The following is a 66,718-nucleotide window of genomic DNA, read 5'->3' on the forward strand; positions in this document are numbered from 1 at the left end:
CCAAGATAGCACCACTGCACTCCAGCCTGGGCGACACAGCAAGGCTCTGTCTCAAAAGAAATAGGAAAAATTAAGTTAATTAAACCCTTAATGCTTACTGAATTAAATATATTAATTTAAAAAAATTTTTTTAAATAAAGTAACTGGCCTGGCACAGTGGCTCATGCCTGTAATCCCAGCACTTTGGGAGGCCAAGGCAGGCAGATCACAAGGTCAGGAGTTCAAGACCAGCCTGGCCAACATGGTGAAACCCCGTCTCTACTATAAATACAAACATGAGCTGGCTGTGGTGACGTGCGTCTGTAATCCCAGCTACTCAGGAGACTGAGGCAGGAGATTCGCTTGAACCCAGGAGGCAGAGGTTGCAGTGAGTCAAGATTGTGCCACTGCACTCCAGCCTGGGTGACAGAGCAAGACTCTGTCTCAAAAATAAATAAATAAATAAATAAATAAATTTTTTTTTTTTTTTTTTGAGGCAGAGTCTCGCTCTGTCGCCCGGACTGGAGTGCAGTGGTCAGATCTCAGCTCACTGCAAGCTCCGCCTCCCGGGTTTACGCCATTCTCCTGCCTCAGCCTCCCGAGTAGCTGGGACTACAGGTGCCCGCCACCTCGCCCGGCTAGTTTTTGTATTTTTAGTAGAGACAGGGTTTCACCGTGTTAGCCAGGATGGTCTCGATCTCCTGACCTCGTGATCCGCCCGTCTCGGCCTCCCAAAGTGCTGGGATTACAGGCTTGAGCCACCGCGCCCGGCCATAAATAAATAATTTAAAGCTAAACTGAAATACCATTCACCTCTTACACAGGACAATTTTTTTTGTTTTGTTTTTGGAGTTTGTTGAGACAGGTTCTCACTCTGTCACGCAGGCTGGAGTACAGTAGCATGATCACGGATCACTGCAGCCTCAAACTCCTGGGCTCAAGTGATCCTCCCACCTCAGCCTCCCAAGTAGCTGTGACTACAGGCACGAGCCAGCACACTCAGCTAATTTTTTATTTTTTGGAGAGCTGAGAGTCTCACTATGTTGCTCATGCTGGTCTTGAACTCCTGGGCTCAAGTGATCCTCCCACCTCCGCCTCCCAAAGTGCTGGGATTACAGGCATAAGCCACCACATCCAGCCAATTTTATTTTATTTTTAAATATGCTATGTTGTCAAACCTATAGGCAACCAATAACTCTTACATATTGCAGGAGGTGGAGACCCAATAATATTTGCTGAGGAATTTATCCCGGGGATATACTTGCAACATTGCAAAATGGTTTGTGCACTAAGTTTGTAATAACAACTAACTAAAAGCAACTTAAATACTCATCAGTAGAGGACAAATTAAATTATGTTACTTTTAACCAGGCGAGGTGGCTCACACCTATAATCCCAGCACTTTGGGAGGCCAAGGCAGGTAGATCACCTGAGGTAGGGAGCTCGAGACCAGCTTGACCAACACAGAGAAACCCTGTCTCTACTAAAAGTAAAAAATTAGGGGCCGGGCGCGGTGGCTCAAGCCTGTAATCCCAGCACTTTGGGAGGCCGAGACGGGCGGATCACGAGGTCAGGAGATCAAGACCATCCTGGCTAACACGGTGAAACCCCGTCTCTACTAAAAAATACAAAAAAACTAGCCGGGCGAGGTGGCGGGCGCCTGTAGTCCCAGCTACTAGGGAGGCTGAGGCAGGAGAATGGCGTGAACCCGGGAGGCGGAGCTTGCAGTGAGCTGAGATCTGGCCACTGCACTCCAGTCCGGGTGACAGAGCGAGACTCCGCCTCAAAAAAAAAAAAAAAAAAAAAAAAAAAAAAAAAAAAAAAAATTAGGCCGAGCACGGTGGCTCACACCTGTAATCCCAGCACTTTGGGAGGCCAAGGCAGGCAGATCACGAAGTCAGCAGATGGAGACCATCCTGGTTAACACGGTGAAACCCCGTCTCTACTAAAACTACAAAACATTAGCTGGGCGTGGCAGCGGGCGCCTGTAGTCCCAGCTACTCGGGAGGCTGAGGCAGGAGAATGGCATGAACCCGGGAGGCAGAGTTTGCATTGAGCCAAGATCATGCCACTGCACTCCAGTCTGGGTGACAGAGCAAGACTCTGTCTCAAAAATAAATAAATAATAAAAAAAAAATTAGCCGGGTGTGGTGGCACATGCCTGTAATCCCAGCTACTCGGAAGGCTGAGGCAGGAGACTCTCTTGAACCCGGAAGGTGGAGGTCCCAGTGAGCCAAGATCACGCCATTGCACTCCAGCCTGGGCAACAAGAGCGAAACTCCGTTTCCAAATAAATAAATAAATAAAATTATGTTACTTTCATACAACATAAAGTATGCAGCTTTTCATTAAAAAGAGAAAAAAATAAAGAATGAGGGCCAGGTGTGGTGGCTCACACCTGTAATCCTAGCACTTTGGGAGGCCGAGGCGGGTGGATCACTTGAGGTCATGAGTTCGAGACCAGCCTGGCCAAAATGGAGAAACCCCCCCGCCTCTACTAAAAATGGAAAAATTAGCCAGTTGTGGTGCAGGGCGCCTATAATCCCAGCTACTTGGGACGCTGAGGCAGGAGAATCGCTTGAACTTGGGGCGGGGGCGGGTGGCATGGACGTTATAGTGATTGGAGATCATGCCACTGCGCTCCAACCTGGGCGACAGAGCTAAACTTCGTCTAAAAAAAAAAAAGAATGAGGAAGTCTATGATGTACCAGTCTGGAACTATCCTTAAAATATAGTGTTAGCTAGGTTTCTTTCTTTTTTTTTTTCTAAGTCAAGTACAGAAGAGTGTATAAAGGATGCTACAATTATGTAAAAACATGGATTCGGGGCAGAAAAATATATATTGATGATATATGCATGTACCTGTTTGGGCCACAGAAAAAATGAAGAAAAAAAGTGGGTAATATATGCAATACAGGACCACAGCTAACACTGCTTTAGGAATGAATACTGGGTCGAGGAAGGCAGGGAAGAAGAGAACTTTTCACTTTACGCCTTTTCAATTTTATGAATTCACTAACTGTCCAAATAAACAAAATACAATGTTTTTTGTGTTTGTTTTTTGTTTTTTGTTTTTTACGACAGGATTTCCCTCTATACCCTAGGCTGGAGTGCAGTGGTATAATCTCAGCTCACTGCAGCCTTGACTTCCTAAGCCCAAGCGATCCTCCCACCTCAGCCTCCTGAGTAGCTGGGACCACAGCCACGCACCACCACACCCAGCTAATTTTTGTATTTTTTATAGAGAAGGGGGGGGGGGGTCTCCCTACGTTGCCCAGGCTGATCTCGAACTCCTGGGCTCAAGCGATCCACCCACCTCGGCCTCCCAAAGTGCAGGGATTAAAGGCGTGAGCCACCATGCCTGGCCCAAAATGTAACTTAAAAAAGGTATTCCCCAGCCAGGAAATAACTTCTCCCCACTCTTCTAAGATCTTTCCACTCTCATTTCCGGCTATCACTGTTGCCTGCAGCACAGACATTTGTAAGTGTGCCCAGGACAAGGATGGGAGGGTGTCACAGCTGAATGAAAGTAAGGAAGCCAGGCGCGGTGGCTCACACCTGTAATCGATTCCAGCCACTCAGGAGGCTGAAGGCAGGAGGATTGCTCAAGCCCAGGAGTTCAAGTTCAGCCTGGGCAACACAGCGAAACCCTGCATCTATCCAAAAAAAAGATTAGCCAAGCTTGGTGGCATGGGTCTGTAGTCCCAGCTACTCAGGAGGCTGAGGCGAGAGGATCCTTTGAGCTCAGGAGGTCAAGGCTACAGTGAGCTACAATCGCACCACCACATTCCATCCTGGGTAACACAGTGAGGCTCCCATCTCTTTTTTAAAAATTAAAAATTAATAATTAAAAAATAAAGGAGGAGGAGTCCAGCCCTAGATGCAGAGAGGCCCCAGATGCTCTGAGCTGATCCATTTTCTGCTGTAGTTCCCATGTGTCAATGGCACAAAGCTTCCTAGCACATCCCCAGCCCCAGCCCCCACCCTGTCCCTGCTGGGCACCTCTCTAGTGAGGAGGGGAGGAAGCACCTGCCCACATGCTGCCACTCCAGGACCCCAGGGCTCCCCACCCTCCACTGTGGCAGAGCCACAGTCTCTAAGTAAGTTAGGGAGAAGAAGGGTAGGGAAACGGGGCAGGCACAGTGAAGGACTAGGAAGTAATTGTCATCTCAAGATTTAAACCCAGGCCAGGCGCAGTGGCTCACGCCTGTAATCCCAACACTTCGGGAGTCCCAGGGAGGCAGATGACAAGGTCAGGAGTTTGAGACCAGCCTGGCCAACATGGCAAAAACCCATCTCTACAAAAAGTACAAAAATTAACCAGGCACGGTGGTGTGTACCTGTAATTCCAGCTACTCAGGAGGCTGAGGCAAAAAAAGGCCGGGCGCGGTGGCTCAAGCCTGTAATCCCAGCACTTTGGGAGGCCGAGGCGGGTGGATCATGAGGTCAGGAGATCAAGACCATCCTGGCTAACATGGTGAAACCCCGTCTCTACTAAAAATACAAAAAACTAGCCGGGCGTGGAGGCGGGCGCCTGTAGTCCCAGCTACTTGGAGGCTGAGGCGGGAGAATGGCGTGAACCCAGGAGGCAGAGCTTGCAGTGAGCCGAGATCACGCCACTGCACTCCAGCCTGGGCAACAAGCAAGACTCCGTCTCAAAAAAAAAAAAAAAAAAAAAAAGGAGGAAGAACTTGGGGGAGAATGGGAGGCAGAAGAGAATCATCTCCCAGGAAGCATAGAGACTCGGGCAGGGACCCCCACCCTGTAACCATGCACACACCCCACACCCCTCTCCTTGGAAGGAGGGGCCAGGAGGGCCTGAGAGACTCTAGGAGTTGATTTTCCGGAAGTCACAGGAGTGAGTCGCTATGAAACAACCCAGCCCATCCGGGTCAGAGTTCTCACCCAAAGTCCAAAGTCTGCAATTTACCAGCTAATGAAACGAAACAAACTCTGTATCATCAGCTGTATATAACGCCTCTGGGCATCAGTTTCAGTTTCCCAGCTGTTAAATTGTACTAAGAATAGCCTGGGTGTGGTGGCTCATGCCCGTAATCCCAGGACTTTGGGAGGTCAAGGCAGGTGGATGAGCTGAGGTCAGGAGTTAGAGACCAGCCTGGCCAACAAGGTGAAACCCCATTACTATTAAAAATAGAAAAATTAGCTGGGCATGATGGCAGGCGTCTGTAATCCCAGCTACTCAGGAGGCTGAGACAGGAGAATCACTTGAACCTAGGAGGTAGTGAGCCAAGATCACACCATTGCACTCCAGCCTGGGTGACAGATTGAGACTCTGTCTCAAAAAAAAAAAAATTGTAATGAAAATACAGCCTACCCCATTGGAGCTGGGTGCAGTGGCTCATGTCTGTAATCCCAACACTTTGGGAGGCCGAGGTGGGCGGATCTCCTGAGGTCAGGAGTTTGAGACCAGTCTGGCCAACCTGGTGAAATTCCGTCTCTACTTAAAATACAAAAAATTAGCCGGGCATGGTGGTACACACCTGTAATCCCAGCTACTCAGGAAGCTGAGGCGGGAGAATTACTCGAACCTGGGAGGTAGAGGTTGCAGTGAGCCAAGATCGTGCCATTGCACTCCAGCCTGGGGGACAAAAGCGAGACTTTGTCTCAAAAAAAAAAAAAAAAAAAAAGAAAGAAAATACATCCTACCCCATTTGAATGCTACAAGTGAGAATTAAATAAGATGATATTTAGCAAAGCATTCAGCAAGCAGCTGGCAAACAAGATCTTCTTCTCCGTACATGCTACTGTGAAAGCAACATTGAATCTGGGCTTCTCTTCCACTCCACCCTGTTGTCCCCAATGTTGTAGACGTTTAAGGGATCCAGCTGGCCACTGGGCCAACCTCACAGCCAGCCTGCACTGTCCCCAAGCCAGGTGGCAGAATCCCAAACTGGTCCTCCTCACTTCTGCACCAATCTTGTGCTAAATACTCAGTGTCCCTGGAACCCCAGCCAAGGTCATCTGTGGAACCTGTGCTTCCAGCATGGCTCTCACTTGGCCACTTGATACCTGCAGGGCAGCCAGGAGTGACCAGGAGCTCTTTGGGTGTCAAACATCTATAGCACCTAGTATAACCTCACCAGCTGTTCCCAAGAAGCCATTCAAGATGCATTGCTAACATTTAAACTGAAAACCAAGTCAGGGTTCGCTGGAACCTGTGAGACCAGGATCTAAGCAGCCAGTTAGCCCAGCATGCCAGGGACCATGTCAGATGGATGTCAGGTCATACCAGGGAAGATGAGTGGCAACGTGGAGTTCAATGTACTACTGGTGAATTAAATTGCATATTTCACTCCTTTCAGAAGCACTCACATTCATGGGCAGAAAGGAATGCCAAGAAAAGTACTGATCAGTTCTGATGGCCAGGCATGGTGGCTCACGCCTGTAATCCCAGCACTTTGGGAGGCAGAGGCGGGAGGCTCACTTGAGCCCAGGAGTTCAAGACCAGCCTGGGCAACATAGCAAGACCCCGTCTCTACAAATTAATAAAATATTTAAAAATTAGCTGGGAGTGGTGGTGCCACCTGTGGTCCCAGCTATTCAGAAGGCTGAAGTAGGATTACTGCTTGAGCCCAGGACTTCAAGGCTGCAATGAGATATGATCACACCATTACACTCCAACCGCAGGTGACAAAATGAGACAAAAAAAGCAAAAACAAAAATAAAAGACATGCAAAAAAAACCTGAGCACAAGGGTATGCCACCCCTGCTCCACTCTACCCCCCGCCAGAAAAGAGGCTCAACTAAGCAAAAGGTTATTTGGCAAATTCCATGGGAAATACTGTACACTCATTAAATATTTAACAAAATTGTGAAAACAAAGTAAGACTTTATAGAGACAAGCTATAAAAAATGTGTGAAATGCTCATAGCTAGCAAAAGAGAAAAGGGTAAAAAGGATGGATAAGCTGCAAAGAGAAATCATCCCATCCTGTGTAGGATGACGTAACTTGAATCCAGCAGGAAGACTGGCCCAACATTAAGTAGGGGACATAGGAAGGGGTGGGCAGAGGGAGGAAAGTCCTTTATGTGGCCTCAGGCTCCCAATTCTGCCAGGTTACAATCTCACTTAATGAGGGATTAGGCAAAGGTTCATCATTAAAGGAAGAGTTCGGCTGGGTATGGTGGCTCAGGCCTGTAATCCCAGCACTTTGGGAGGCCGAGGCAGGTGGATCACTTGAGGCCAGGAGTTTGAGACCAGCCTGGCCAACATGGTGAAACTCCATCTCTACTAAAAATACAAAAAATTAACCAGGCATGGTGGTGCGCACCTGTAATCCCAGCTACTCAGGAGGCTGAGGCAGGAGAATCGCTTGAACCTGGGAGGTGGAGGTTGCAGTGAGCCAAGATCGCACCACTGCACTCCAGTCTGGGGCAACAGAGTGAGACTCTGTCAAATAAATAAATATATATATATATAAATAAATAGGAGATACTCTTCTTCAGCCCCTCCTCCTTCCTGCTGGCTGGAATGTAGATGTGATTGCTGATGTTCCAGCAGCCATTCTATGCCATGCGGTGGAAGTCACATGCTGAAGATGGTGCAGTAACAAGATACTGTGTAAGAAGCAACAAGGTTCTGTGTAAAGAAGCCTGGACCCCGACATTGAGGGCACCATGCCAACCCTGCACGACCCATTTCTGGGTCTTTTTTTCTTTTTCTTTTTTTTTGAGACAGAGTCTCCCTCTGTTACCCAAGCTGGAGCGCAGTGGTGAGATCTTGGCCCACTGCAATCTCTGCCTCCCAGGTTCAAGCAATTCTCGTGCCTCAGCCTCCCAAGTAGCTAGGAGTACAGGCACGCGCCACCTCATCGAGCTAATTTTTGTATTTTTAGTAGAGACAAGGTTTTACCATGTTGCCCAGGCTGGTTTTGAACTCCTGGCCTCAAGTGATCCTCCCGCTTCAGCCTCCCAAGTAGCTAGAACTGTACGTATGCACCACCACACCCAACTATTTATTTTTATTTTTTGTAGAGACAGGGTCTCACTACATTGGCTGTGCTGGTCTCATACTCCTGGCCTCAAGTGATCCTCTCTCCTCGTCCTCCCAAAATTCTGGGATGACAGTCACTGCACCTGGCCCAAGAAATACATTTCTATTATTTTTATTTTCTTTCTTTCTTTTTTTTTTTTTTTTTTTTTTTGAGACAGTCTCACTCTGTCGCCCAGGCTGGAGTGCAGTGGCCGGATCTCAGCTCACTGCAAGCTCCGCCTCCCGGGTTCACGCCATTCTCCTGCCTCAGCCTCCCGAGTAGCTGGGACTACAGGCACCCGCCATCACGCCCGACTAATTTTTTGTATTTTTAGTAGAGACGGGGCTTCACCATGTTAGCCAGGATGGTCTCGATCTGCTGACCTCGTGATCCGCCCGCCTCGGCCTCCCAAAGTGCTGGGATTACAGGCGTGAGCCACCGCGCCTGGCCTATTATTATTATTTTTGAGATGGAGTTTTGCTCCTGTTGCCCAGGCTGGAGTACAATGGCGTGATCTCTGTTCACTGCAACCTCTGCCTCCCGAGTTCAAGCGATTCTCCTGCCTCAGCCTCCTGAGTAGCTGAGATTACAAGCATGGGCCACCACGTCCAGCTAATTTTTTTGTATTTTTAGTAGAGACGGGGTTTCTCCATGTTGGTCAGGTTGGTCTTGAACTCCCAACCTCAGGTGATCCACCCGTCTCGGCCTCCGGGATTACAGGTGATCCACTCCGCCTCAGCCTCCCAAAGTGCTGGGATTACAGGGGTGAGCCACCGCACTCAGCCTCTATTATATTTTGTTAAAGCCATTATTTGGTTTTTGGTCTCATACAGCTGAACTGAATATTAACCAATAAATAGAGGAAATACGAATCTTTTTTGTTAGAAGATGTGGATCAAGGTCTGTAATAGAAGTGGGGTTCCCTGCCAGGCATGGTGGCTCATGCCTGAAATCCCAACACTTTGGGAGGCTGAGGCTGGAGGATCACCTGAGGTCAGGAGACTGAGACCAGCCTGGCCAACATGGTGAAACCCCACCCTGCTACAAATACAAAAATTAGCCAGGCGTGGTGGCAGGTGCCTCTAGTCCCAACCACTCAGGAGGTTGGGACAGGAGAATCCTTGAGCCCAGGAGGCAGAGGTTGCAGCGAGCTGAGATGGCGCCATTACACTCTAGCCTAGGTGACAGAGCGAGACCCTGTCTAACAAAAAAAAAAAAAAAATTTTTTTTTTTAAATTGGGGCTTCCTGCCAAGATGGGAGACAGAGATAAAAGAGGGGTAGGGGGATTCTCTGAATTGGCAGAACTGGCAGTAGAAGCAAGGCTGATTCCTGGATAAAAAGAAATGGTTAGAGAAGAAATGGGAAAAATCAAGGACATCCCTGCAGTGACAGCTGTTGAGGGTGGGGTCCTAGAGGATGCTGGGAAGTTTACTATGCTAGACTATGTAGGGAAAGGCCTCCTGGCTTGACAGGTTAGGTGCCTGTGTTGACAAAGGTTGCTGAGAGCTCAAGGCGAAAAGAGGGATAGTTCCAGGAAATGATAACCCTGGTGATAAACTGTCCCTGCCCTCCCTATCTTCATTGTACAGGCCTAGAAACTTGTGACGACAGAGGTTAGGTGACACCTGCGTGGCACAGCTCGTCTGGAGGGTGATAGGGAAAGCCTTTATCACTAGCAGGGTCAAAATTCCCTAAAGCCTCAGGACTTGGGCAGGCCTCAGCACACTCGTTCATAGTTTGTTTCCATCATTTTATTTTTTTGCTGAGAAGGGAGTCTCGCTATGTTGCCCAGGCTGGTCTCCAACTCCTGGACTGAGGTGATCCTCCCGCCTCGGCCTCCCAGAGTGCTGGGATTACAGGCACTGCACTAGGGGCCGCACCCGGCCCCATCATTTTAATGATTCATAATTACCACGCTTAGAAACCTGCCTCAGATCCATTCCCCCCGCAGCAACACCCACCGTCCATTCTCCTGTCCCCTGCACCCATGCACAGCCCTTAACACCTGATCTTCAGGGATCTCAACTAGGGCACACGGTCTAGCCGGTGGGGAGCCTTCAATTAGTGCGGCTAGGACGCTGAAGGCCGGATGCAGGGAGCCTCGGTGTCCAGGCAGGAGATCTAGGGTTGCCTGAGATTGGGGCGGGGAGAGCCGGAGACAGTGGGCACAGATGGCGAGGGGTTCATCTCCCCAACACCCCCAACCCAGCTCAGTCTCCAAGACCCAAGCGGCTGCTTTTTGCGCCACCTGGCGGCCGTCTCCAGCGAGCAGAGTGCGAGTGTCCGTGCCTGCGGGACCCGGTTCCCGTGGGGCTGGCAGGCGTGGGGCGCGCCCAGCTTGGAAAGCCGTGAACCGCGCGGCCAGGGACGGGCAAGACTCCGGATTCAACCCCTGCGAGGCCCCGAGACCCAGCGCTCGAGGTACCAAGTGGCGGCGCACGCGTGCCCGGGGCGCTGCGGGGCGCGAGGCGGCCAGAGCGAGCGTGCGCGCACGCGCCCATCCCACGCCGCTCCCCGCACCGCCGCGCGCGCGCACGCACGCCCCGACGCTGGCCTGCGCCGGCCGCTCTCCCACGCGGGGTCCTGAGGGTTCCAGAGCCCGCAGCCTCCGGAAAGCGGGCGCCGCGCGGTATTGCCGCCTGCACCTCGGGCTTGGGGACCCTGCTGCAGCAGCCCTGTCCACACGGGTGACCTCCTGGAGGGCGGGGCGGGGGGCAATCTGCGCGGGTCAGGCCCCTTGGAGCAGGCTAGGGGCGCCCGGGCCAGGCCGCTCCCACCTGCCAGCAGTGCGGCCAATGAATGCTAGGCCTGGTGATGTCATGCCCCGACCTGACCCTGGTGACGGACGAAAGTCCGAGGTCACCCGTCAGGGAACCAGCGCAGACCCACCCGCGGGGATTCCAGAAGTTTCCACTGCCACCGCGGAGTGCGGCCTCGACCCGCAGCCTTGCGCGTGCCACCACTCTGGCCTGTCTTCTCAGGTGTCCCCGAGTCACCCTTTCCTCCCCCGGGAGTCTCCTGTCTCCATGCCCTCCCACCTCATTTCCACTCGCGATCCCATGTTTACACCTCCATTCCCACAGGTGTTCCTTCATCCCCAGGAGTGTCCCACGTCACCTTTTCTGCACCAGTGCCACCTGGACCCCTAACGGGACAGTCCTCGGCCACACTCCCACATACCTCTCCAACCATGCCACCCCTGTCTGTGTCGTGGCGGGGGATGCATGGCCCCTTGGCCTTGCGCTAACTTCCCCAGCCTCAAGCGAGACCGTCAGGGTGTCCAAGTGTGTCCGTCCGTCTGTGAAAGTCGGTCCCTGCGTTTGTCTGTGCCTGTCGCTGCATGAGGTCGTCCGTCTGCGCGTGTCTGTCTCCACGGGCTTCTGTCCGTCTGTCTGTCACGTGGGTGTCTGCTCCGCCGTTGCAGGTCTTTGGGTCGCGTCTGTCACTGCGCGTTTGTCGTCGGTCGGCGTCTGGCACTGGAGTGCGTCTGGGCCCCGGGGTCTCCGGGTCTCGGCTCCGAGGGAGGGAGAGAGAGGGGAGGTGGCCGCCCGGGGAAGCGGGGAGGGGCGGGGGCGGAGACAGTGGGCGGGGGCGGGCGGGGGCGCTGTGCAGCCCGCAGGGGGTGTGTGCGGGGGGCCGGAGGCGGCGGCTGTCAGAGTCGGCTCAGCCTGCGCCGGGGAACATCGGCCGCCTCCAGCTCCCGGCGCGGCCCGGCCCGGCCCGGCTCGGCCGCCTCAGGTGAGTCTCCCTCCCCGCCCGGGACTCTCCTTCCGGCCCGCGTCCGGGGCACCGTGCGCTCCCTGAGGGGTCCAGGCCCCCCTAACGGGACGGCTCCCGCGTCGCCGGGCCTGCCCAGCGCCGCCCTCCACTGCCCCGCACTCGTCGGGAACTCTTCCCCGGCCGCCTCACACTCACCGACGCCCACGCAGGAGCCCAAGCCCGCGGGGACGGCCGCCGCCTCTGCGCTCCGATTCCCGCGGGGACCCTCGAGCGCCCTTTCCCCGATCGCTCCCTAGTCCGGGGCCACTGGAAGACACCCCCTGACTGGGGCGGTACCCGAGCTGCGCAGGTTCCCGGCGCCGGGCTGGGCACCCCCATCCACAAGGCCACAAGCCCAGCGCCCCTGCGCAGCGCCCCTGCGCAGCGCCCCGCAGAGGCCCCCTCCCAGGCCCAGGACGCCCCCTCCCGCGGAGACTCCATCTCTATTTTTTGGGAAGGGAAGGCTCAGCGGAAGCCCCGAGTTATAATTAGCGCCACTTGGGTTTCCTAGTTAATCTCCAGCAGCATCACCACCCCTAGCTCAGGACAGTGGGGGCTGGGCGAGGGGTGACCGGCGGGAGAGCGGGGGAGTTCCCACCCGGGGAATTTTGATCCTTTGGCTGGAGATGCCGGAACCGTAACAGCTGCTGCCCCCAAAATAGCGCCCCCGCCCCTGCAGCCGGGGATCTCCGGAGCCCTGGGAACACAAGCGTCCCGGCTCGCCCTTCAGGCGGCTCTGCAAGGCCCTTGAGCCCCCAGTCCCCCACCCCAAGTTCCCGGCTCCCGGTTCCCGGCTCGGGGCGGGGAGCGCCGACCTTTTCTCGGTCTCTACTGCCCTCCGCCGGCGGCGGCGTGCACGGCAGCTTCAGACGGATGGGGGGCTCTCGAGTCCTGGGGGACACGGGCTGGCTAGCCTGTTTGCTGGGGCTGGGCTGGGAACGTGCGCAGCTGATGGGAACCCGCGGGCATCAGTGCTCGGTGCCAGACATTGGATGAGACGGGGCAGGGTTGGGTGGGGAGTGGACTAGGCAGGATTTGGGGGACCCCGGGACCTAAGGCTTCCACACCCTGAATGCCCAGCCCACCGTCCCCCAGGGCCCCGGGCCTGGCCAACGCAGGAGAGCGGGGCTGCGCCTTCAGGCCGCAGCAAGCTCCCCCAGCGGCGCCGCCCGTCCGTGAGGCCGCGCCCCTGTCGGGTGGCCTGTGAGTGGACTGAGGCCTCTGGTGCCCGCACTGCACGAGCTGGGCTCGGCCCAGTTCCGGGAAGAGGTGAGGGCGGTGGACCCCTGGGGGGTAGAGAGAGTGCTCCTCTCTGTTCCCTTCATTTGTCTGGATGTAAGTGTCTGCCTGATCTCCGTCCCCTCCTGCCTGATGGCCTGTGTCCTTGTCTCTGCCTGTCTCCTTCTCTCCCTCCCTGTCTCCCCTCATCTTTGCCAACCTGCCCCACCTCCTCTGCAGCTGAGCGATAACCCTTGGGCCGACCATGTCCTAATCTCCTCCCTCCTGGCTTCTCGACCGACCCTTCACCCTTTCCCTTTCTTTCTCCCAGCAGACACTGCCTGCCCTGCAGCCATGAGGCCCCCGCAGTGTCCCCTGCACACACCTTCCCTGGCGTCTCCACTCCTTCTCCTCCTTCTCTGGCTCCTGGGAGGAGGAATGGGGGCTGAGGGCCGGGAGGATGCAGAGCTGCTGGTGACTGTTCGTGGGGGCCGGCTGCGGGGCATTCGTCTGAAGACCCCCGGGGGCCCCGTCTCTGCTTTCCTGGGCATACCCTTTGCGGAGCCACCCATGGGACCTCGTCGCTTTCTGCCACCGGAGCCCAAGCAGCCTTGGTCAGGGGTGGTAGATGCTACAACCTTCCAGAGTGTCTGCTACCAGTATGTGGACACCTTATACCCAGGTTTTGAGGGCACCGAGATGTGGAACCCCAACCGTGAGCTGAGCGAGGACTGCCTCTACCTCAACGTGTGGACACCATACCCCCGGCCTACATCCCCCACCCCTGTCCTCGTCTGGATCTATGGGGGTGGCTTCTACAGTGGGGCCTCCTCCTTAGACGTATATGATGGCCGCTTCTTGGTACAGGCCGAGAGGACTGTGCTGGTGTCCATGAACTACCGGGTGGGAGCCTTTGGCTTCCTGGCCCTGCCCGGGAGCCGAGAGGCCCCAGGCAATGTGGGTCTCCTGGATCAGAGGCTGGCCCTGCAGTGGGTGCAGGAGAACGTGGCAGCCTTTGGGGGGGACCCGACATCAGTGACACTGTTTGGGGAGAGCGCGGGTGCTGCCTCAGTGGGCATGCATCTGCTGTCCCCGCCCAGCCGGGGTTTGTTCCACAGGGCCGTGCTGCAGAGCGGTGCCCCCAATGGACCCTGGGCCACGGTGGGCATGGGAGAGGCCCGCCGCAGGGCCACACAGCTGGCCCACCTTGTGGGCTGTCCCCCGGGTGGCACTGGTGGGAATGACACAGAACTAGTAGCCTGCCTTCGGACACGACCAGCGCAGGTCCTGGTGAACCACGAATGGCATGTGCTGCCTCAAGAAAGCGTCTTCCGGTTCTCCTTCGTACCTGTGGTAGATGGAGACTTCCTCAGTGACACCCCAGAGGCTCTTATCAACGCGGGAGACTTCCATGGCCTGCAGGTAACTAGTGACTGGTGGGGGTGAAGCTGGCTCCTCTGGGTCCCAACAGTCCCTCCCCTCCCCACAGGGACCCCACAGGCATGAGGGCTTCCCTAGACCCATTCCCAGAAGTCCCAGAAGTCCTCCCTGAAGGCTCAGATCCCAGGGTGGTCAGCAGGGCAGACACAAAAGCCACCATGGGTCTATTTTCTGTTTCTCTGAGTCCCTCGCCCGATTTCGTCCTCTCTCTGTCCATGGTTCCAGGTCTGTAATTGTTCATCTCTCTGGCTCTTTGTCTGTCCATCTGTTTCTGTCTACTTGTCTGTCTGTGCCTGTCCCTCCATCCCACTCCCCTTTCCCTCACCCCCAGGTGCTGGTGGGTGTGGTGAAGGATGAGGGCTCATATTTTCTGGTTTATGGGGCCCCAGGCTTCAGCAAAGACAACGAGTCTCTCATCAGCCGGGCCGAGTTCCTGGCCGGGGTGCGGGTCGGGGTCCCCCAGGTAAGTGACCTGGCAGCCGAGGCTGTGGTCCTGCATTACACAGACTGGCTGCATCCCGAGGACCCAGCACGCCTGAGGGAGGCCCTGAGCGATGTGGTGGGTGACCACAATGTCGTGTGCCCCGTGGCCCAGCTGGCTGGGCGACTGGCTGCCCAGGGTGCCCGGGTCTATGCCTACGTCTTTGAACACCGTGCCTCCACGCTCTCCTGGCCCCTGTGGATGGGGGTGCCCCACGGCTACGAGATCGAGTTCATCTTTGGGATCCCCCTGGACCCCTCTCGAAACTACACCGCGGAGGAGAAAATCTTCGCCCAGCGACTGATGCGATACTGGGCCAACTTCGCCCGCACAGGGTCAGCAGTGCAGAGGGAGAGGAGGCTGGGGAGGACAGGAGTCAGGGGCGGGGAGACACACAAAAAGAGGCAGACACACAGAGACAGAAAGGATGGGTAGGACGGGCAGGATAGGACAGCCAGAGAGGGACATGCTCACAAAGAAGATAAAAGGGGAGAGCAAAAGAAAGGAGACAGAGTAGGCAGAGGAGGTCTTGCAGAGGCAGACAGAGGCAAAGAAAAGTGAGGAAGAGACGAGATAGACACGGGGGGATGAGCCTCACCCCTGTAATCCCAGCCCTTTGGGAGGGCAAGGTGGGAGGATCCCTTGAGGCCAGGAGTTTGAGACCAGACTGGACAACATAACAAGACCCTGACTCTTGAAAAAAAAAAAAAATACAAAACTTAGCCAGGTATAGTGGCTCGTGCCTGCAGTCCCAGCTACTTGGGAAGCTGAGGCAGGAGGATTGCTTGAGCCTGGGAGGTTGAGGCTGCAGTGAGCTATGACGGTGCCACTGCACTCCAGCCTGAGCGACCCTATCTCTAGGAAAAAAAAAAAAAAAAGACGGCAGACCAAGACAAAGCAGTTGGAGCTGGATTAAATCAAACCAGTGATGATTCACTAGCAGTGACACATTCTCTCACACACACACCTGTTTACCTGGATCAAGAAGAGGACAATGAAATCTAGCATCGGATGGTGGTTGTTAAAAAATGTGATGTTTGTAGACATAGGACCCGTCCTGGTTATTTAGGAAGGGCTTAAGACATCCTAACCATTTTTTTAGTGGGAGAAACAAAGATGGAACAGAAAAGCTGAGGGAAACGGAGAGGAGACAGGGAGCATAGGCGGAAGGGAAGACCCCATGAGCGGGCACACTGGAGAAGGGAAAGAAGTGACTTGGTGGTGGGAGGGAGGGGACGGGCTCTCTGGGGCTCTCCGCAGAGCTGAAGAGTCCGGGTCCCGTGGGGTTGGGGGCCGCCGCCTCCCACTGCCCGTCTGGACTGAGCCTTCCCTTCCTTCCGCAGGGACCCCAATGAGCCCCGAGACCCCAAGGCCCCGCAATGGCCCCCGTACACGGCGGGGGCTCAGCAGTACGTGAGTCTGGACCTGCGGCCGCTGGAGGTGCGGCGGGGGCTGCGCGCCCAGGCCTGCGCCTTCTGGAACCGTTTCCTCCCCAAATTGCTCAGCGCCACCGGTACGCAGGGGCCAGCGGGCAGCGGCTGGGAGGAGGGGAGTGGGAGCTGGCCAGGTGTAACCCCTCTCTTCTCCCCCTAGCCTCGGAGGCTCCCAGCACCTGCCCAGGCTTCACCCATGGGGAGGCTGCTCCGAGGCCCGGCCTCCCCCTGCCCCTCCTCCTCCTCCACCAGCTTCTCCTCCTTCTCCTCTCCCACCTCCTGCGGCTGTCACCACAGCCTCTTCCCCTAGGGCCACAGAGGCCCCTCCTCTAATGAGTGGTCGGACAGTGGGGAAGGGCCCCACTCAGGGATCTCAGACCCAGTGACCCCTCCCTCCTCAAACCAAGAGACTCACACTGGACAGGGCAGGAGGAGGGGACTGTGCCTCCCACCCTTCTCAGGGACCCCCACGCCTTTGTTGTTTGAATGGAAATGGAAAAGCCAGTATTCTTTTATAAAATTATCTTTTGGAACCTGAGCCTGACATTGGGGGGAAGAGGGAGGCCCTGGGCTGGGTAGCACCCCCCATTGGGCTATAACGGTCAACCATTTCTGTCTCTTCTTTTTCCCCCAACCTCCCCCTCCTGTCCCCTCTGTCCCCCTGTCTTCCGGTCATTCTTTTCTCCTCCTCTCTCCTTCCTGCTGTCCTTCTCTGGCCCCGCCTCTGCCCTCATCCTCCCTCTCGTCTTTCGCACATTCTCCTGATCATCTTGCCACCGTTCCACGTGGTCGCCTGCATTTCTCCGTGCGTCCTCCCTGCACTCATGCCCCCACCCACCCGCCCAAATGTCCGATCCCCGACCTTCTTCGTATCGTCCTCCCCCGCGCCTCGCCGGGCGCCCTGGCCACAGACACGCTCGACGAGGCGGAGCGCCAGTGGAAGGCCGAGTTCCACCGCTGGAGCTCCTACATGGTGCACTGGAAGAACCAGTTCGACCACTACAGCAAGCAGGATCGCTGCTCAGACCTGTGACCCCGGCGGGACCCCCAAGTCCCCCGCTCCGCCCGGCCTCCTAGCTGTATATACTATTTATTTCAGGGCTGGGCTATAACACAGAGAAGCCCCAGACCCTGCCCATCCCCACTCCACCCCCGACGTCCCCCGGGGCTCCCGGTCCTCTGCATGTCTCGGACTGAGCTCCCTCCCCCGCGGTGCCTTCGCCCCTCTGGGCTGCCAATAAACTGTTACAGCCACGGGAGTGTGCGCAACTAGGGAGCTAGGGGTAGGGGCAGAACGCCGGAATCACGGGGGCCGAGTCTATGCAGGAGCGGGGCTGCAGGTCAAGAAACAGGCGAGCTCCGAGGTGGCCCCAAGGCGCCTGCTCATTCCAGCGAACGCCAATCCCCCGCCCTGCCCCGCCGGGCGGAGCTCGCGCCTGCGCAATGAGGCCCGCGGGTCGGCAGGCTGGCACAGCGGAGGGGCGGAGGGGCGGAGGGGCGGAGGGGCGGAGGGGCGGAGGGGCGGAGGGGCGGAGGGGCGGAGGGGCGGAGGGGCGGAGGGGCGGAGGGGCGGAGCGCGGCAGAGCATTGTGGGAGCACCTGGGTCGATGCCGCTAGGTGGTTGCCGCTTGCTGCCTGCGGTGATCAACGAGGCTCGGGGAGCGCGTCCCCAGCCTGCGCGCCAGTCCTGCGGCAGCTGACCAAAGACCCGGAGCCGAAAGGAAGTCTTGGGGCCTGAGGTCGCTCCGCGCCGCTAGGAGGACGCTGTGCCTGGCCTGGGACCTCCGCTCCCGCCCACCGCCCTGGAGCTGCTGAGGGACGTCCACATGGGCCTGCCTCCGCCAAGCCGCGGCCCCGCCCGCCTGGCGCTGCTCTCGGGCCACTACCTCTACTACCACTACGGCTGCGATGGCCTAGACGACCGCGGTTGGGGCTGCGGTTACCGCACTCTGCAGACGCTGTTCTCGTGGCCGGAGGGCCAGCCCGCAGGTGTACCGGGACTGGCCGCCGTGCAGGCGGCCCTGGAGGACATGGGCGACAAGCCCCCCGGCTTCCGGGGCTCCCAGGACTGGATCGGCTGCGTGGAGGCCAGCCTCTGCCTCGCTCACTTCGGAGGGCCCCAGGGGCGCCTCTGCCACGTACCCCGGGGAGCGGGGCTGCACCAGGAGCTGGAGAGGCTTTACTCCCACTTCGCAGGGGGCGGGGGCCCAGTCATGGTTGGGGGGGACGCGGATGCCAGGTCTAAGGCCTTGCTGGGAATCTGCATCGGGTCAGGCACGGAAGCCTATGTCTTGGTATTGGACCCTCACTACTGGGGCGCTCCAAAAAGCCCCAGTGAACTACAAGCTGCTGGGTGGGTGGGCTGGCAAGAGGTGAGTGCAGCCTTTGACCCCAACTCCTTCTACAACCTGTGCTTGACCAGCCTTAGCTCCGAACAGCAGCAGCACACCTTGGACTGAGGGCAAAGTTACAGAACTGAGATTCTCGGGTCCCAGACAGGCACCTTTGTACCTCCCACTGGTGTCCCTGCAGAGCCTGGCGCTTTTGACATCAATAATAAAAGTGGCAGGGCTGAGCAACACCTCAGGAGTTACTGTGGAAGGATGGGGGAAGTATGTAACACACGAGAGTCAGGAACCCTGTGGAAGTGCTTTTATTGGCAGTAAGGCTGATCGTACAAAAAATTCTCAGAGCTGGATGGGACAAGGTAGTCACGAGTATGGATGATACAGGAGTGAGGAACGGTGGACAGTTCAAAAGAAATCAACATCGTCTGGGGCATCCAGGTCCCGATATTCCACAATGGCCCTTGGGTCTCCCCGAACCATCCTGTGAGATGAGAGGTAAAGGATGACAGCTGGGGGCTCCCAAAAGGGAGTTTGCAGGCAGCAACAAAGCTTGGGTGTCTGCCCTCCTCCTTACCTGTTGCGAGGTTTCCCAGGATAACCTCCCTGGCCTCGGAAAGCATCGTAGTTCCCTCGACCAGCACCGTATGGGGCATGGGGGTATGGAGGGCCTCCTGTGGGGACTGCAGGGCGGACAGCACCAGCTATGACAGAGATTAGTGTTGAGTTGCAAAACTATGTCCTCAACTCTATCCTCTGTTTCCTTCTCCCAACGCCACACACTCACCAAGCCCCTTCATCTCCCTCCTGTACTTACCTCCATAGCCCAAGATCGGGGGCCGGGGCTGACCGTAGGGCATCAGGCCCTGGGGAGTCTGGTGTGGGTAGGGGAGTCCCGGGGTCAAACCTGGGGGGAGTACAACACGGACAGGGACATGAATTACTGCGGGGACGGGAGGGGGATGGGTACAATTGACTTCTAGGGCTATGGCCTGAGGATGGGGCAGAAACTTCTCGGGGTGACATGTTAAAGAGAAACGGCAGTCCCTGGGTAATCAAGGGAGAAGGGACATGTGACCTTCATAAATCGTATCTTACTCTGGGCAGGGCCAGGTGGTTGGGCTGGCTTGATCTCAGGCAGAGCTGGGCGCTTGGCATCAGTGAGGAAGTTGTTAAAAAACGCCACCTCCTTTTTCACTTCCTCAATTTTCTCTGCATGCTTGTTGAAGATATGTTTGCGCACAAACTCAGGACCCTGGGTGGAGAGAGGAGAGGGGTCAGGACAGCCAGGTAATGGTTGCCTGGCTCCCAGGCCCGACCTGGAAGGATTTCCAGCTCCCATCTGCCAGTCCAGTGAGTTCCCCCACCCCTGCCCAGGCCTTTAGGGGGCTTCCTGTCTTTTAGGGGGCTTCCTGTCTCAACTCCACCTCCCACCACCGTAGCACGGCCATTCTCCAACATCCCAGACCTTGAATTTCTTGCCACTGAGAGGACACAGCCACTTATCCTTGCCCAGTTCCTGCGTGTTGGAGGTGACGAACTTCTCCACTTCCTGCTCTGGGTCTTTGCGCCCCATCTTCTGGGCCTCTTCCTCTGACAGCGACTCTCGCACACTCAGCAACGGCGTGAGCTTCTCCTCAAACGTCTTCTGCCACTCCAGCACTGTGGTTTGGGAACAGAGGAAGGAAGGTTGGGAAGGGAGCCGGAAGGAAGGATGGTGGCAAGGGTCTGGAGGAGCGAGGCCAAGGGCAGCCGGCGACAAAGGGGAACCTGGAGCTCACCTTCCCCGTGACTGATGCGGTTGGGTGGCATGGGCCCCCGAACGTGGATGATGCCACAACGATTGGGCATCTCGTCCTCGTTGGGGTACTCACAGGTGTTGTAATAATCCAAGGAATGCACAATGCGCAGGTAAAGGAGGAGCTTGTCCAAGACCTAAGGGAAGTGAGTGTGAGTGCTCAGCTCCTGCCCTCACCACCTGAGCCCCCACGTGCCCCACGCTGCCACTGGCACCTTGATCAACTTCTCATCCCGCTCCACGTTGATCTCTGCCGGGTTCCCTTCCTTAGGAGGCTCCTCAGGAGGGGCGCCCCCGCTGCTCCCCAGCAGCTCCTCCTCTTCGGCGCTCACTTCCTCGATCAGGTAGTCGGTGATATTCTTCAAGATCGGGTTTTGTGAGGGCAGGCTCTGGTGGGAGGAAGACAGGCAAGTAAGGCAGAGAAGGACCTTCAGGGGAGGTAACCTGAGACCTACCACAAGTGAAAGAGCGAGGGAACAAGAGTTCACTGGACATAACTGGCGCCTTTTGCCCCCTTGAGATTTGTCTTCATTTTAGCTTTTGTTCCACCCCAGCCACAAATGATCACTAGCATTCCCCCATTCTGCTGGAAGCTGGAGAAGGTGCTACCCACACAGGAAGGGACAAATGAGTGAGCAGGCGAGTGGGTGCAAGGGCTTAAAGCTACAGATAGGTGAAGTCAGAGGTGCCCACAGCAGAGGCACCATCAGCTGCTTCTGACAAAGTACTCTGGGGAGTCACTGACCGTTGGCAGGGGAGGTGTCCCTGGTTCCGAGGCCCAAAGCTGGGTCCTGTCGTCCAGCGTGTGGATCAGCTTGGCCGCCAGCTTGATGTCGTTGCGCACAATCTGCTTGTGCTGGGTGATGCCATTGATATTGCGAACGCGCCGGGTCAGGTCCCTGTTCACACCAGGGCTCAGCTCGCACTCCCGGAGCTGGAGGGCACATGTCATTGGAAGCTTATCCCACTTACCCCACTTGCCAGAGAAGTAGCAGCTCTAAGACCCTCCCATCTTGAGCACCAGCGATTGATCAGATTGAGCACTGCGAGCTCCCTGGGGACGGGGACCACATAGGTCCTGTCCATGGTAACAGCCCTAGAGCCTTGCCCAGAGACAATGTAGGCAGACGAAACGGTCAAAGAGGATGTAGAACAACTAGACTATCAGATGAACAAAGTCATGCAGAGGTCCCGTGGGGCACAGAGAGCCTCCCTTCCTCTTCCCCAAAGTCCCACCCCCAGCACTCACTCGGATGTTCTGCAGGTTCCAACAGATCTCTTTAATGTTAACACTGCGGTCGAAGGTCACCCAGCCACGACGGAAAAACCTACACAAGAAAGAAAATGTTAGCGCAGTCAAGCAAGAGAATTGGTGTTGGCCATTAACATTCCCCTGCATTTTTCCCTCCAACGCACCGAGTTACTCACCTCCTCTCTGGCTGGGGCTCTGAGAGCGCCACCCGCATAAAGCCTGGGTACCTTTTACAAAGCTGCAAGAAGCAGAAAACCAGCCCCATGTAGTGACTCAAGGATTCATTCGCTTCTTCCTCCAATCCCCCATTGTCCTCAGAACCCTAGGACTAACTGCTCTGTCACTCTTCCCATCCTTGGGCAGGGAAAACCCACTAAAGGGCTTCAGAACACCAGCACCTGAAAGCCAATGGCGTGATCAGGACTAGTCCTCAAGAGGCCATGGGCCCTGGGGAACGGGCCTCCCTAGCAGGTGAAACGGGGGCATCTGTCACAGGCAGGGCCCCACTGCCTTCCCTCTGCCCTCCACTTCTCCATTGGCCCTGCCCTGACTCCATGGGTCCCCACTCACGGAGATGATCTCAGCCCGGGAGATGTTGGGCGCAATGTTGCGCATGAAGAGGGAGCAGGTCTTATGCAGCGGCCGCGGCTTGCACTCCAGCCCAGCGGCATCCTTGGGCTTCTCCCATTCTTCTTCCTTGGGCTTCTCCTTCTCCTTGAGCGCTTCTTCTGGGCAGGAACGGGTAGGAAGGAGTTGGTGCGTTTTTATTACTGATTTTGGTGGGGAGAATAGAGAAGCTTTCCCCTAAAAGCCACCCTCCCTCCCACATCAACATCACCAACCTCTCACCTCCCCACCCACATTAGAATGCACTTTAGAAGCAGAAAAGAAACCCTACCGGCCTCCTCCTTCTCCTCCTCAGCCTGGCCGCTCTCTGACTCTGACTCGGACTCCGACACACTGCCCTCATCAAAGCTGTCGTCCCCGCTGTGCTTCCGGTTCCGCTTCTTGCTACTCTGAGCAAGCCACAGCAGAGGGGACAAGTCAGTGTGCCAGGACCCCAGCAACGACACTCTGATCCCAGGCCACAGACACCTCACCTTTTTGGCTTCTTTCTCAGAGTCTTCTTTCTTCTCTTCCTTGTCCCCATCACCCTCCGACTTCTTTGTTTTGTCATCATTAGAACTGTCGTTCTCAGACTATGGGAAGAGACAACCACTGGGGATGTCAAACTTCCCCTTCCACCTTTATCAGAGGGCCCCCACCCCGACAGCTGAGGCCACAGGTTCATTTTCCCCACCCCTCCCAGAACACAGCCCCCCACTTGTAGCTCCTTTGGACCCCGAGGCAGCACTAGAGGCCCGGCGCTCGGACCTGCTTGCCGTCTTCCTTCTTCTCGTCCTTGTCATTTGTTTTACGCTCCCCATCCCCAAGGCCTGCTCCAGCCCGTCCTTCCTCTTTCTTGCCGGGCTCCCCAGGCTTTCCTGCCTGCTCCTCCTCCTCCTCCTGCTCCAGGATGCGGAGATCATTCTCTGTGCCTCCTTCCATCTTAATCACAGCTGCCAACAAAGGGAACAGAGTTCACAGCCCCAGGGCCCTGGCTCCTGTCAACCCACGTCTACCTGGTCCCCAGATACACCCACCCCAGATGCCTGCCACCCCTTCAAATCCACACACCTGCATCCAGCATCTTGACGATGGCATCAGCTTTGTCTATGTCCAGGAGAAGGTTATCAAACCAGCCAGTCTCCATGAGGGACAGGAAGACCCTCAGACGGTTTTGCAGGCCCCCCCGGGCCTCCTGCCGACGCTTCCCCACCTCATCTGGGTGGTACTTAGACCGAAACCTGGGAACGAAGTGGGGGAGGGAAAGACAAAACAATTACTGGAAGCCAAAGCCAGGATGTGGGAAGGGGCCCAGGAAAGACAGGGCATAGCCCCCATCCTCTCACACCCATAAAAGGTCATCAAAACAGAGAGATTAGGGGATAGGGGTGCACTAGAACCACCCAACACCCCAAAAGGAACCAGAAGCTGTGCTCTGAGAAGATCTGGGGGAAAACCAGGAACTAAGAGCTCTGGATTTGGGAAGACCAATGACTACAGGGGGACGCCAGGGTTGGAGAGGCAGATTTACCACTTTAAGTCTCTGGGAAATGCTAACTAGTCAAAAGGTGTCATTTCCCAAAGCTTCAGAGAGGAAGGCTCAGGAAATAGCAGGCCCTGAAGAACCTCCCTCTCCTCACCAACCCCAAACTGCAGTCATTCAAAAACTGCTCCCGCCAACTCCCTCCACCCCGAGGTGGAAGACAGGGGGCCAGATAGCAAAAGCCCAGAGGCAGGGCACCTTTCTCCACCCGAGGGAAGATAAGCAAGACGGTGAAGGGACAGGAAAGACCGAAGGGAGAGACTGGAGTGCCCTTTAGAGCCTCAGGTCCTGCCCACAGGGGAGAGAGAGGAGAGGGCTGGAAGGTTAGGGAGGAAAAGAAAAATAAAACATTCAAATAGGACCTCAGGGGGAAAACAGAAGAAATGAGGAGTATGAGGAAAAGGGGAAAGGGAGGAAAGGGGAGAGTGTGAGAAAGTCCCAGAAACCAAAACAAAGGGAAAAACTAAAGAGAGAGAAACTGAAAAAACCAACAGGGCGGAAGGCAGTGTTAGGCAGGGAGCAAGAACAGGGACAGAGAAGAATGAAAGTGCGTGAAAGATTAGGACAAAGACACAGAGCAATTTGAGAGGGGACAGCGAAGACAGAACAGAACCACGAGTGGGGCGGAGGAGGAAAGGAAAGCCGCAGGCATCACCTCCAGGATCTTTACCTTGGCCGCTTGGTCAAACAGAGCTCAAGATTTAACTAGCGGCGCCCAGGGCCCATGCTGGCTGGTGGGCCACCGGCTGGCTCCTGGCTGGGCGCCCGGCCGAGATGCCCTGCCCCGCGGGACTCCGCAGTGGGGCCTGACTGGCTAGCTGCCTGAGCAATCACATTCAGCTAAACCGCTGCATTGTGCACAGCAGTGCCCTGCCTGTCTGCCTGGCCGGGGCCGCGCAGCTCAGCCCAGGGGCTCATGTATGGGCTGGGTATGGTGGGGGTGGAGGTGGGTTTGCTCCGAGCTCCGTCGATGAGCGGGTGTAGTTCCCAGTTCTGGCTCTTTTCAAGGAGGAGGAGCAGAAAGAGGATGAGGAGGAGGAGGAGCAGGAAGGGGGGAAAAGATGGTTGATTAAAATTAAAACATCCACAAAAGGAAAAAAAAATTAAAATTCTTTTTCTGTCAAACGACCCTGAGATCTTTGCTTTTCCTGTCTGGATTCACTCGTCGCTTTAGGAGGACGCCACAGCCACACGGGGTCCTGGTGATCAGGGATGACAATGACCCAACACCAGCAAGTGGGAAGCGGCCTGTTTGCTGCCTCAAGGGGCCAGGTGGCTCTGGCCTGCTGCCTGGAGATGTCCCACTCTCTGAGGACAGCAGGACAGGAGATAGGGCAGGGTGGGGGCAGTGGCAGTCGCTGAAGTGACGGGGAGACCCCATCAGCCAATGCTGTCATACTTCCCGACCCCCGCCCCCAGAAAGTTCCGGACAGGGGAAACTGGGAAGAGGACAGGGCCGCGGCTCCACCAGCGGGGCCAGGGGGACATGCCAGGGCAGAGGTCCAGGGAAGCAGGGGCACTCACCACTCCTCATCTTTGTGCGCCAGGAAGAAATCCTGCATCTGCTGCCTCCGGAAATCCAGCTTATAGTCATTATAGCGCTTGACGGCCTCCGTCTCATCCACCGAGTCATCCAGGGAGAGGAGAAACTCCTTGAAGGTCTTCATCACAGGCGGCGGCACACCCAGATCGATTTCTGCGATGCTGCCCAGCCTGGAGGGGACCCCGGTCAGAAAGGCTTGGTTGTTGGGGAAGGGTTGGAGGCTACGGGGGCCAAAGTAGCTAGGTGCCCCCTCCTTTGCCCACCATGGGCATCACCCCAAACCCCAACAGCTACTACCCCCATCCCAGGGACATGTCTCTGTGGGCCTGACCCACTCCCTGGCTTCAGCCATGGCCTTCAGCAACCCCATCCATCCCCCAGGCCTATCAAGCCCCTTCTCCCGAAAAGCCCGGCCCTTACCTGGCCTGGATAGGCAGGACATGGTGCTGCATGATGTGGACGTCGGGGTGGCCCCAGGGCTGAGGGGGGCCATAAGTTGGGCCCCCACCCCCCCCAGCATAGGGCATCTCATAGCCACTGTGGTATGGGTCAGAGCTGTGCTCATCCCTGAGGGTGGGGGACACAAAAGTAAGGCAGAGAAGGGAGTCACCTCCCCAGAGCATGAAGGAGGACAGACAGACAGGGGTACACATAGCATGGTCTCCCAGACAAGGGTTTCAAGGGACAAAGAAACGATGGGTGATGGGAAGTTGAGAAAAGGAAATGACAAAGATTTAGGCACAGGTGAGGGGAGAAAGGGGAGGCCCAGGTGGAACTGAGGCGAAGGGGAGGAGAGGGAAACCACTCCATCTCACCAGTCTCGCCTCATGCGCTTCTGTGGCGGGCTGAGTTCATGGCGAGGTGGCGAGAAGCGCTCTCGCCGATTCCGGTCATAGTCCCGATATTCACCCCGACTACGGCGCTCACGGCCACGGTCCCACTCTCTAGAGGTAAGAACAAGTAACAAAAATTAAAGGCCGGGCACGGTGGCTCATGCCTGTAATCCAAGCACTTTGAGAGGCCGAGGCAGAAGATCACTTGAGGCCAGTTCAAGACCAACCTGGGCAATAGTGAGACCCCATCCCTATAAAAAATTTTTTATTTTTTAAAAAGGTAACAATAATTAAAGATACAGCTGGATATGCCACAGCCACGCTCTTAAACAGGCCCTTCTTACACCCTGAGATACCAGACTAAAAACCCTACAATTATAAAACTTCACTCCTAACAGAAAAAGATTTTTCTCTAGTCGGGGCAAGCCACTGCACTCCAGTCTTGGCAACAGAGACCCTGTCTCAAAACAAAACAAAACAAAGATTCTTGTCTAACTCCATGAGTTCAGCCAATACCCAAGAACTGATGGTTCTCCAACTGTTCTCTCAGCCTGGCCTTCCGCCTGAGCTCCAGACCCACACGAATCACCCCTGCTACAGGCCCGTTCACGGGCAGGAGGTCGGGGCTGCGGCAGGCTTCGATTGCAACAGTGCATTCAGCCCGGGTGACAGAGGGAGACCCTGTCTCTAAAAATAAAAAGAACTTTATTAAAATCATCCCCCACTAGAAGTCCATCACCCCCTCAAATTCAACCTGTCAGAATCAAGCCTATTTGGCCGGGGACGGTGGCTCACGCCTGTAATCCAAGCACTTTGGGAGGCCAAGACAGGTGGATCACAAAGTCAGGAGATCAAGACCATCCTGTGAAACCCAGTCTCTACTAAAAATACAAACAAAATTAGCCGGTTGTGGTGGCGGGCGCCCTTAGTCCCATCTACTCAGGAGGCTGAGGCAGGAGAATGGCGTGAACCTGGGAGGCGGAGCTTGCAGTGAGCTGAGATCGCACCACTGCACTCCAGCCTGAGCAACAGAGCAAGACTCTGTCCCCCGCAAAAAAAAAAAAAAAAAAACAGAATCAAGCCTATTCATCCCACCATTATGGGTCCAAATGTCTTTTCTTCCCCCCGCTCCCCACTCTGCTGTAACAGAACAGCATCTCTCCCCAGCTGTCATTCACTACCCTCACCGCTAATTACTGCACCTGCTAATCCTCTGCCTCAAAGCCTATCAAAGCTGTCCCACACTCTGCCATTCCCACACAACCTGTCCTAGTCCTTGTCCTTGTCCAGTGTGGCTCCTGCACCCCTGGCTGCCCACCTGCTTCTGGTCTCTCGCTTCTGTCTCCCCACTGGCAGGCGGACCTTCCTCAAACACAAGTCTCATCACATCACACCCTTACTTCAATGCCAGTAAGCAACACTGTTGTTTTAACTTGGGCTCCTGGCTGTCACTCCAGCCTCTCGACCAGTCACCAGCCTCCCCACTAGTCACCAACCTCCCAACCAGTCACCAGCCTCCCCCATCCTCATCTTCTTCTTCTTTTTCTTTGGAGACAGTCTCACTCTGTCACTCAGGCTGGAGTGCAGTAGCGCAACCTCACTCTCGCCTCTGCTCCTCTGCCTCCTGGGCTCAAGCAATTCTCCTGCCTCGGCCCCTTAATACTCTTAAAAATGACTGAGGACATCAAAGAGTTTCTGCTTATGTGGGTTACATCTATCAATACTTACTATATTCAAAATTAAAACAAAATGTTCCAAAACCTTCATTTTTAAATTACACAGTAAGATGAAATAGATCACGTTTTTATGAAAAGTGATTATTTTCCAGAAAAATTCTGGTGAGAAAAAGTGGCATTGTTTTTACATTGTCACCAGTCTCTCCAAGTTCTGGCTTTGTAGAGGATAGCTTCTACACTGAATCTGTTGAGATATTCCATTCTACTTGAAAAAGGAGGCAGGCTGGGCATGGTGGCTCACATCTGTAATGAATGCTAGCACTTTGGAAGGCCAAATCAGGTGGATTGCCTGAGCCCAGGAGTTCAAGACCAGGCTGGGGCAACATGGTGAAACCACCTTTCTACTAAAAATACAGAAATTAGCTGGCTGGCTAGAAGTGGTGGCTCACTCCTGTAATCCCAGCACTCTGGGAGGCCAAGGCGGGCAGATCACTTGAGGTCAGAAGTTTGAGACCAGCCTGGCCAACATGGCAAAACCCTGTCTCTGCTAAATACACAAAAATTAGCCAGTCATGGTGGTAGGCACCTGTAATCCCAACTACTTCGGAGGCTGAGGTGAGAGAATCGCTTGAACCCAGGAGGCGGACATTGCAGTGAGCCCAGATCATGCCACTATACTCCAGGCTGGGCAACAGAGTGAGACTCCATCTCAAAAAAAAAAAAAAAGAGAAAGAAAAAAAAAAATTAGCTGGGTGTGGTGGCATACACTTGTAGTCCCAACTAATCAGGAGGCTGAGATGGGAGGATCACCTGAGCCTGGGGAAGTCAAGGCTGCAGTGACCCATGGCCATGACTGTGCCACTGCACTCCAACCTGGGCAACAGAGTAACACCCCATTTAAAAAAAAAAAAAAAAACAGAAAATCAGGCCTCACACTAATAAAGAGTTGAAAAAGCCTTTTCAGATTAACTGTAGACATTCATTTTGGATACTACCCAAAATTCAATAAGAAATTGGTTCTTTTTTTTTCTTTTCTTTATGCTACCTTGTCCAAGACGGAAGTAGTTTCTCACAGGCTAGTTAGAACCTTCAATCTGAAATAGTATCAGTGAATATTTCTTTCTCTGCTACATTAAAATGCACTCTTCTATCTTGCCCTTTGAATGGACTTTGGTATGTCTAACACAATATCAAAATGTATGCATCAGCATCACTGCCTATCCCACCAAAAAAGTCTTTACTTAATGGGAAGCTATCAAGCTCACATTAGCAGATAGAAGTTTTCCAAAATTTTAATTTCCTTTTTTTTTTTAGACATGCTATCTCTCTGTTGCCCAAGCTGGAGTGCAGTGGTGCAATCAAGGCTCACTCCCACCTAGGCCTCCCAGGCTCAAGCCATCCTCCCGCCTCAGCCTCCTGAGTAGCTGGGACTACAGGCATGTGCCACCACTCCCAGCTAATTTTTGTATTTTTTTGTACCGACAGGTTTCACCACATTGCCCAGGTTGTTCTCAAATTCCTGGGCTCAAGCAATCCACCCACCTTCTCCTCCCAAAGTATTGGGATTACAGGCATGAGCCACTGCGTCGGCCCAAAATTTTAATTTTCACTGGAAAGTTCTACTTCATCACTGGCAACAAATACTGACAGCTTACACTAAAGTAACAGGTTCTCAGTTCATTTTCAAGATGTCTGCCAAATACCCAAGCATGAACAATCACTGTTTGTCATTCATTCAAGTAAAAATAACATCCCATGGAAAAAAGCTGTTAGTTCAGCTCACTCAATCACATGCATACTCTTGCTCAAGACAACTAATGCAGGCCTGTAATCCTAGCACTTTGAGAGGCCGAAGCAGGTGGATCACTTGACTCAGGTCAGGAGTCCCAGCTACTCGGGAGGCTGAGGCAGGAGAATCGCTTGAACCCAGGAGGTGGAGGCTGCAGTGAGCTGAGATTGCACCACTGCACTCCAACCTGGGCAACACAGAGACATTTTATGTCAAAAACAAAGACATACAGTCAAGAGTCCAATTTAATCAAATTAAATGTTTTACTTTTTCATCAAGAACCATTGATGGAACTGGCCTTTTTTTTGAGACGTAGTCTTGCTCTGTCGCCAGGCGGGAGTGCAGTGGTGCGATCTCGGCTCACTGCAACCTCTGCCTCCCAGGTTCAAGTGATTCTCCTGTCTCAGCCTCCCAAGTAGCTGGGACTACATGTGCGTACCACCGCGCCTGGCTAACTTTTTCTATTTTTAGTAGAGATGGGGTTTCACAATGTTGGCCAGGATGGTCTCGATCTCTTGACCTCATGATCTGCCCGTCTTGGCCTCCCAAAGTACTGGGATTACAGGTGTAAGCCACCGCGCCCAGCCAGCTTTTTTTTTTTTTTAAACTCTTTGCTGTCACTGCCTTGATGTTTGCTAAAGCATCAGCAGTTTTACCCACCACTGCTATGGCACCATCAGTGGAAATGACAATAATATGTAAACATTACCACAAAAAATAATTTTAGCCTCGGAGACTCCCTATGGTCTGCGGATATCCTGAGAAACAGGACTCTAACCAAACTAGAATACGCTAAAAGCACACATTATGTCCACAACTCCAAGCTGTTCGTGTCACTCATGTCTGGGGAATTCCCACTTATCTTTCTAAGTCTAGCTAAGTGTCACTTTCCAGTGGGTCCCTGACACACCACCTCCAGCACCGCTCCCCTCCTTTAGAGATCTGTTCCCTTAATGCTTACCCTCTTTATAACTTCCGCTATGTATACTCATTTACAGAATACATCCATGGCCATTCTGAACCCCCAGGCCAAGCCCACGCTGTAACATCCTAAGGTCAATAACCACATCTTATAATCAATTAATCCAATCAGCACCACCCAATGAACTCTGAGATTTTAGGCAAAACAGTGACAAGAAACCTAATCATATACTGTCAGGGAAATAGTCTGACAACCTCTCCAGTCAGATCAACTCTACATTACTATTTTTCTGAAGCACTCTTCCTAAAACATAATTTACAAGCTGGGCAAGAGAGCAAGACTCTGTCTCTACAAAAAATAATTTTAGACCAAGTACTGTGGCTCACGCCTATAATCCCAGCACTTTGGGAGGCTTAGCCGGGTGAATCACCCGAGGTCAGGAGTTCCAAACCAGCCTGGCCAACAAGGTGAAATCCCGTCTCTACTAAAAATACAAAAATTAGCCAGGCATGGTGGCGGGTGCCTGCAATCCCAGCTACTCGGGAGGCTGAGGCAGGAGAATTACTTGAACCCCAGAGGCGGAGGCTGCAGTGAACCAAGATTGCACCACTGCACTCCAGGCTAGGCGACAGAGCGAGACTCTGTCTCGAAATAATAACAATAATAATTTTTAAAAGTTAGCCGGGCGTGATGGCCTCTCCCTGTACTCTCAACTTCTCAGGAGGCTGAGGCAGGAGGATCGGTTGAGCCCAGGAGGTGGAAGCTGCTATGACTGCACCAATGCACTCCAGCCAGGGCAGAACAAGACCCCATCTCCATAACAAAACAAAAAGAAAGCAAAAAAGCACGTTTTTCGTGCATGTATAAACAGTGCTTCTTCATTCTCAAACTCTTAGCTCTATTGCTCTGATCTGCAGAGAATTTCAAAAACCAAGCCACACAACAAATAGGCTGTTACTTGGCCAACAACAAATAGGCTGAACAACAGCAAACGATCCAATGAGCCATTTCATAGGGTTTGCCCTCATAAAAATTACAAGGGGGAAAAAGAAAAGCGACGCGGGTAGAGTGAAACGGCGTTAAATGCGGACAAGAAGTTAAAAACGGTTCACCTGTCATTCCAATCGTCCCCTCGACGTCTTTCATCTCTCTCGCGGGAACGGTCGTAGTCGCTGCGCTCTCTTCTGAACTTGTCTCTGCGCCTTCGATCGTACTCGTCATCACTGTCACCCATGGCGCGGTCTGAGGGGGCCTGGAGACCGGGGAGGGGCGGTCAGGGTGGTGCAAAAGGACAAGCGGAGGAAGAGATCGTCCCTCGCGGGCACCTCGCCTGCTTCCCTCCCGCCAAGGCCAGCCCTCCGCGGCCCCCACCATCCTGGGCCTGAGGACGCGGCTCCAACGCTTCCACTCGCCCCGAGGGTCTCCCCGCACGCCCCCGGGGCCCCCGGTTCCTCTCCCGCCCCAGCGGGACCCCCCAGGCTCCTCCCCTCCCCCACCTGGGAGCGGCCGCGGCCGTTGGACTCGCGCTCGGACGGGCTGGATTTCAGGGCGACCTGGGCCGCGGGCGCCCGACGAGGACGACGAGGAGGGCGAGACGAAGACGGAGCTCTTGGTTACAGGGCCGAAGAGAGGGGAACAAAAGTGGGACAACCAAGGATGGGCGGTAGCGAGCGCGGCCCGCGCTGCGCCAGCGTCACCCACGCCTCCGAGGCACAAAGCTCCCCCCTCGCGGCCCGAACTGGAACTAACAAACCGAGAGCGATGGGCGGGGAAAGCAGGGCGTGACGGGAAGGGGCTGGGTTCTCGCAAGTCTCGCGCGGCTTTTCGAGACGAGAACGGCTCGAATTTTAGGAACTACGGGAACTCGGCTGGGCCAAGCGCGGCCTCGAGGGGCGAAGGAGCCCTCTGGGCGCGAAGGGAGAGCTTCCGAGGGCCAAAGTCGAGGAGCGCGCGACCCCGGATGTGTGGGGGGGTCTGAGCCAGTTCTCATCCAGCCATGTTCTCCCTACGGGCCTCCTGACGTCACCGGGGGTGGTTTCGTCCTCTCCTCGGGCAGGATGTGGACTTGGGAAGCGCGTTTAGGGCATGGAAGATGGAAGCAACCATTTTAAAGCATCGTCTCCCACCATTTTCTGCTCCAAATATCCAGCCAAAATTGGGTGCCACAGTGCGCACTAAATGCAAAGTCCACCATTCCTGATCTTCCTCGACAAAGACGCCCCATCTTTAAGTAAAATTGGTAGATCTCAGTTTTAACCCCACTCAGTACTTCGGTGATATAGGCTGTAAGTTAAGGCCGGAAACAGTATGGACCGCCCACATTCAGTGGACTGCCACCCCCTGGAGTAACACCAAGGCCCCTCTCAGAATTGAGTGTGAGACCTAATAGGAAGGCCAGCTGAGGTGACTCACGCCTGCAGTCCCAGCTCTTTGGGAGGCCGAGGTGGGAGGATCACTTGAGCCCAGGAGTTGAAGACCTGCGTGGGCAACATAGAAAGACCCCTTTACAGAATATTTAGGGCCAGGCACAGTGGCTCACACCTGTGATCCCAGCACTTGGGAAGGTTGAGGAGGGAGGACTTGAGCCCAAGAGTTCAGGACTAGCCTGGGCAACATAGCAAGATCCCATCTACGCACAAAAAAATAATAACTGGGCTTGGTGGGATGCCCCTGTGGTCCTAGCTACTGGGGAGGCTAAGCCAGGAGGACTGTTTGAGCCCAGGAGTTCAGGGCTGCCTTGAATTGCACCACTGCACTCTAGCCTGGGGAACAGAGTGAGACCCTGTCTCAAAATAGATACATATAGGAAATCTTGCCTCCTCCCTGAGGCATGCTTGCTCCCAGCACTGAGAGGTGGGTAGTGACAGATTACGAGTTGTCAAAAAAAACTGGACCTGAGCCAAAAAGATCCAGGTTCCACCATTTAAGAACCATGCAATCGGCCGGGCGCGGTGGCTCAAGCCTGTAATCCCAGCACTTTGGGAGGCCGAGGCGGGCGGATCACAAGGTCAGGAGATCGAGACCATCCTGGCTAACACGGTGAAACCCCGTCTCTACTAAAAAATACAAAAAACTAGCCGGGCGAGGTGGCGGGCGCCTGTAGTCCCAGCTACTCGGGAGGCTGAGGCAGGAGAATGGCGTGAACCCAGGAGGCGGAGCTTGCAGTGAGCTGAGATCTGGCCAGTGCACTCCAGCTTGGGTGACAGAGTGAGACTCCGTCTCAAAAAAACAAAAACAAAAACAAAAAAAAAAAAAGAACCATGCAATCTGGGGGAGTCACTCTCAGCTCTGGCATCCTCACATGTAAAAATGCAGACAGTGGCCGGGCGCGGTGGCTCACGCCTGTAATCCCAACACTTTGGGAGGCCGAAGCGGGCAGATCACTTGAGGTCAGGAGTTTGAGACCAGCCTGACCAACATGGTGAAACTCCATCTCTACCAAAGAGCCAGGCGTGGTGGCTCACACCTGTAATCCCAGCACTTTGGGAGGCCGAGGTGGGTGGATCACAAGGTCAGGAGATCAAGACCATCCTAGAGTGAAATCCTGTCTCTACTAAAAATACAAAAAATTAGCTGGGCATGGTGGTGGGTGCCTATAGTCCCAGCTACTCGGGAGGCTGAGGCAGGAGAACGGCATGAACCCAGGAGGCGGAGCTTCCAGTGAGCTGAGATTGCACCACTGTACTCCACCCTGGGTGACAGAGTGAGACTCCATCTCAAAAAAATAAATAATTAGCCAGGCGTGGTGGCAGGCGCCTGCAAACCCTGCTACTCGAGAAGCTGAGGCAAGAGAATCACTTGAACCCGGGAGGCGGAGGTTGCAGTGGGCCGAGATGGCATCACTGCACTCCAGCCTGGGTGACAGAGCCAGACTCCGTCTCAAAAAAAAGAAAAGAAATGCAGGTAGTAACAACTGGGCTTGTAATGGGCTACTGGAGAATCAGATGAGACAGCAGACTTGGAAGTGTTTTGTAAACTCGAGGGATTATTATTTCTTGATTGGAGAAAGAGGAGACAGCATTTGGTGACGAAGTCATACATGTGGATGTCAGGGAGGGTGATCGATCGAAGGATAGGAACTGGAACTGAGAACCCAGCAGGTACTTCTAGGAAGACTCAGCAGTCAGTGGTGACGGTGGCTGAGAGCTCCTGGATGCGCCAAGCGCTGCAGGCCTTGCACAAGATGTGCCCATCCAGCGGGTAGCAGCCCTGACACTCACCCTCAGAGGAGAGCAGCAGCCCACACTCCTGTTGAAAAAGAAGCAACAATTGGCCGGGTGCGGTGGCTCACGCCTGTAATCCCAGCACTTTGAGAAGCCGAGGCAGGCAGATCACAAGGTCAGGAGTTCGAGACGAGCCTGGCCAATATGGTGAAACCCTGTCTCTACTAATACAAAAATCAGCCAGGTGTGGTGGCCAGCACCTGTCATCCCAGCTACTCAGGAGGCTGAGGCAGGAGAATCACCTGAACCCGGGAGGTGGAGGTTGCAGTGAGCCAAGATCGTGTCACTGCACTCCAGCCTGGGCCACAGATCGAGACTGTATCTCAAAAAAAAAAAAAAGAAAGAAAGAAAGAAGCAACAGATTTCCATCAGCCCCAGACCTCTGTGTTCCCCGTCTCATGCTCTACCCAGCACCCCAGACACTGCCAGCCCCTTGCATGTGCTGGGGGCCCCTGACCTCGCACTTGTAACAGCCAATGTGAAAACTGCGATCCAGAGCAACAATTCTCACAGTCTCCTCCTGACCTGGCTCAGGCATTATGGCCCCACCGCACACTGAGCATCTTGGGGCAAACTTCCTGCAGGGGAAGAGAACCAAGAAGGCCATCAAGCCTTGGGGTTGCAGGGCACCAACAATGGAACCCAGAGAAGGTGGGGCACAGGAGGGATTCAGAGAGGCCAGAGATATGACCTTAGGTCTTGCGGAAGGGATGATGTCGAAGAGAATGAGAGAGGCTAGGTGCAGTGGCTCTAGCCTGTAATCCCCCCCCTTTGGGAGGCCAAGGCAGGAGGATCACTTGATGCCAGGCGTTCAAGACCAGCCTAGGCAACACAGCAAGACCTTGTCTTTATTAAAAAACTGAAGAAGGCCGGGAGCGGTGGCTCAAGCCTGTAATCCCAGCACTTTGGGAGGCCGAGACGGGCGGATCACGAGGTCAGGAGATCGAGACCCTCCTGGCTAACACGGTGAAACCCCGTCTCTACTAAAAATACAAAAAACTAGCCGGGCGCAGTGGCGGGCGCCTGTAGTCCCAGCTACTCGGGAGGCTGAGGCGGGAGAATGGCGGGAACCCGGGAGGCGGAGCTTGCAGTGAGCCGAGATTGCGCCACTGCACTCCAGCCTGGGCGACACAGCGAGACTCCGTCTCAAAAAAGAAAAAAAAAAAAAAAAAAACAGAAGAAGACGGTGCAGTGGCTCACGCCTGCAATCCCTGCACTTTGGGTGGCCAAGGCAGGTGGATCGCTTGAGCTCAGGAGTTTGATACCAGCTTGGCCAACATGATGAAACCCTGTCTCTACTAAAAATACAAAAAAAAAAAAAGAAAAAAAAGCTAGCAAGGCGTGGTGGCACACGCCTGTAATCCCAACTACTCGGGAGGCTGAGGCAGGTGAATCACTTGAACCCAGGAGGCAGAGGTTGCAGTGAGCTGAGATCCTGCCACTGCATTCCAGCCTAGGTGACAAAGCGAGACTCCATCTCAAAAAAAAAAAAAAAAGCTGACAAAAAACAAAGAAGAAAACTAGCCAGGCATGGTGGCATGTGCACCTGTAGTCCCAGATACTCAGGAGGCTGGGCGGGGAGGATCACTTGAGCCCAGGAGTTGGAGGCTGCAGTGAGCTATGATCATTTGCCATTGCACTCCAGCCTGGGCAAGAGAGTGAAACTCTTGTCTCTAAAAAATAATAATAACAAAGAATGAAGGAGGGCCAGGGGTGGGAAACAGGAAGAGACAGTCCTGGGGCATGAAGAGATGAAAGAGACAGGAAAGGTCAGACATTGTGAGACTAGGTAGAGCCTGGGCCTGACCTGTGAAAGTCCTCAATGCAGTGGATCTGACTTGTAGCATCCACCGTGAAGGGGATGCCGTCGAGGCCACGGTGACACACCACGCAGGTGAAGCAGCCAGGGTGGTAGGCCTTCCCCATAGCCCGCAGGATCCGGTCCAGGATGGGCTGGGAGCACGTGGCACATTTCTCCAGGGTGGCCTGTTGGGAAGGAAGGCAGGAAGATCTGGGAGCAGGCGGGAGCCATGGCAGCACAACAGGCACCCCAGCAACCCAGCCATCTAATTTCTGCAGCCCCCTGCATGTAATTCGGTGAAAGGCAGACTTGACCAGATCTGAGTTCAGGTCCCAGCACTACACACAGTATTTAACCACTATGAGAAAAACAAGCATCAGGCTGGGTGCAGTGGCTCACGCCTGTAATGCTAGCACTTTAGGAGGACAGAGTGGGTGGACTGCTTGAGGCCAGGAGTTTAAGAACAGCCTGGCCAACGTGGTAAAACCCTGTCTCTACTAAAAATACAAAAATTAGCTGGGTGTGGTGCTGGGCACCTGTAATCCCAACTACTCGGGAGGCTGATGCATGAGAATCACTTGAACCAGGGGAGGCTGAGGTTGCAGTGAGCAGAGATTGTGCCACTGCGCCCCAGCCTGGGCAACAGAGCGAGACTCTGTCTCACATTAAAAAAACAAAGAAAGAAAAAGAGAAACAGGAATCAGTAGTAATACCTGCCTCACAGGGGTGTCGTGGGAATCTAACACATTCTCTTTAACTGTAAGATGCTCCACACTTGTAAGAGCTGCGTCCTTCCCTCCAGCCACCAGTGTTAAGCTACTTGCTTGATACTTGCAGAATTCCTCCCTGTTTGTACATCACTTTCAGTCACCTGGCTTTTAGCACCGTTCCTGCTTTGGGCTTGGATGCTCTAGTTCCCACCTTGGATGGAAGCCCCCTGCATCCAGTAGCTGACTCCCTCCCCACAGCCCCAGCCACTCACCACGTAGCAGCCCTCGCAATACGCCCTCCTCTCCACGGCATAGAAGTGCTGGCCCCGAAGCTGGGCCCGGCATGTAGAACACACAAAGCAGCCCACATGAAAGACGCGATCGAGGGCCACAACCCCAGCCCCATCCCCGACCACATCTTCTCCGCAGCCACCACACTGGCCTGAGGATAAGAAGAGCATCAGTCTTCACAGACCCAGGAAGCCACTGTCGCCTGTCTCCCAGCCTCCCTTCCCACGCCCCACCCGCTCCACAGCCTCAGCTCACCGAAATACTCCCCGCTGGGCGGGTGGTTCATGTCGTGCACCAGCTTCTTTGTCAGCCTGTCCAGCTCATCCTCCGGAGGCTGGCTCAGGGGCACCTGGAAGGTGAGAATCAGGGGCTGGGTCCTACTGTAGTTCCTGATGCTGTAATACCAGGGTCCTCAACCCCTAGGCCATGGCCTGTTAGGAACAGGGCTGCACAGCAGGTGAGCAATGGGCAAGCAAAGCTTCATCTGTATTTACAGCCACTCTCCATCACTTGCATTACCACCTCAGCTCCGCCTCCTCTCAGATCAGCAGGGCATTAGATTCTCATAAGTGTGAACGCTATTGTGAACTGTGCGTTCGAGGGATGCAGCTTGCGAGCTCCTTATAAGAATCTAATGCCTGATGATCTGTCAGTGTCTCCCATCACCCCCAGATGGGACCGCCTAGTTGCAGGAAAACAAGTTCAGGGCTCCCACTGATCCTGCATGATGATGAGTTGTATAATTGTTTCATTATATATTACAATGTAATATATTACATTGTAATATATTACATTGTTATATGTTACATTGTAATATATAACAAAACAATTATATATATTGTATATTCTATTATTATTATAACAGAAATAAAGTGCACAATGAATGTAATGTGCTTGAATCATCCCGAAACTATCCCCCTCCCATCCATCGCCCTCCCCAGTCCATGGAAAAATTGTCTTCCCCAAAACTGGTCCCTGGTACCAAAAAGACTGGGGACTGCTGTAATGTCCCTGAAGGTGGCCAGGCAATTCCAGCTAGAAAGCTCATCTGAGAACATCTCAGCCCAGGGGCCTGTGAGCAGTTCTTTTTGTTTTTTTGAAACGGCTGGAGTGCCCAGGCTGGAGTGCAATGGCGCGATCTCAGCTCACTGCAACCTCCACCTCCCAGGTTCAAGCGATTCTCCTGCCTCAACCTCCCGAGTAGCTGGAATTACAGGCACGCCCCACCATGCCTGGCTAATTTTGTATTTTTAGTAGAGACGAGGTTTCTCCATGTTTGTCAGGCTGGTCTCAAACTCGCGACCTCAGGTGATCCACCCACCTCAGCCTCCCAAAGTGCTGGGCTTACAGGTGTGAGCCACTGTGCCTGGCCCCAGTGAGCAGTTCTATCCTGCTCCCCCATACCACGGCCCCGCCCTTACCTGTTCCACATCCCAGACCTCTGACTCTGCTCCAAAACCAGCCCCTTAGCCAGGTGTGGTGGCTCACCCCGTCACTACTAAAAATACAAAAATTAGCCGATCGTGGCGGCGCATGCCTGTAATCCCAGCTACGCGGGAGACTGAGGCAGGAGGATCACTTGAACCCGGGAGGCAGAGGTTGCAGTGAGCGAAGATGGCACCACCGCACCCCAGCCTGGGCAAACAAGAGCAAAACTCTGTCTCAAAAAAAAAAAAAACCAGCCCCCTAAAACACCACCAGCCATCCCACCCAATCAGTGTCCCATTGCCTGTAGGACCCGAAATCCCAGTTCCCCAGGGCTTACCTGGAGCCCATGCTCGCCTCCTCTTCCTCCTCCTGCAGGGCCAGAGACCCCAGCAGCTTCCTCTTTGGCCCCTGGCCCTGGCTCTCTCTGGGTCCTATAGCCAGGCCCCCAGACTTCACCTCGGCCTGGGAGAGGAAAATGGGGACCCGGGAGGGGCCCAGAGGCCTGAGAGGCTCCCCGCCTGGGTGGACCGCAGCCCCTCACTGGCTGTGCCACCTTCACTTGTACGGGGAAGGCCGGACCAGCTGGGGTGCTGGCAGTAGCATAGGAGGCTGGAGTGGGGCCCCCATAGGGAGACGCTGGGAGCGGCGAGGCTGGGTTCGGCTTCAGGGAGCCTGTGCGGTAGGCAGGAGGTGGTGGGGGCTCGTATGCCTAAGGAGAAACGCAGGCCAGAAGCTGTAATCAAGGCCCCCACTTCCAGGACCCACATTTGTGGAAATGACCCTGGGTGTGGGGAAGCACAGGCTTTTGCATTTGGCAAGGTCCCGTCCTTAAGTGGCTGACATGTTGGTACTTGCAGCCATGCTTCCTCCATGCTGAGGTGCACATCACACACATGAGGGGGGGGTGTCGGGCTGGGTCTGAGAGTCCAGAGAAGGGGGCAGGGTGCCAATGGGGAGGAGGGGCAGAGTCACCTGTCGCTCTGGTCGCCGTGGCACATGACCCCGACCCCCATTCAGCTCGGCCAGCGTGCTGCTCAGCAAGTCTATCTCGGCATCCAGGCTTCCGGGGTGAAGGCCCCCCCTGTCTGCAAGGAGCCCCTGAGGATGGAGCCAGAGCAGGGAAGAATGCAAATCACCATAGGCCTTCTCCTGTCCTGGGTCCCCCAGACTCAGTTCTAGGGGAGGCCGCACATCCCACCCCGAAATCCCAGTTCTCACCTGCGTGCGCTGGAGTACTCCGTGGGACCCCACCCAGGCCGGCCCCCGATCCTCCGGTCCCCCTGGGGCCTGGTAACACTGCTCAGATGGGAGGGGGCAAAAATTGACCCTGGGGTGGGGCTGGAGTGCTGGGTTAAGGGAAGAGAGATCAAAGGTGGGGTGGCGGAGGACAGGAGGGGTGTGCGTTTGGGGAGCTGCCCTCTTCGCCCCTCCTTACCTCCTCCCCCAAAATCTAGGGTCCCAAGAGAGCACAGGCAGCTGTTCCCCCCGGTTTGGGGAAGGGGCAAGAGGAAGCAGGCAGGGCGAGAGGCTGGAGCCGGAGGACAGAGGTGAGCGCCACAGCCGGGTGGCTCTTCTGTCTCACGAGGGCTGCCTTACCTGCTCCATGGGCCGGTGGAGGCCCCGGGGTGCCTCGTGGGATCGCCCTCCCCTGAGGGGCTCTGGCGGGCTCCGGCTGCTTCGGGGGCAGCCAGGTGGGCCCCGACATGGCCTGGAACTGGGGGACTCCAGACAGCGGTCTTGAAGCCCCGGGCCTCTGGCCTTCAACCCCTCTTCCGTCCCGCACCTCGTTTGGGACTCCAGAAAAGAAAACTTTTTCTGTCTTTTTCTTCTTCCTCCCTAATTTTGGGGACGACCACGCCCCCGATGACGTCACCACATTCCTGGGGGAGGGTCACGTGGCCCCCTAGGCCCTAAACTGCCATTTCTCCCCGAGTCGGCCCCCTCCTGCCGAGAGGGGAGGGCTCTCCCGGGGAGCCCGAGTCACTGGGGGCTGCGGGCAGCTAGGGATGGGAGGTGCAGGCCCAGGCCAGCCTCCAAGTCCACGGATGCGTCCAGGCCCCGCGCCCCAGCCCTGCACGTGGCAGCCTCACTGCGGGAGGCTGAAGGCTCCAATCTCCACCCCTTTGCAGAGCTCTCCCTTCCCACCCGCTCCCTCTCAGCTACCCACCAGCACTGCTCAGCCAGCCTGTAGTGTTTTGGTCTTTTATTCATGGTCAGCAGAGTTAGAAAAATAAAACAGAACGAAAACATCACCACCCCAGTGGGCCGGTGAGTCTGGCCAAAATGGGGAAACTGAGGTAGCCCAGAGTCACGGAGGCCTGGCCCCTAGCATCAAGGCACCAGTGAAGGGAGGCTTCGGACTCCCTCCCCTGCACGGTGGGGACAGGCGCCCAGAGTTAGTGTGCTGGAGTGCCTCTGCCAAAGGAGGTGGCATGATCCCCTTCAAACCTCCCCTGGGCTCCACATCCCAAGGGCAAGGCCACGGGACACAGTGCTTTTCTTCTTCTCCTCCTCCTCCTCCTCCTCCTCTTCCTCCTCAGGATCGGGATGGGCCACCTGCCTGGGCCCTCTCTACCCAGCCCTGGGGGCAGGGGCATCAGAGATCAGTGCAGGTGACTGGGGTGACCCCGTGAACCAGCAGTGTGGGGCCCAGGTCTCGGGTTAGAGTCTCCAGTAGCGCCAGGTATCGGGGGTAGCGGGCGGGATCGGCCGGCGGCCGAGGCAAGTACAGGAAGGTGAGGGCTGTGGTGGGGCCCTCGGTATCCCCATCCTCCGGCCCACCCGGCCCTCCTCCTGTGCCGCGCCCCTGCTGGGCCCGAACCAGGGCGTTGGCGCTGCGTGCCAGGGCCTCTGCCTCCACATCTCCCCGCCCACTGTTCACAAAGTCCCCTTCCTCCTCCGCCTCGGGTTCCCCAGCCCCGGCCCCCTCGCCCCACACCACCTCCTGCACCTCAGCCCGGATCCTCAGTTGGCTCAGCAGCGCCCGCAGCCGCCCCTCGGCTGCCCCAGGCGCCTCCCTAGGCCCCAGGCACAGGAAGATCCGGAGCCGGGCGCTGTGCCAAGCGGGCACCATGCCCAAGATGGTTGCCATCTGCAGTAGGAAGAGGCCGCAGACGTCCACGTAGCCGGGCCCTCCCCGGGGCCGCAGCAGGTTGAGGGGCCACACGTCCACGTGGTGCAGCTGAGAAGTGCCCCCAGACCCCCGGCTCAGCCGCTCACGGGGCAAGGCCCCACTGGCCCGGGCCAGCACCACATTCTTGTTCATCTTGAGGGCATCGGCCACCGTGGCCACGTAGTCCTGGGGACTGAGAGCCCGGGGGCTCCCAGGAGCCCGGGGAGGAGGGAACAGGGTACTCAGAGCTGGGGAACTGCCCTCCCTGGTACTGTCTGCAGGCTCAGAGAAAGCCGGGTCCGTCAGGAAATGGTCCTGCGGTGGGGCGTCATCGTAGAAACCCAGGACCAACGTGTTGGGCTTCATGCCACCTGGGGGCAGAGCGGGGAAGGCAGGAACAGACAGGAGTCAGGCTCACAGGCTAAGTTTACACCACGCTCCCACACGCTGACAGCAATGTGTGTCAGCCATAGGTATGACACTCCCACTGTGTACGGGCTCTCACGGCAACATTCTGCACATTTGCATAATGACTTTTCATTTTTCCTAAACACTTTCACATGCATTTATTTTATTATCTCGGTGACTAATCTCCTCCACTTAAACAGGCAAAGTTCGCATTAGGATTCTTGCCACTAATGAGCACTCCAATTCTGCGGAGAGAGTAGGACACTGTCCACTCCCGGCTTCTAGTGGGGCATCTGTTTCACGGTAGGAGATGTGAATTTGACTCAGTTGTGCAAACCAGACACTCTGATCAGCCAAGCTGATGACCTGAATCCCCAGGGTAATAGCGTCCCAGACTCTGCTATGGAAAGATGAGAAAATGGACCAGGCAGGGCGCAGTGGCTCACACCTGTAATCCCAGCATCTTGGGAAGCTGAGGCACATAGATTACCTGAGGTCACGAGTTTGAGACCAGCCTGGCCAATACGGTGAAATGCTCTCTCTACTAAAAATACAAAAATTAGCCAGGCATTGTGGTAGGTGCCTACAATCTCAGCTACTCAGGAGGCTGAAACATGAGAATTGCGTGAAACCGGAAGGTGGAGGTTGCAGTCAGCTGAGATCACACCACTGTACAGAGTGAGACTCCAGCAAGACTCCATCTCAAAAAAAAAAAAAAAAAAAAAAGAACCAGGGCTACCCAGTATGTTTACTGCAGTAAACCCTAACCCTAGTAGAGTTTACTGCAAAACCCTAATCCTGGTGGTTCATTGCATGGTATCCGCTTACCAGGGGCTGTGTCCTGTAGAAAGCACTTTGTATTTTAACTTATTTGAACCTTGAAGTAATGCTATGAGGTAGGTACTATTTAGCTTCCTCTTTTTACTGATAAGGAACCCAAAGCACCAAGCGATGAAGTCACTTGCCCACAGGCTCACGGCTGGTAGGTACCAGGCCAGGTAGGTCAACACAATCTGCCTCCACCCAGCATGAGAGGCCACATTCTGAGCCACCAAGCTGGGCATGTGCCAACCACAATGCTCCAAGTCCCTGCTGACAAGCTCTTGGTTCTTAATTTTTGAACAACCCGTGTGGAACCGGATAATTGCACCCTTGAACCAGGCTGAGTTTACAGGGAGACGCGGAGACCTCTTCCAAGACCCCTTCTCATGAAGCAAACATTGCTCAACCCGTAAGTCAAATTTTCTATGATAGGAGAATCCACCATTTAAAGAAAATACTTTTCCTTTTATTGGAATAGGTTGGTGCAAAAGTAATTGCGGGTTTTTTTCCCCATTAAAATGGCACCCCAGCACTTTGGGAGACGGAGGTGGACAGATCACCTGAGGTCGAAAGTTCGAGATCAGCCCGGGCAATGTGGTGAAACCCCATCTCTACTAAAAATATACAAAAATTAGCCAGACATGCTGGCGTATATCTGCAGTCTCAGCTACTTGGGAGGCTGAGATGGGAGAATCACTTGAACCCGGAAGGCAGAGGTTGCAGTGAGCCGACATCGTGCCACTGCACTCCAGCCTGGGCAACAGAGTGAGACCCTGTCCAAAAAAAAAAAAAGCAAAACCGCAATTGCTTTTGTACCGACCTGGTATCTTCCACAGGAAAACTTTCATGAGCATTGTGGTCTCTGCACAAAAAGTGAAGACCAGGCTCTCAGACGCTCTGTGGGTCAGTGATGCTTGGTGACACCCCAACACATCTCAGCAGGTGTGAACTCCAGCTGATCTTGCAAAATAAACTAGTCATGCCGCCTCCTGAGTATTTCCCAGGGTTCTGATTTACACTGAACTGGGCAAATGTCCAACACTGTTGAACTTTCAGCCAGACTCTGAATAGAGAAGGAAGCACACACTTTGGTGACAGGTGCTGGTCCGGGATTAAGGGAGAAGGCAGTGACGGAGCATAGATAACCCCAGTGGCCTCAGCGCTAAAAGCTGAGAATTCACTGCTCCATCCACAAGCGTCCGCCCCACACAACCTCCGGCATCCTTTGTGGATTCGGGTTGGGGCGGGGCGGGGGAGACATGTTACATCTCCTACATCCCAACACCTTTCAAAGCCTGGCTGAATTACCATCTCTCCGCAGCAACCTTTGCTGGCCATATCAGTGCATAGTGGCTGGCATGCCTTCCTCTGAACGCTGGTGGTTAAAAACCATCTGATTTGATAAGGCAGCTGGAGATTCAAATAATGCTCCATCGTCCCCAAAAATACACTCTTCAGTGCCCATGCCCCAATTTTGGGGTCAGAAAAAAAAAGAAAGAAAGGCCAGGTGCCTGTAATCCCAGCACTTTGGGAGGTCAAAGCAGGTGGGTCACCTGAGGTCAGGAGCTCAAAACCAGCCTGGGCAACATGGTGAAACCCCCATCTCTACTAAAAATACAAAAATTACAGGCGTGGTAGTACACGCCTGTAATCCCAGCTACTCGGAAGGCTGAGACAGAAGAATCACTTGAACCTGGAAGGCGGAGGCTGCAGTGAGCCAAGATCGTGCCACTGCACTCCAGCCTGGGCAAGACAGAGCGAGACTCCGTCTCAAAAAAAAAAAGAAAAAAAGAAAAAAAAAAAAACGCGGCCGGGCGCGGTGGCTCAAGCCTGTAATCCCAGCACTTTGGGAGGCCGAGATGGGCGGATCACGAGGTCAGGAGATCGAGACCATCCTGGCTAATACGGTGAAACCCCGTCTCTACTAAAAAATACAAAAAACTAGCCGGGCGACGAGGCGGGCGCCTGTAGTCCCAGCTACTCGGGAGGCTGAGACAGGAGAATGGCGTGAACCCGGGAGGCGGAGCTTGCAGTGAGCTGAGAGCCGGCCACTGCACTCCAGCCTGGGTGGCAGAGCAAGACTCCGTCTCAAAAAAAAAAAAAAAAAAAAAACGCAACAGCATCACCAGTCCCTAGCATCTCCTACTAGACTTTATCACACACTGTCTGAGGCTATTATCTTTGAGCACTGTCTTATCTGCTCTCGACTATAAGGTCCTTTTGCAGTTTGCAATCTGTAGCTGACTCTCTAGGGGAGGGGAGCGGAGATGTGAAGTGGCCACAGAGGAGGGCCAAGGGCATCCAGGGAGGAGCAGCTCACCGAGGCCGGAGATTCGCAGCAGATGCTGAGCCCCCTGGCGCACGGAGGGTGAGAGAGTTAGATCCACAAAAGCCTTCACCTGGGCCCGGTCCACCAGGCTGAGCCATGCCCCGTACTGCGGCTGCACAGGGTCCGAGGGGAGGGAGTCTACAGAGAAGATAAGGAAAGGAAGGTAGCCAGTGTTGGCCAAACTCAATGTCTCCTCGAGTCCAAATCACAGATGCGCCAAGGCAGGGCTATGGCTGCTTGAAGGGGTCATGGGGAAGGAAATAAAATGGGAAGAGGGGCTGGTGTCATGGCTCATGCCTATAATCCCTGCACTTTGGGAGGCCAAAGTGGGAGGGTTGCTTGAGCCAGGAGTTCCAGACCAGCCTGGGAAACATAAAGAGACCTCATCTCTACAAATTAGCCAGGCCTAGGGGCTCACACCTGTAGTCCCAGCTACTCAGGAGGCCAAGGCAGGAGGATTGCTTGAGCCCAAGAGGTTGAGGCTGCAGTGAACTATGATGGCACCACTGCCCTCCAATCTGGGTGACAGAGCAAGACCTTGTCTCAAAAAAAACAAGGGGAGGGGGACTGGTCATGGTGTCTCATGCCTACAATCCCAGCACTTTGGGAGGCCGAGGTGGGTGGAGCACTTGAGGTCAGGAGTTCAAGACCAGCTTGGCCAACAGGGCGAAACCCCTTCTCTACTAAAAATACAAAAACTAGCTGGGCATGGTGGTGTGTGCCTGTAATCCCAGCTCAGGAGGCTAAGGCAGGAGAATCACTTGAACCTGGGAGGTGGAAGTTGCAGTGAGCCAAGATCATCCCACTGCACTCCAGCCTGGGCAACAGAACGAAGCTCCATCTCAAAAAAAAAAAAAAAAAAGTAGGGGGAAAGAAGGATGGGAGTGAGTGAATGAGTGGGAGGGCAGCTCACCGAGGTCTCCCAGGGTGACGTGGCCCAACACGTAGAGCCCCCCCTTCTTAAGCTGGTTGGCCAACCGCAGCAGAGGCAGGGCGCCCCGGGGGTTCCCCACCAGGAGCAGCAACTGGGGCCGCCAGAACTTGACGTGATCCTTCCGGACATCCAGCCGGAGCAGATACTTACGCACCTGGGTACATGGGTGAGGTGATGGGGAAGTGGCAGGATCAAATACACAGCCCTGTTCAGCGCCTCCTGGACGGGAACACCAACTCCAGCCAAAGAGAGAGGGGGTTATTTGATCACCTCCCATCTCCCCACCACCCCGCCAGCTCCCCGGGGATACCTGGTGGAAAAGCAAGGCCTGGCTGACATAGCCCCAGCTGCTGGGGCCTCCTCGCGCGGTGAGCAGGGCAGCCAGGAGACCCATGAGGAGCAGGGAGCCACCGGCCGCACCAGGGCTGATGAGGAACATCATGAGCAGGCAGGAGGCTACCCCCAGCAGGCAGGTGTGCCAGGAGAACAGGCTGAAGGTGGGGCTGCGGGCATGGAGGGGAGGAGGGACAGAAACTCAGGGCTGGCCGCACCCGAGGCTGCTGTGTCCAACCCCATGCCTGAGCCTGAGTCCTCCCCGTTTTCCTATTCCTTCCTTCTTCTCTCTGGGGACAAAGGCCTCTGAGTCTCTCACCGGAAGTTGGGGGCCGAGGCCCACTCCAGGCTCAGGCAGGACAGGTCCACAGCGGCATAGGCCACCAGGTAGAAGACAGTGACCACGGCAGCCAGCGTGTTCAGCTTCCCGGCCAGGAGCACCAGCTGGGCAGGGGCCAAGAGGCGTGCCATTGATCCAAAGTGCCGGTGTACCCCCAAAATGCCAGTGAACACCAGAGTGCCAGTGTACCCCCAAAGTGTCAATGAGCCCCAGAAAGTGCCAGTGAACCCTGCAAAGCACCAGTGAACCCCCAAAGTGTCAATGAACCCAACCCCCAAAATACTACTAAACCCCAAAAGTGCCAGTGCACCCCCAGTGTCAATGAACCCCGGAAAGTGCCAGTGTACCCCCAAAGTGTCAGTGAACCCCTGGAAAGTACCAGTAAACCATGCAAAATGCCAGCGCACCCCAAAGTGTCAATTAACCCCAGAAAGGGCCAGTGTACCCCAAAGTGTCAATGAACCCTGAAAACTGCCCATGAGCCCTGCAAAGTGCCAGTGTACCCCCAGTGTCAGTGAACCCCAGAAAGGGCCAGTGCACCCCCACAGAGTGCCACCAAACCTCCAAAGTGTCAGTGAACCCCACAAAGTGTTGGTATATCCCACAGAGTGCCAGTGAATCCCCCAAAGTGCTGGGGCACCCCACAAAGTGCCAGTGAACCCTGAAAAATACTAATACACCCCACAGAGTATCAGTGAACCCTGCAAAATGCCCATGTACCCCGAAAAGTGTCAGTGAACCCCCCCAGGGTGCCAATGAACCCTGCAAAGCACTGGGGCAACCTGCAAAGTGCTGGTGAACCCCACAAAGTGCCAGTGAACGCTGCAGAGTGCCAGTGCACCGCCAAGTGCATACACATCTGCCTTTGCATTTGTCTTCCAGCCTGCATCTAACTGCGCCCCCATCCTGCCAGCTGGTGGGGTGAGGGAAAGGGCCCCTTGAAGAAGAAGGCTCACCTGCACCAGGCCCCAAGAATACAGTACAGCCGCCCAGGGGTTTCCGCCCCGGGACACAACCTTGGCCGGCGCCAAGATCACTCCTAGAAAAACAGAATCCACAGCAGACACATCAGCCGGGGCCTAACGGTGATGGACAAACAGACAAGGGAGGGCGTGCTCCGAGCCAGCAAGGAGGCAGAGAACCCACCAAAGAGGTCATCCCGGGCCAGGGCATGGAGGATGCGGGAGGCACCAATGAGCGAGCTCATGGACGCTGAGAGCGCGGTGGCATAGATTCCGATCAACACCAGTGGGGGCCACAGGCTGATGGCGCGGAAGAACCCATAGTCTTCCTGCAGCAGGGTCCTAGGAAGGAGGGAAAGTTGGACACAGATGATCACGCGTCATGGGGTAGGAAAATCTCCAGCCCCGATCTTAAGGATCAGACTCAGATATCAAATGTGCTAATGTGCTAAAGGGATACGCCTGGTATTCATTGGGCGGCCTTGGATTTAATCACTCAGTGGTCATTCCTTTCTCTTTTTTTTAAGAGACAAGGTCTCACTCCAACCCTCAGGCTAAAGTGCAGTGCTGTAATCACAGCTCACCACAGCCTTGACCTCTTGGACTCAAGCAATCCTCCCACCTCAGCCTCCCAAGTAGCCAGGACTACAAGCATTTGCCATCACACCTGCCTAATTTTTGTATTGGGGGGAGGGTCTTGCTATGTTGCTCAGGCTGGTCTGGAACCCCTGGGCTCCAGCAATCCTCCTGCCTTAGCCTCCCAAAGTGCTGGGATTACAGGTGTGAGCCACTGCACCCAGCTGTCATACCTAATGGTATATGCACAAAAGGCCAAATATTTGTGGAAATGCAAACTGGGTAGAAAGCCACTACCCACCCTCACTCGCAAGCTAAGTGCCTACAACAGTACTGGGTCCATGGCAGCTGCTGGCTACAGGTTGTCAATCGCCGGTAGCCACCCTCCCCCTATTTTCCCTCCACTCCAACAAGCTGGGTTTCTGCTCCCCAGTCCCCCAGCCTGTGCTTCCCTTGGTGACCCAGATGCACCAATCTTGTTCGACACTCCACCCCCATCCCTCCCCAGACACCTGTCACAGGTGAAGCTGGAGAGGAAGAAAAGCAGGACATAGACGAAGAAGGTGTAGGCGACAGCGACGATCGTGCCCAGAGGGATCGCCCGGCTGGGGTCCTTCAGCTCCCCTGGAGAGGGGGGAGCAGAGAGAGCGAGGTCAGCCCTCCCACCGTACCCCTGGGTCCCTCACGGTGGCAGCCCCAAACCCCCAGGAGGCAGCAGGCAGGGACTCTCACCTGACATGTTGGCCCCAGCCATGATGCCTGTACAGCCGTTAAAGAGGACAGCAAAGACGCTGGCAAAATTCATCATGGCTCCTGTGGTGTAGTCCTCAGCGTAGCCAGCTAGGAGGGTCGTCCCAGGGAGGAGAGGGCATCAGCATCCCTCTCAGGGATCCAGGCCTCTTAGCCACCCTCTCCGCACATTCCCAGAGTCCCCTTGCCTCCCCTGCACTGCACTCACTAAGACACCAGCCTGCCCCTGCACTGGCCCTGGGTCAGTCAGACACATTGCCAAGTCCCCCTAATGCTCTGATATTCCTCCCTCCAGACCCTAATCCACACTCTTTTATTTATTTATTTATTTATTTATTTATTTATTTATTTAGAGACAGGATCTCACTCTGTCACCCAGGCTGGAGTGCAGTGGCACCATCGTAGCTCACTGCAACCTCTCCCTCCTGAGCTAGAGTGATCCTCCTGCCTCAGTCTTCCAAGTAGCTAGGACTACAGGTGTGCACCATCATGCCCATCTAACTTTTTAATTTTTATTTATTTATTTATTTTGAGACGGAGTCTCGCTCTGTTACCCAGGCCAGAGTACAGTGGTGTGATCTCAACTCACTGCAACCTCTGCCTCCCTGGTTCAAGCGATTCTCCTGCCTCAGCCTCTCAGGCAGCTGGGGTTACAGGTGCCCACCACCACGTCTGGCTAATTTTTGTAACTTTAGTAGAGATGGGGTTTCACCATGTTGGCCAGGCTGATCTCAAACTCCTGGCCTCAGGTGATCCACCCACCTCGACCTCCCAATGTCCTGGGATTACAGACGTGAGCCACCGCACACAGCCTTTTTTTTTTTTTTTTTTTTTTTTGAGACGGAATCTCATTCTGAAGCCAAGGCTGGAGTGCAGTGGTGGTGATCTTAGCTCACTGCAGCCTCTGCCTCCCGGGTTCAAGCGATTCTCATGCCTCAGCCTCCTGAGTAGCTGGGACTACAGGAATGCACCACTGCCCCTGGCTAATTTTTGTATTTTTATTTTATGGTTTTTTGTTTTTTGTTTTTTTTTTTTTGGAGACAGAACCTCGCTCTGTCGCCCAGGCTGGAGTGCAATGGTGCAATCTTGATTCACTGCAACCTCCACCTCCCGGGTTCAAGCAATTCTCCCTCAGCTTCCTGAGTATCTGGGACTACAGGTGCAAGCCAGTGTGCCCAGCTAATTTTTGTATTTTTAGTAGAGACGGGGAGAGGGTTTCACCATGTTGGCCAGACTGGTCTCAAACTCCTGACCTCAGGTGATCTTCCTGCCTCAGCCTCCCAGAATGCTGGGATTACAGATGTGAGCCCCCACACCCAGTCTCCAGCTCCTCCCTGAGATGCTTTCCCTCTCTGTTCCCAGCTCCTGACTGAATCCCCCACCCATCTATCTCAGGCCACCTCCAGCTCCCCGGCTCCTGTCCTCCCCAGCCCGTAATCAGGCCTCCCTCTCTCCACTCCTGGGAAATCCTGATCTGTTAAAGTCATGCTGGGCCTTACTGTGCTATTTAACTGATTCCTAAATGCACGTCTCTCCTCAGCTAGAACACAAGTTCCTCTAAAGCAGGGACTGTTTTGTGGGCTTCCTCCTGCCCCGCCGGCCAAACACATGTTAGACAGGCCTGAATTAAACTGCACTGCTCTGCAGTCCAGACCTCCTGCCCACCATTCCCTCTGACACCTGTGCTCATCCAGAGATTTTTTTAAGGGCCCAGCCCTGACACTTGCCCACCCCTCACCCCGAGATTCCTGCCACGGCAGTGCCCAGCTCACCACCCAAGTTGTCCTTCAGGGTACTGCTGTTGAAGCCGGTGAAGTGGCCAAACCGGGGCGGCAAGGAGGAGCCATTGGGGCCAGGCCTAGGGGTCAAGGGGATGTCCCTCGGCCCCACAGCCACAAAGCTGATGAGCACGGAGGCCAGGGAGCCGGAAACCAGCAGGAATGTGAGGAATGAGGCCCTGGCATAGAGGCCAGCTCCCAGGGTGCAGACCCCACCCACAAGGCCCAGCAGCAGGGAGCCATACAGCAGGTTCCAGCCGTAGCCCTGGGGCAGGACCCGGAGCCCACTGGGCCCTGTGGCATCTGGAAAGAGGTAGGGACAGAGTTAGAAGGCCCGATCCTAAGGCACCCCACCAGCTGGGCATGGTGGGTGGCTCACGCCTATAATTCCAGCACTTTGGGAGGCCGAGGTGGGAGGATCACTTGAGTCCAGGAGTTTAAAACTAGCCTTGGCAACATTGTGAAACCCCAACTCCACAAAAACTGCAAAAATTCGCCAGGCGTGGGGAGGCATGCCTGTAGTCCCAGCTACTGGGAGGTTGAGGTGGCAGAATCGCTTGAGCCAGGGAGGCAGAAGTTGCATTGAGCCAAGATGGTACCACTGTACTCTAACCTGGGTGACAGAGTAAGACCTTGCCTCAAGAAAAAAGAAAAAAAAGGGGGGGGGGGGCAGGGCGCCAGGGCTCACACCTGTAATCCCAACACTTTGGGAGGGCTGAGGCAGGTGGATCACTTGAGGTCAGGAGTTCGAGACTAGCCTGGCCAACATGGTGAAATCCCGTCACTACTGAAAATACAATCCTTAGCCAGGCGTGGGGGTGAGTGCCTGTAATCCCAACTACTCAGGAGGCTGAGGCAGGAGAATCGCTTGAACGCAGGAGGGAAAGGTTGCAGTGAGGGGAGATCGCACCACTGCACTCCAGCCTGGGCAACAAAGCAAGACTCTAACTCAAAAATAAAAAAATAAGAAATAAAAAAAAGAAGGTACCCAGCCCCAACCATGACCCAAAGCAAGATAAGCCCCCCTCTACCCACCTGCTGTCAGACAGACCACCTTCCCCACTTCCCTCTTAGCTCCATCCCAGCATCTTAGCTCTCCCTGGTGGTCTCTGTCAATTTTAAGAATCTTAGCCTGGTCTCTCCGATTAGACGGTTAGCTCCCTGCAGGCAAGGACAATCTCAGGGATGTCCACATCTCCTGCACGATGCTGGCCACACAGCAGAAGCTCCAGAAAGCCAAGGTAATGGTTCAGTCTGCCCCTCTCCTGTAGAGGACCTTCTCCCTCATGATCCCACACTCCCAGACCCTGCAAACCCGCAGCACCACCCAGATCAGACAGAGCACAGACCGGCCCCGAAGACATCAAGCACAGACTCCACCAGTCCCAGCAGGGAGACGGCACAGCCACAGACGTTAGCCAGGTAGAACATGAGCCCAATGCTGCCCCCGACCTCGGGCCCCAATGTGCGGCTGATCATGACTGGAAGTGGAAGCATTAAGGGAAAAGAGACTGAAATGGATGTGAGGAAGTTGCCATAGCTCCAAGCACTTAACCTGAGTGCAGCCAGGCCCCAGCCATGTGGCTTTGCACAAGTCACTCATACCCTCTGAGTGCCAGTTTCTGCATCTGTAAAACAATCACTGCCTAACAGATGAGATTGTTAGACTAGAAATTGGCATTAACGTGTAGGGCAATGTTGATCTCCTTCATTATACGAGCCTGCCTGCTGCACATTTATTAAAACTTGCCCTGCCAGGCCAGGCATAGTGGCTGATGCCTGTAATCCCAGTGTTTTGGGAGGCTGAGACAAGAGGATCACTTGAGGCCAGGAATTCAAGACCAGCCTGGGAAACATAGCAAGATTCCATCTCTACAAAAAATTTAAAAATTAAACAGGGGTGGTGGTTCATGCCTATAGTGCCAGCTACTCAGGAGGCTGAGGCAGGAGGATCACTTGAGCCCAGGAAGTCAAGACCGCAGTGAGCTATGATGGCGTCACTGCACTACAGTCTGGGAGTCAGTGTCTTGCTCTGCTGCCCAGGTTGGAGTGCAGTGATGCAATCTTGGCTCACTGCAACCTCCACCTCTCAGGTTCAAGCGATTCTCGTGCCTCACCCTCCCGAGTAGCTGGAATCACAGGCAAGTGCCAGCATGCCCAACTAATTTTTGTATTTTTAGTGGAGACGGGTTTTCACCATGTTGGCCAGGCTGGTCTTGAACTCCTGGCATCAAGTGATCCGCCCACCTCAGCCTCCCAAAGTGCTGGGATTACAGGTGTGAGCCACTGCACTCAGCATAAAAAAAATTTTTTTTTTTTTTGAGACGGAGTCACGCTCTGTTGCCCAGGCTGGAGTGCAGTGGCACGATCTCGGCTCACTGCAAGCTCTGCCTCCTGGGTTCACACCATTCTCCTACCTCAGCCTCCCGCGTAGCTGGGACTACAGGCGTCCGCCACCATGCCCAGCTAATTTTTTTTTTTTGTACTTTTAGTAGAGACAGGGTTTCACCGTGTTAGCCAGGATGGTCTCGATCTCCTGACCTCGTGATCCACCCGCCTCGGCCTCCCAAAGTGCTGGGATTACAGGCGTGAGCCACCGCGCCCGGGAAAAAATTTTAAGAATGAAAAAAACACTTGTCTCGCCCCTGAGCCAACAAAGGTAACGGCCCCTTCCACACCCTCCCTAGCAGGCAGAACAGCCCAGACCCCAGTCCATCGATGTTGGAGGATACAGTAGGCTCCGCCTCCCTGCACAGCTCCATTGGTGGCGATGGCACAGACAGAGAGGACGGTGAGCGCCAGGATGAAGTAGGCAACCAGCAGCATGGCCAGAGCCTGCAGCAGCCCAGCATGGCCCACCACGAACCCTGAGGCAGGAGCAGCGAGTCAGGTCACAGGGGCTCACACCCCATATCCCCCACCCCCTGGGTCTGCAGAGCTCCAGGGTGGAGCTAAATGCAAGCCCACAGGGGAGCCCCTCCCCAAACCCTTTAGCCAACCACTTCTCTTGGGTCCCCTTCCTACTCTCATCCCAGTCCCATCTCCACCCTCCCCATCATGTCCTCCCACACTACAGTCAGTCCACACCCGCCCCAGAACCCACTCACCAATCCTCAGAAAAACAACTATGCTGAACATGGACAGGACAGTGGGCACCACCACACCCAGGAAGGTGGACAGCTTCCGGGCAGATGCCCCTCCAGGAGCCCCGGCCCCATTGAGAGGGAGGGCAGTCCCCTCCTCCCCCAGGAGTCGGTAGGCCAGCAGAGGCGAGCTCTCGCTGGCCATGGCTGAGCACAGGTAGAGGAAGCTACAAATGGGTTAGGTGACCTGCAAAGGAGATTATGTTGCATCAAAAGCAGCCCCACAGAGCCCATCCACCCCCAAAGACCACTAATCAAACACCCCGAAGCCTCCCCAAAAGAGAGAGTTGCTCTCTACTAAAAATACAAAAATTGGCCGGGCTCAGTGGTTCACGCCTGTAATCCCAGCACTTTGGGAGGCCGAGGTGGGTGGATCACCTGAGATCAGGAGTTCGAGACCACCCTGGTCAACATGGTGAAACCCTGTCTCTACTAAAAATACAAAAATTAGCCACGTGTGGTGGCTCATGCCTATAATCCCAACTACTTGGGAGGTTGAGGCAGGAGAATTGCTTGAACCCAGGAGGCAGAGGTTGCAGTGAGCCAGCATCGCGCCACTGCACTCCAGCCTGGGCAACAGAGTGAGACTGTCTCAAACAAACAAAAAAAATTAGCCAGGCATGCAGGTGCACGCCTGTAATCACAGCTACTTGGGAGGCTGAGGCACAAGAATTGCCTGAGTCCTGGAGGCGTAGGGCTGTAGCGAGCCGAGATCGCGCCACTGCACTCCAGCCTGGGTGACAGAGCGAGACCCTGTCTCAAGAAAAAAACAAAAAAAGACACAACCACAAGGAAACAGGAACGCACCCACACCCCGCTTACCGGCAACTAAAAAGAGCCCATGGGGCTGCAAATGGTACCTACCAGCCACTGCTCCACAAAAAAACTGGTACCCCAAACCTGTCAGGAAGGGATTTAGGGCCACTCCTGGCTCCTGGGGGCCACCCCTTCCCTTATGTTCCTGAGACTAGGGATGGCACCGGTTCTGGAAAGGGGCAAAGGTACTCTGACGGCACAGGCTTCTCCAGCCTCTCCTTCCTTAACTAGCAATGCAAGAGGAAGCAAATCTCCCAAAAGGGAAGTAAGTTGTGGGCAGGACAGCCTTCCCCATCCTCTCCTTCGGTGTCCTGAGCTGCCCCTACCAAGCCCCCCCCCCATGCAATCACCGCACCCAAGAAACTTCCAACTCCTTCAAAACCCCACCCTCCGTCAATCCTCTCCCTCAACCCATCTCAAACCGCCTCCTCCTCCTCGCCTTAGCCTCCCCAGATTCCTCCCATCCACACGAGGTACCCCCCCTACAAACTCTACCAACCCAAACACACCCCTCGACTAGCAAAACAGAAACACAGACCGGCTCCCACAGAGCGACACAAGGTCCCCGGGTCCTCCTACTCCTCCCCCAACCCGGGCTCCTGCCCCTTTGCGCCCGCTGGGGTGCGAAGGAGCCAAGATCTCCTTCTCCCCGGCCAGGTGCACCCCACATCTCGGGGACCGCGGGGCACTCACTCACCCACCCACAGGACGCAGCGCTCGGGGGATCCCCGCGAGCCGGGGGGCTCCGCCTGGGGCGGAGAGCGCACCGGGGCCGGAAAAGACAGCTGCGGCTACCGGGATGCCAGGCCCGGAGCCTGTCCCCACCCCCACCAGCACGCGCGAGCCATTGGTCCCAGTCCTCGGCCCCGCCCCGTGGGCGCGCCCGGGGAAGCCCGACCCTCTCTGCGCTCCCCCAGCCTGCGCGGCTCCAGCTCCACGTGCGCCCGGGGTTGCAACGCAGCCCTGCAGACAAGCGTCTCCGGCCGGGCGTGGGCCGCGGGTCTCGGAGCCTCCATCACTTAGGTGCAAACAATCGTGGCCGCGGGGACCGGACCCCCGTCCGAGCTCCGAGGCGCCGGGAGCAGCCACCCTCCTAAAGGGGGCGTGTGAGGACGGCGGAAGGCGGCAGGGAGGTGGGCAGGGCTGCGACACCTGGGCCAGGGGCGTCACCTGGAACTCCGGCCCGCTTCGTTCGGGGACTTCTGGAGTCCTAGTCCTCCAACCTCTCAAAGCCCTAGAACCTCCACCGGGTTCCAGCCTCGGCCCTGACAGGCTGCGGGGATCCTCTCTTCGCGCCCGATCCAGCTGCGCTCTTCGCTTCGGCCACCGGAGGGAGCCATTGGCCGCCGAGCTGGGCCCAGCGTCGCTTTGCACCATCTGATGCCCGCTTTTGTGCCTCCCTGCACAGTGTTCTCACCTCCAGCAGAAACCCTAGAGCCTGTGAACTCCACTGAGAGCTGAGACTCCTTTTTCACTCTTTACAGATCCCATGAACAGCAGTACCGCCTGCCAACGCGTCCTCGTGTAAAATGGGCATAAACTCGAAACTCCCTCCTAGGGTTGTGAGTTCAGTGAGCTAATAGGTACTTTAGAACAACGCCTAAAGGTTCGATAAATTATCCCTTGCAAATAGCACTGTATTAAATTAGCCACTCTGTGAGGTAGGTACCGCTATTTCAATTTTTCAGATCAGGAAATTGAAGCTTGGAGAGTTTCACATACATTTCTTTCTTTTTTTTTTTTTTTAAATCCAGGGATTATTACACAGGCAGGAGTGCAGTGGCGCGATCTCGGCTCACTGCAACCTCAGCCTTTCCGGCTCAAGCATCGTGCCTCAGCCTCCTGAGTGCCTGGAGCTACACAGACACACACCACCACGCCTGGCTAATTTTTAAATATTTTGTAGAGACCGGGTTTTGCCATGTTGCCCAGGCTTCTCTGGAACTTCTGAACTGAAGCGTGCGCCTGCAGTCCTGGCTACTCAGGAGGCTGAGGCAGGAGGTTCGCTTGAACCTGGGAGGCAGAGGTTGCAGTGAGCTGAGATTGCACCACTGCACTCCAGCCAGGGCAACAGAAAGAGACTCTGTCTCAAAAAAAAAAAAAAAAGTTTTCAGGGTCAGTTGTAACCACTCCCTTGCATACCCTGGCCTGTCACTGTACTCTGCTTCTGTAAATCTCAACCTCCACCTTACCCTGTTACTCTGTGGTTTTGCCTTGGATCTTGTCTTCATCAATGACTGCAGCCCCTCCTCTTCAGTTCACCTCTTCTACTGTGCTTATTAAAGAAAAAAATCTGACTCTTGTTAAAACAGTAAGTCAGATTTATTCAGGACTATTTTGATTGGCACCAAGATGGTGGCGAGGAGCTGGGTGTGGTGGCTCACGCCTGTAATCTCAGCACTTTGGAAGACTGAGGCAGGAGGATCACTTGAGCCCAAGAGCTCCAGACCAGCCTGGGCAATATAGTGGGACCTCATCTCTACAAAATTAAAAAAAGAAAAAATTGGGCCAGGTGCGGTGGTTCACACCTGTAATCCCAGCACTTTCGGAGGCCGACGTGGGCGGATCACGAGGTCAGGAGATTGTGACCATCCTGGCCAACATGGTGAAACCCCGTCTCTACTAAAAATACAAAAATTAGCTGGGCGTGGTGGCACGCACCTGTAATCCCAGCTACTTGGGAGGCTGAGGCAGGAGAATCGCTTTAACACGGGAGGCAGAGGTTGTGGTGAGCTGAGATCGCGCCATGCACTCCAGCCTGGGCAACAAGAGCAAAACTCAGGCCGGGCGCGGTGGCTCAAGCCTGTAATCCCAGCACTTTGGGAGGCCGAGACGGGCAGATCACGAGGTCAGGAGATTGAGACCACCCTGGCTAATACAGTGAAACCCCGTCTCTACTAAAGAATACAAAAAACTAGCTGGGCGATGAGGCGGGCGCCTGTAGTCCCAGCTACTTGGGAGGCGGAGGCAGGAGAATGGCGTAAACCCGGGAGGCGCAGCTTGCAGTGAGCTGAGATCCGGCCACCGCACCCCAGCCTGGGCGACAGAGCCAGACACCGTCTCAAAAAAAAAAAAAAAAAAAAAAAAAGCAAAACTCCATCTCAAAAAACAAAAACAAAGAAGAAAAGAAAACAATTAGCCAGGCATGGTGATGCATGCCTGTTGTCCCAGCTCCTCAGGAGGCTGAAACTGGAAGATCCCTTGAGCCCAGGAGGTTGAGTGAGCTATGATAGTGCCACTGCACTCGAGCCTGGGTGACAGAGTGAGACCCTGTTTCAAACAAACAAAAAAGACTGTGGCAAGGTGTAGTGGCTTGCACCTGTAATCCCAGCACTTTGGGAGGCTGAGGCAGAAGGGTCATTTGAGACCAGGAGTTTGAGACCAGTCTGGGCAACACAGAAGACACTGTCTCTATTTTTTTTTTAATCAGCTGGGCGTGGTGGCACACACCTGTAGTCCCAGCTACTCGGGAGGCTGAGATGGGAAGATGGAGGCTGCGATGAGCTATGATCCTGACTGCACACCCATCTGGGCGATACAGCAAGACCTTACCTCAATAAAAAGAAAGAAAAGGAAGGAAGGAAAGAAGGGAGGGAGGGAGGGAAAGAAGGAGGAAAGGAGGGAGGGAAAATAAGGAGGCTGGGAGTTGTGGCTCATGCCTGTAATCCCAGCACTTTGGGAGGCCAAGGCAGGCGGATCACTTAAGGTCAGGAGTTCAAGACCAGCCTGACCAACATGGGGAAACCCTGTCTCTACTAAAAATACAAAAATTAGCCAGCGTGGTGTCAGGCTTCTATTGTCCCAGCTACTCGGGAGGCTGACATGGGAGAATCACTTGAACCTGGGGTGCAGAGGTTGCAGTGAGCCGAGATCACACTATTGTACTCCAGCCTGGGTGACAGAGCAAGACTCTGTCACAAAAAAAAAAAAAAAAAAAAAAAGGGGAAGGGAAGATGTTAGGGAGGGAGAGAAGGAACACAGTAGAAAGGGGGTAAGATGAATGAAAATTTTAGTCAGTCTCCTCTAGGTCACCCTTTTTTTTTTTTTTGAGACAGAGTCTCCCTCTGTTGCCCAAGGCTGTAGTGTGGTGGCGTGATCTTGGCTCACTGCAACCTCCCCATCCCAGGTTCAACTGTTTCTCCTCCCTCAGCCTTGGAGTAGCTGGGACTACAGGTGTCTGCCACCATGCCTGGTTAGTTTTTGTATTTTTAGCAGAGATGGCGTTTCACCATGTTCTCCAGGCTGGTCTCAAACCCCTGACCTCAGTTGATCCACCAACCTCGGCCTCCCAAAGTGCTGGGATTACAGGCGTGAGCCACTGCGCCGGGCCTGGGTCCTCTTGACTGGGTCTCTCAATGTTGTGTTCCACTCCCTCCACATCCCACTGCCTTGCCAGGTCTGCCTAGCCCAGTTTAGAGTGAATCTGGGAGGCTGAGGCTGCAGTGAGCTGTGATCACACCACTGCACTCCAACCTGGATGACAGAGCAAGACCCCACTAAAAAAAATTTAAAAGACATTTAAGCTAGGTAAGAAAGGAAGTGAAGGCCGGCCCGGTGGCTCACGCCTATAATCCCAGCACTTTGGAAGGCCGAAGCAGGAGGATCACTTGAAGTCAGGAGTTCAAGACTAGCCTGGCCATCATGGTAAAACCCTGTCTCTACTAAAAATACAAAAATTAGCTGGACCTGGTGGTACACGCCTGTAATCCCAGCTACTCGGGAGGCTGAGGCACTCCCACCGAGGTGACAGAGCAAGAGTCTATCTCAAAAAAAAAACTAGCCAAACAAAAAGCTCTCTTTATATTAGTTGTCTATCCTACCTTGCTTGCTTGCCTGCCTGCCTGCCTGCCTTCCTTCCTTCCTTCCTTCCTTTCATTCTTTCTCTTTCTTTCCTTCTTTCTTTCTTTCTTGATGGAGTCTCTCTCTGTCGCCCAGGCTGGAGTGCAGTGGCACGATCTCGGCTCACTGCAGGCTCTGCCTCCTGGGTTCAAGTGATTCTCCTGCCTCAGCCTTCCAAATAGCTGGACCTACAGTCACCCGCCACTACGCCCAGGTAATTTTTTGTATTTTTAATGGAGACGGGGTTTCACCATGTTAGCCAGGATGGTCTCGATCTCCTGACCTCGTGATCTACCTGCCTCGGCCTCCCAAAGTGCTGGGATTACAGGCATGAGCCACCGCACCTGGACTTTTTTTTTTAATTTATTTAAACGGAGTCTCACTGTCACCCAGGGCTGGAGTGCAGTGGCACAATCTAGGCTCACTACAATCTCCGCCTCCTGGGTTCAAGCAATTCTTCTGCCTCAGCCTCCCAAGTAGCTGAGACTACAGGCACACACCACCACGCCTGGCTAATTTTTGTTTTTGTTTTTTTTTTTCTTGAGACGGAGTCTCCCTCTGTCGCCCACTCAGGCTGGAGTGCAGTGGCATGATTGCAGCTCACTGCAAGCTCCGCCTCCCGGGTTCACGCCATTCTCCGGCCTCAGCCTCCCGAGTAGCTGGGACTACAGGCGCCCGCCACCTTGCCCGGCTAGTTTTTTGTATTTTTTAGTAGAGACAGGGTTTCACCGTGTTAGCCAGGATGCTCTCGATCTCCTGACCTCGTGATCCACTTGTCTCGGCCTCCCAAAGTCCTGGGATTATAGGCTTGAGCCACCGCGCCCAGCTAATTTTTGTATTTTTAATAGAGACGGGGTTTCACCATCTTGGCCAGGATGGTCTCAATCTCTTGACCTCATGATCTGCCCACCTTGGCCTCCCAAAGTGCTGGGATTACAGGCATATGCCACCACCCCCAGCCTATCCTGGCTTTTTTTAATCCCTTCCTCTCACTTCTTTCTTTTACTTTTTTTTTTGTTTTTGAGGCAGAGTATCACTCTGTCACCCAGGCTGGAGTGCAGTGGCACAATGTCAGCTCACTGCAACCTCCTCCTTCCAGGTTCAAGCAATTCTTCTGTCTCAGCCTCCCAAGTAGCTGGGATTACAGGTGCCCACCACCACACCTGGCTAATTTTTGTATTTTTAGTAGAGACAGGGTTTCATCATATTGGTCAGGCTGTTCTCAAACTCCTGACCTCACGTGATCCATCCGCCTCGGCTTCCCAAAGTGCTAGGATTACAGGCATGAGCCAGCACGCCCAACCCTTTCTTTCTTTTTCAATTAACTGGCTTCCAAAATTGATAACTCTTACTTTTTCTTAAACCCACTACACTTTGGGCTTTTGCCCTTCTGTAAAATGGAAAGTGCTCAGCAAGTCACCCATGCTTTCCACTTGGTCGAGGCAATGGCCTCTGTTCAGTCCTCATTTTACTAAACAACCAGCATTATTTGACAGACGTGCTCATTACCTTCTCCTTAGAATGCTTTGCTCACTCGGCCTCTCAGATCCCAAATTCCTTTCGCTCTGTCGGCTCTGCTGGTTCTTCCTCATCTCACATCTTAATCTTGGAGCACCCTTAGGTGTTGTAGGAACAGCCCGGAGGCCATGGTGGAACGGCAGCTCCACTGAGGACTGAAGCTCAGTCTTCAGACTCTTTTCAACAATTTTTTTTTTTTTTTTTTTTTTTGAGCAGAGTCTCGCTCTGTTGCCCAGGCTGGAATGCAGTGGCATGATCTCAGCTCACTGCAACCTCTGCCTCCCGGGTTCAAGCGATTCTCCTGCCTCAGCCTCCCAGGTAGCTGGGACTAAGGCGCCTGCCACCATGCCTGGCTAATTTTTGTATTTTTAGTAGAGGTGGGGTTTCACCATATTGGCCAGGTTGGTCTTGAACACCTGACCTCATGATCCACCCGCCTCGGCCTCCCAAACTGCCGAGATTACAGGTGTGAGCCATTGCGCCCGACCTCTTTTCAACATTTATACCCACTCCCTTCACGATCTCATCCAGTCTCATAGTTCTATTTTTTCTGTATTTATTTATTATTTATTTATTTTTGAGGCTTGGGCTCACTCTGTCGCCTAGGCTGGAGTACACTGGCACCATCATAGCTCGCAGCAACCTCTATCTCCCAGGCTCAAGCAATCCTCCTGCCTCAGCCTCCTGACAGGCACATGCACCCATTCTGAGCTATTTTTTATTTTTTGTAGAGACAGATTCTATGTTGCCCAGGCTGGTCTTGAACTGATGGGCTCAAGTAATACTCCCACCTCAGCCTCCCAAAATGCTGGGTTTACAGACATGAGCCACCGCACCCAGCCCAATCTGTTTTAATTCCTTCTATATAATAGTGCCTCCAAGGGTGTACCTTTAGCCCAGACCTCTACTCTGAACTTCAGACGGTATAGCTAACAATCTACTACCATCTTTTTTTAATTTTAATTTTTATTTTTATTATTTTTTATTTTTTTGGGATGGAGTCATTCTGTCGCACAGACTGGAGTGCAGTGGTGAGACCTCTGCTCACTGCAACCCCCTCCTCCTGGGTTCAAGTGATTCTCCTGCCTCAGCCTCCCGAGTAGCTGGGATTACAGGTGCATGCCACCACGCCTGGCTAATTTTTGTACTTTTAGTAGAGATGGGGTTTCACCAAGTTGGCCAGGCTGGTCTCAAACTTCTGACCTCATGTGATCCACCCACCTCGGCCTCCCAAAGTGTTGGGATTACAGGCGTGAGCCACGGCACTCAGCTCTACCACCATCTCTGCTTGGACATCAAATGGACAACTCAAACTTGGTGTGTCCAATACCAAATATTCAAACTCCCACCATCTACTCCTCCTGTGGTCCTCTCATCTCTCCCGCCACTCAGGCCGGAAACCTGGGGTTACACCAGAATACTCTCACACCCAACATCCACACCATAGACAATTCCTCTGGCTTCCACTTTCAAGTTATAACCAGTCTGCAACCACATTTTACCACCCAGTCCAAGCCACCATCACTTCTTCCGCGTTTTCACAATAGCCTCCTAACTGGTTTTCCCACTTCTGCACTTGTCCCAAAGTCTATTCTCAACTGAGCAGCTAGAGGGATGCTGTTTAAGTAACTATCCATTCCTGATGGTTGCCACCTTTCATAATTCTCCAATGACATGCCTTTCTCCTCAAAGTTAAAGCCAAAGGCCGCATCTGTAAGTAGGATGGCCTGACTTACCAACTACAGTCCTGCTGTATGCCTGATGGCTTTACTTCAATATTAACAGCATCTCTCGGCTGGGTGCAGTGGCTCAGGCCTGTAATCCCACCATTTTGGGAGGCCATGGCGGACGGATCACTTGAGGTCAGGCGTTTAAGACCAGCCTGGCCAACATTGTATTTCTACTAAAAATGCAAAAAAATTAGCGGGCATGGTGCCGCACACCTGTAATCCTAGGTACTGGGGATGGTGAGGTGGGAGGATCGCTTAAGCCCGGGAGGCCAGGTGGCAGTGAACCAAGATCGCGTCCCTGTACTCCAGCCTTGGTGACAGAGTGAGACTCCGTCTCAAAATAAATACATACATACATACATACATACATACATACATACATACATACGTAAATAAATAAATAAATAATAGTATCTCCTCTGCTCAGAAGTGTCCCAGAATGCTAGGCATGGTGGTCCATGCCTGTAATGCGTGCGGCCTCTCCATTCTCACATCTCTCTTCTCACCTCCTGCGCGTGCCCCACTAGGGCCTCTGGGCTGTTCCTCAGACAACCCCGGAACCTCTTTTAGATCTTCTGGACTCAAATATTATCTTCCTAGTGAAATCTTCCCTGCCAATCCCATTTAAAATTGAACCACAGGCCGGGCGCGGTGGCTCAAGCCTGTAATCCCAGCACTTTGAGAGGCTGAGACAGGCAGATCATGAGGTCAGGAGATCGAGACCATCCTGGCTAACATGGTGAAACCCCGTCTCTACTAAAAATACAAAAAACTAGCCGGGTGAGGTAGCGGGCGCCTGTAGTCCCAGCTACTCAGGAGGCTGAGGCAGGAGAATGGCGTAAACCCAGGAGGCGGAGCTTGCAGTGAGCTGAGATCTGGCCACTGCACTCCAGCCTGGATGACAGGGCGAGACTCTGTCTCAAATAAATAAATAAATAAATAAATAAATAAATAAATAAATAAATAAAATTGAACCACATGGCTGGGCGCTACAATCCCAAAGCTTTGGGAGGTGTAAGCAAGAGGATCACTTGAGCCCAGGAGTGTGAGACCAGCCTGGGCAACATAACAAGACTGTCTCCACAAAAAAATTTAAAAATTGAAATAAATTTAAAAAAAAATAGATGAAATAAAATTGGCTGGGCGTGGTGGGTCCCGCCTGTAATCCCAGCACTTTGGGATGCCAAGGCAGGCGGATCAGCTGAGATCGGGAGTTTGAGACCAGCCTGCCCAACATGGTGAAACCCATCTCTACTAAAAACAAAAATTAGCTGGGCGGGCGTGGTGGTACACACCTGTAATCCCAGCTACTCTTGAGGCTGAGGCAGGAGAATTGATTGAACTTGGGAGGTGGAGGTTGTAGTGAGCCGTGATCACGCCACTGCACTCCAGCCTGGGTGACAAAATGAGACTCCGTCTCAAAAATAAATAAATAAAAATAAAATTAAACCATCGTACCTCCTCCCTTTTTCCTATTTTTTTCCTCCATAGCACTTAACACCATCTAACTGATATATATTGTTTATGTATCTTGTTCATTGACTGCCTACTCCCAATAGAAAGTTAAGCTCAGGACGAGCTCGGTGGCTCAGGCCTATAATCCCAACACTTTGGGAGGCCAAGGGTGGAGGATCACTTGAGGTCAGGAGTTCAAAGCTGCAATGAGCTATGATCGTGCCCATGCACTCAGTGTAGGTAACAGAGAGAGATCCTGTCTCAAAAACGAAAGGAAGTTAAGCTCCACGAAACAGGAGCTTCAGTTTTCTTCGCTGCTGCCCTGCGCCTGGAAAAACCAAACATTCATGGTGGCTGCTGGAACCCTCCGGAATCCGCCCCACTGCACGCCAGCAGTCGGAGGCCTGGGGCGTGCGGCTCTCGTGACGGACGGCCGGGAAGGAAAGATGGCGGCGCCCAAGATGGCTTCAGAGAGAGGGCAACCAACGAGAGGACGCCAGCCCGCCAGAGCGTCCACGCCGCCGCCTTTTCTGCGGTTGCGTCCTGGGAAGGCGCGAATTGTGGGGCTGCGTGCGGGTCGTCCTCTCCACCATTTTTTAATGGAAAAAATAATAATTCTCAAAGACGGTTTGGTCCGACCTGCCTCCCCACCTCTTTTCATCCCCAGGATCCCAGGCGTGTAAAAGACGGATTGTGGGACTGGGCGCAGTGACTCATGCCTGTGATCCCAGCGCTTTGCGGGGCCACGGCGAGAGTATCGCTTGAGCCCAGAGGTTCGAGACCAGCCTGGGCAACATAGCGAGCCCGCATCTTTATTTTTAAAAATCGTGTATAGAAATAGAGGAGATTGTGGGATTCAGTATCAGAGATTTTTCTCCCTTGGTGTCAATGCCCCTGTCAACCTATTAGGTGACTTCAGAGTGGCCCCCCAGCCCTCACTTATAGGGATCCCCGATCCTGGAACACACACATGCCCCATCTGCCCTGAGGGGACAAGGAGATCCAATGGCACTCTCAGAGTTAGGCCTTAAATGCTAATTTCCTGGAGATCCGCCCACTTCACCCCCACCCTCCCCCACCCCATTCCTGATGTAAACTCCCCAGGATTAAGTCTGGTGAATCTGGGCCCCCCTCCCCCAGGTCCCAGGGGCAGATGAGCCCTTGGCCACCGCCCCTCCAATTTCCTGCAGACCCAGCAAACAAAAGACTCTCGGGAAGAGAGGCGAGCTGAGCCGGGCGCCCTTCCTGCAAGAACAGCTGATGGGGCAAAACGGCTCAGGAGTGAGGCGAGGGGAGGGATGAAATTCCAAGGTTCCTAGAGGGCAGTAGTGCGAGGCCGGACCCCTGGATCCTGGGGAGGGAGGGTATCCGGGCAGCAGCTGGATGTGGAAGGCTCTGGCCAGACAGGTTGCTGGGCTGTGGCGCACGGGTGATGTCAGCCTTAGGGAATGGAGGGGGGGTGGGTTCTCTGAGGTTCAGGTGAGCTCTCTAGTCCCCAGGCTGGAAGCGTGGGGGCTGGGAGAGGCCTGAGGCCCTGCGTCATCTCCTCTGGGGCTCGGCCTACCTTCCCCTGGCCCGACCTGCTACCCTTGGTGCTGGCCCCACCCGGCCTGGCTTCCTGCTCCTCCCCACACAGACCTTTCTGTGCCAAGCTCCCCTAACCAGCCCAAGAGCTTCTTGTCCCTTCCGGATCCCAGTATCCTAGTCTCCAGCCACAAATAGTCCTTCTTACTTTCCCTCCTAGAGCCAGCCTCCTGCCTCCCCCTGCCCCCATTCCCAGCCAGGACACAATAGTCAGGGAAGGGCCAC

General features: G+C 54.5%; 5 protein-coding genes and 1 long non-coding RNA gene across 18 annotated transcripts; 3 read left to right on the forward strand and 3 right to left on the reverse strand.

The window, feature by feature from the left end:
• The first annotated feature begins 11,598 nt into the window (after nucleotides 1-11,598).
• On the forward strand, nucleotides 11,599-17,558 carry ACHE (acetylcholinesterase (Cartwright blood group)). Of its 4 annotated transcripts, none has more exons than XM_030933327.1 (5): nucleotides 11,599-11,711; nucleotides 13,282-14,372; nucleotides 14,722-15,206; nucleotides 16,215-16,384; nucleotides 17,216-17,558. In XM_030933327.1, the coding sequence occupies exons 2-5, from the start codon at nucleotides 13,305-13,307 to the stop codon at nucleotides 17,335-17,337; spliced, it is 1,845 nt and encodes a 614-aa protein (XP_030789187.1). In that variant the 5' UTR covers nucleotides 11,599-11,711; nucleotides 13,282-13,304; the 3' UTR covers nucleotides 17,338-17,558. The 4 variants fall into 4 exon arrangements, with proteins under 4 accessions (XP_030789187.1, XP_030789185.1, XP_030789188.1 ...); XM_030933325.1 differs by lacking the exon at nucleotides 17,216-17,558 and adding an exon at nucleotides 16,465-16,837; XM_030933328.1 differs by having other exon boundaries at nucleotides 11,625-11,711; nucleotides 13,285-14,372.
• A 309-nt stretch (nucleotides 17,559-17,867) lies between these two features.
• UFSP1 (UFM1 specific peptidase 1 (inactive)) lies at nucleotides 17,868-18,883 on the forward strand. The gene has a single exon (XM_010377746.2). The coding sequence runs from the start codon at nucleotides 18,131-18,133 to the stop codon at nucleotides 18,761-18,763; it is 633 nt and encodes a 210-aa protein (XP_010376048.1). The 5' UTR covers nucleotides 17,868-18,130; the 3' UTR covers nucleotides 18,764-18,883.
• Nucleotides 18,884-18,941: 58 nt separating this feature from the next.
• Nucleotides 18,942-33,124, reverse strand: SRRT (serrate, RNA effector molecule). 6 transcript variants are annotated; one of them, XM_010377743.2, is made up of 20 exons: nucleotides 32,108-33,124; nucleotides 31,724-31,863; nucleotides 26,207-26,335; nucleotides 25,812-25,958; nucleotides 25,373-25,561; nucleotides 23,377-23,546; nucleotides 23,074-23,258; nucleotides 22,800-22,898; nucleotides 22,598-22,715; nucleotides 22,270-22,424; nucleotides 21,876-21,937; nucleotides 21,697-21,775; nucleotides 21,193-21,381; nucleotides 20,663-20,836; nucleotides 20,431-20,584; nucleotides 20,118-20,311; nucleotides 19,748-19,904; nucleotides 19,467-19,556; nucleotides 19,227-19,353; nucleotides 18,942-19,133 (listed from the first exon to the last, which is right to left on the reverse strand). In XM_010377743.2, exons 2-20 carry the CDS (start codon nucleotides 31,843-31,845, stop codon nucleotides 19,058-19,060), a joined length of 2,616 nt encoding a protein of 871 aa, XP_010376045.1. In that variant the 5' UTR covers nucleotides 31,846-31,863; nucleotides 32,108-33,124; the 3' UTR covers nucleotides 18,942-19,057. The 6 variants fall into 6 exon arrangements, with proteins under 6 accessions (XP_010376045.1, XP_010376044.1, XP_030788598.1 ...); XM_010377742.2 differs by having other exon boundaries at nucleotides 22,270-22,427; XM_030932738.1 differs by having other exon boundaries at nucleotides 18,943-19,133; nucleotides 19,467-19,568.
• On the forward strand, nucleotides 19,874-20,966 carry LOC115898294. Its single transcript, XR_004058010.1, has 2 exons — nucleotides 19,874-20,002; nucleotides 20,092-20,966. It is a non-coding gene; the product is annotated as an uncharacterized LOC115898294 (long non-coding RNA).
• A 1,452-nt stretch (nucleotides 33,125-34,576) lies between the features above and the next one.
• TRIP6 (thyroid hormone receptor interactor 6) lies at nucleotides 34,577-41,114 on the reverse strand. Of its 2 annotated transcripts, XM_010377739.2 has the most exons (9): nucleotides 40,661-41,107; nucleotides 40,283-40,410; nucleotides 40,037-40,162; nucleotides 39,402-39,773; nucleotides 37,892-37,985; nucleotides 37,618-37,787; nucleotides 36,642-36,820; nucleotides 35,292-35,412; nucleotides 34,577-34,859 (listed from the first exon to the last, which is right to left on the reverse strand). In XM_010377739.2, the coding sequence occupies exons 1-9, from the start codon at nucleotides 40,767-40,769 to the stop codon at nucleotides 34,728-34,730; spliced, it is 1,431 nt and encodes a 476-aa protein (XP_010376041.1). In that variant the 5' UTR covers nucleotides 40,770-41,107; the 3' UTR covers nucleotides 34,577-34,727. The 2 variants fall into 2 exon arrangements, with proteins under 2 accessions (XP_010376041.1, XP_030788182.1); XM_030932322.1 differs by lacking the exon at nucleotides 35,292-35,412 and having other exon boundaries at nucleotides 40,661-41,114.
• A 138-nt stretch (nucleotides 41,115-41,252) lies between these two features.
• Nucleotides 41,253-56,200, reverse strand: SLC12A9 (solute carrier family 12 member 9). 4 transcript variants are annotated; one of them, XM_010377738.2, is made up of 14 exons: nucleotides 56,065-56,190; nucleotides 54,516-54,738; nucleotides 54,141-54,275; nucleotides 52,758-52,889; nucleotides 51,403-51,711; nucleotides 49,613-49,720; nucleotides 49,393-49,504; nucleotides 48,489-48,646; nucleotides 48,299-48,381; nucleotides 47,322-47,446; nucleotides 46,980-47,172; nucleotides 46,649-46,823; nucleotides 45,727-45,873; nucleotides 41,253-42,547 (listed from the first exon to the last, which is right to left on the reverse strand). In XM_010377738.2, exons 2-14 carry the CDS (start codon nucleotides 54,694-54,696, stop codon nucleotides 41,661-41,663), a joined length of 2,745 nt encoding a protein of 914 aa, XP_010376040.1. In that variant the 5' UTR covers nucleotides 54,697-54,738; nucleotides 56,065-56,190; the 3' UTR covers nucleotides 41,253-41,660. The 4 variants fall into 4 exon arrangements, with proteins under 4 accessions (XP_010376040.1, XP_030788179.1, XP_030788180.1 ...); XM_030932319.1 differs by having other exon boundaries at nucleotides 46,649-47,172; nucleotides 56,065-56,200; XM_030932320.1 differs by having other exon boundaries at nucleotides 46,649-47,172; nucleotides 55,416-56,179.
• Between the last annotated feature and the right edge of the window lie 10,518 nt (nucleotides 56,201-66,718).

This window comes from Rhinopithecus roxellana, chromosome 6, assembly GCF_007565055.1.
Source record: "Rhinopithecus roxellana isolate Shanxi Qingling chromosome 6, ASM756505v1, whole genome shotgun sequence".
Classification (NCBI taxonomy): Eukaryota; Metazoa; Chordata; class Mammalia; order Primates; family Cercopithecidae; genus Rhinopithecus; species Rhinopithecus roxellana.

Excerpts from the sequence above, each read along its gene's own strand:
- ACHE (XM_030933325.1), top strand. The coding sequence starts at position 13,305 with ATGAGGCCCCCGCAGTGTCCCCTGCACACACCTTCCCTGGCGTCTCCA. Across the intron at positions 15,207-16,214 it reads GCCAACTTCGCCCGCACAGG|GGACCCCAATGAGCCCCGAG; the intron begins GTCAGCAGTGCA and ends TTCCTTCCGCAG. Across the intron at positions 16,385-16,464 it reads CAAATTGCTCAGCGCCACCG|CCTCGGAGGCTCCCAGCACC; the intron begins GTACGCAGGGGC and ends TTCTCCCCCTAG.
- UFSP1 (XM_010377746.2), top strand. The coding sequence starts at position 18,131 with ATGGGCCTGCCTCCGCCAAGCCGCGGCCCCGCCCGCCTGGCGCTGCTC.
- SRRT (XM_010377741.2), bottom strand. The coding sequence starts at position 31,845 with ATGGGTGACAGTGATGACGAGTACGATCGAAGGCGCAGAGACAAGTTC. Across the intron at positions 22,899-23,073 it reads AGAAGGAAGACGGCAAGCAG|TCTGAGAACGACAGTTCTAA; the intron begins GTCCGAGCGCCG and ends CTCTTCCCATAG. Across the intron at positions 19,905-20,117 it reads TCAGTGGCAAGAAATTCAAG|GGTCCTGAGTTTGTGCGCAA; the intron begins GTCTGGGATGTT and ends CTCTCCACCCAG.
- TRIP6 (XM_010377739.2), bottom strand. The coding sequence starts at position 40,769 with ATGTCGGGGCCCACCTGGCTGCCCCCGAAGCAGCCGGAGCCCGCCAGA. Across the intron at positions 40,163-40,282 it reads GAGTACTCCAGCGCACGCAG|GGGCTCCTTGCAGACAGGGG; the intron begins GTGAGAACTGGG and ends CTCCATCCTCAG. Across the intron at positions 39,774-40,036 it reads CACGGCGACCAGAGCGACAG|GCATACGAGCCCCCACCACC; the intron begins GTGACTCTGCCC and ends GTTTCTCCTTAG.
- SLC12A9 (XM_030932319.1), bottom strand. The coding sequence starts at position 54,696 with ATGGCCAGCGAGAGCTCGCCTCTGCTGGCCTACCGACTCCTGGGGGAG. Across the intron at positions 49,721-51,402 it reads CCTGAAGGACAACTTGGGTG|CTGGCTACGCTGAGGACTAC; the intron begins GTGAGCTGGGCA and ends CGACCCTCCTAG. Across the intron at positions 47,173-47,321 it reads GCCTCGGCCCCCAACTTCCG|CCCCACCTTCAGCCTGTTCT; the intron begins GTGAGAGACTCA and ends CCATGCCCGCAG.